This window comes from Populus euphratica, unplaced genomic scaffold (assembly GCF_000495115.2).
Source record: "Populus euphratica unplaced genomic scaffold, PopEup_1.0 scaffold123.1, whole genome shotgun sequence".
In the NCBI taxonomy this organism is placed as follows: Eukaryota; Viridiplantae; Streptophyta; class Magnoliopsida; order Malpighiales; family Salicaceae; genus Populus; species Populus euphratica.
In genome coordinates this window covers 897274-967260 of record NW_011499924.1, presented here as the reverse complement: position 1 = coordinate 967260, position 69987 = coordinate 897274, and the positions used below count along the sequence as shown (strand labels likewise).

The window sequence follows — 69987 nt, the reverse complement described above, 5'->3', positions numbered from 1 at the left end:
CGTTTAATAAAAATAAATTAAAATAATTGTTTTAAGAAATGAATGTGTTATAAATTATAATCCATGACTTAAAAGTTAACATTTTTAATTTTTTTTATTGCATTGAAATTTTCACTTGTTTTTATTCAAAATTTTTATTTAAATTAAATATTATTTCTAGCTAAATATACTTATAACTTTTTTAACATAAAAAATTATTATATTAGTTTATAAAAATTATACAAAACACATCTTAGCGACGGCTAGCTTTATTAACAAACAGAAAAGTAAGATAATGTTTTATATTATTTGGTGGTTGTTTTTTAAAACTTATTTTTAATATTAATATATTAAAATATAAAAAACATAAAAAATAAAAAAATTCTTAAAAATAAGTTGCAAACACAAAGCTACGTTTATTTGCAAAAAAAATAATTATTTTTGAAAAATAGTTTTCTTAATAAGTAAATTTTTAAAAAATAAATTATTTTTTGATATGTAACAATGTCATGAAAAACACTTTCTAACAATGCTATCATGTTATTGAAAATAATCTGAAAAATAAATATTTTTTTTAAATTTATTAAAATAATAAAAAATAATTCTTACAAATTAAAAAGTTGAACGACAATGAAATTAAAAATGAATTTAATTTTATAAATTATCTTAAATAAAATAAATAATAATAAAATCTAACAGTTAAAAAATTTAAAAGATAATGAAATTAAAATAATTATAATTATAATTTTGTAAATTATTTTAAATAAAATAAGTAACAAATAAAAAAATAAGGACTAAATTTGATAAATAAAAAAATTGAATTAAAAAAATAAATAATAATTATAAAAATAAAAACTAAAATTGATATAAAAATTAAATTCTAAAGGATGTATTTGAAAAAAATATATATAACAATAAAAAATTTAAGAAATAAATTTGATATAATCAACGAATAATATAATATTACTAAATTTTTTATAATTTTTTAAAAATATTTTAGCCTAAGATAAAATATTTTTTAAAAAATCAAGTTAATTTTTTTAACTAAAAAATATTTTTTATTAATTGACTTTTTTTACAATAAATAAATATAAAAACATTTTAAAAATAATTTTTAAAAACTACTCCTTAATAAACAAATAATCAAACATATCCCAGGGACACCGGTTAAGATAACAGGAAACCAGGCGTCCCGACAGGCCAGCCGCGTTCTAGCTGCTGAGCAGACACGTTAGTCAAGAAAGTCAGTAAGAGGTCCCACGCCCCTCCACAGATTCTTCCATGCTCTCTCACACCGAGATACCGGGATTACAATCAAAACCAGCAAATCCCTAAATTGCCCCATCATTAGTCGATCTCCATCTTCATTCCGTGCTCATGACAGCACCAGATCAGAATCTCCTTTAATGACAACCATACTTTACCCGCTAATTAAACTAAAAAAATACCGGCTCAAACCCAAAAGGCAGAGCATCCAGAGAAAGCACAGCAGCTCCCCTTTAAAGAGGAAAGTGGGAAAGAGAAATGCGAGAACTCAAGCTCGAAAAGACGACTGATATACTGCCATTAAAAGCAGAGAATAACTAACACAAAACAAAAAAAAAAAATGCCCTTAAAGATCCAATAATATTACACCGTTCTCCAACAGTTTAAAATTATCGAATATTACTCCTATAGCTTGCTAAAAGACTCTCAATCTTACCATCTACTATTTAAGTTGCTAATGTAAAGCGAGCTTTTTCCAAATTTCATTTCACCTCTCTCTCTCTCAAGTCCATATACATGCTATAGTATCTCAAAAGAGACTTCAAAAACTAAAAAAAGAAAAAAAAGAATAGGCTTTTTGTTGTTTAATGTTAACGTTGGAATTTTCCGCAAATTAAAAGGGTAAAATCAGGGATTCCAAACTATAGAAACAGAAGTGAAACATTGAGAAATGAATAGAAAGGGGCAAAAGGGGAATCTTATCATAGCAAGCAAAACACATATTGTTAGCATACATATACTGACACAGAGAGTAAGAGAGAAGCAGCAAAAGCGATAAAAAAAATGGCAGTCTCGGTTTCCATTTTAGCTGTCATCACTTCTCTTCACCTCATCGCCTTCGTCCTCGCCATCGGCGCTGAACGACGTCGCAGCACCGTAACTCTCTTTCTCTCTCTCCCTCCCTCTCTCGATTTTTGAGTCTTTATCCGTTCTATTAATTTTTTTGCTTTGTGTTGTGTGAGAAGGCTAAGGTGGTGCCTGACCAGTACGATGAGAGGACTTACTGTGTCTACGATACGGACGCGTCTACGGTTTACGGGCTAGCGGCGTTTGGGCTGATACTTATTAGCCAAATGATTTTAAACGGCGTTACCAGGTGTCTCTGCTTTGGTAAAGGCCTTGTTACTGGAAGCTGCTCCACTACTTGTGCCATCATCTTCTTCATCTTTTCCTGGTAAAAGAAAGTTTTCATTTTCTCCCTTCCCATCTCTTCAAATTCCCTCTCTATCATTATTTTTTTTCAATTATTTAGAATCATTAATTTTAACATTCTAGATCAGTCCTTTATTTACATATACTTAATTGATTAATTGAGTCCCATTTCAAAATTTACTCTTACACCGACAAATGAGTTAAAAGTTTCTCGAATATTTGCACTCTGTCGTTTGAACTAGTAGGTGGCGACATGTGAACTAAGCAACTAAATTAGGAAATATGTTAAATCTGAATAAAGAGTGTGTTGAATTACATTAGCACTTTGCAATTCATAATAATTGATGTGGTTATATTTGGTAGTGATCAATCTGCAGTTAATTAAATCCTTGGGCTATAGTACCTCCATCTTCAACTTTCGGCTTTCAGGTTTCAATCTAGGCACGGTAGGCTTTGGCATTTGTCCTTTCGGGAGTTGGTAACTGACCCACTGTCTTGACTTTGTGGCGACGATTTATTAGAAAGAAGCTTGAAGTAACACCTTTTTGTGACAACTCTATGAATAAGGGCTTCCCTTTGCCGTGATTATCAATCGAATAATACTATTTTTCGAAGAAAATCATGATTTTTTAAAATTAACATGCTTTTTTTAAAAGTTTTTTTTTTGACAAAATTTAAAAAATATTTGGCGATATGGCATAGTTTATACCTATTGGAACTGCAACATTCAAATTTGTTCGTTATTCAAAAACATAACATTTCAAAGAAATTGTGAAATGAGTTACATAAATTACGCCAAGGAGAGAGAAAATAAAAAAATAGATCTCAAAGACATACCTAAGTTTCGATTAGAAAACCACATGTACCATCGAGATGATATCGATGAGACGAATCTAACAACACTAAAGAATGTCACCAACAATTATTGAATTGTGCTACATTTGCCGCACATAGATGGCGGGTGGCTCATTTTCCTTTGATGAAAGTATAGTCTACTCCGGTCATTGTTGTGATCTTTTTGGTGTTGCTGGATTCGTCTTGTCGTGAATTTTATGATCCTACTAATGATATTATAATCTGAGCTTCAATACGTCTCCGGGGCCTCTTTTTTTCTTTTTTTCTCTCCTCGCTCATTGTAATTTTTAAAGAGAGAGGAGAGAGGGGAAAAAAGAAAAAGAAACAAATTTGAATGTTGCTTTTCTCGGTCCATATACAAAAAGTGTTATTTCACCTATTCTTTTTTAAACCATGTTATTTTGTTAATTTTCTTTAAAAACCATGCTAATAAGCAAAAATACCTGAAAATTATAAAGCAATAGATTGTTGGAACCCACTGATAATCTCCACATGGATCACGTGATTGGATGTCTATCAAATTTTCTTGTAGTCTATGCTTGTTACTTTTTCTTGTGAAATAGCATTACTCTTAATTTCTCTACCGGAATGCTAATGAGCTTGGTAGTTGGTAGGATATTTTGGATGTTTTAGGTTTTAGGATATTTTATGTATATGCCTGCTGTCCTCCAAAATGGCTTGCCTTATTCGGATTTATAATAGGTGAGAAATCTTAACTACTGAATCTTCAGGTTAAGCTTTTTAGGAGCTGAGGCATGCTTATTAGCTGGATCAGCAAGGAATGCATATCATACCAAGTACAGAGGATTGTTTCAACAGGGTGAATTATCTTGCGCCACCCTTCGCAAAGGTGTCTTTGCTGCTGGTGCAGCTCTTACATTGCTGTCATTGATAGGGTCAATCCTTTACTATTTTGCTCACTCGAGAGCTGATACTGGCGGATGGGAGAAACACCAGAATGTAGGTGTTGGGATGACCAGTGCAAGTTACCCACAGCAGCAACAAACAGGTGAATTTGAGAAGGTTTAACTATGATTTGATGAGGTCAATATCTACAGTTTTGGGGGCTTATCATTGGGGAAAGATTGATAGAGGAAAATGAAATGGTGTTAGAGATCTTCAAGCATGCATGCGTTAACTTATATCATGTCTGGTGTGAAATTCGTGTTTTTTCAATGTATATTTGGTGTGCGCTTCATGGCATTGCTTCCGTGTATTATGCTGGGTTGGTCTTCTTTGATCATGCTGCTAACACTGGTCACTTGTACGGATTGACATTATAGTTATACTATTAAGATCGTATCTGCCTGTGTCCCGCTATGCCCATTGAGTCCATCCACACTTAGCTGCACAATAGTCTTATGATTGTTGCTTTTGTAATAATTGGTAAACTTTGATTGTCAAGTCTTTAAGTGGCGTGGTTCCTTCTAGCTTGGTGAGATGTTGCAGAATGCTACTCCTTATTTTGCAGCTCTGATATACAATGGGCCCACAAATGAATCTGAGAAAGAATTGTGAATCTAAAAATCCAACTGGCTCTGAGGTTCCAGGTTAAAATTCTGGATGAGTGGTCTAATGGACTTGTTAGGAAACCGATCAGGTGGTTGAAATCTGACATTTCTTCCCCGCGAGGAAGCCAACAAAAAACTCATTAATTAAACATAATTACACAGGTCTCGCCTTGAATTTCAACTTGTTTTTTTGTTTTTTAATAAAATTTGAATTTTTTTGACATTTTCCCATAAAGTAATAGGCTAGGGATCCTACACTGCTTTTCATAGAATTCTATATTGCCTTCCCTTTTGACATTTTCCCCAGAATTTAATGTGTTTGGTGATAATTTTCTATAATTATGAGATTAATTAAAGTAGGATGTTATACAGTGGCCCCCTCCCATTATAGGCGTTAGGATTTTTATTGCAATTCGATCAAAGTTTCTTTATCATAAGGATATTCGCAGACTAATTTATCAAGATTTAAGATCTATAAATGACTTTAAAAACGCAATCTACATCTGCTATATTGAAAGAAATTTAATATATCTTTCTGAATATTAACTCCAATTTATATATAATTATGATTATACGTTTAAATTTAACCACCAACCTAAACTCTCGCAGTTGCCATCAATCAAGGTGGATCTGTTTTTCTTTTCTTAATTACCCCACTTTATTCTCTTAATTAGTGGGGCAGAGCTTGAGCAGATTTTAAGGAGGCGGCAAAACAAAAAATTGAGATGAAATTGAAGGAAAGTGCCAAACAACTTTGTTTCGAAAAGATGCGGTTTCAGTGTTTTTTTTTTTCGGGTTTAAAGCAAAGCTATTTTGGATAAATGTTTTTTGGGTTTAAAGCAAAGCTATTTTGGATAAAAAAATCATTAATCCAAATCAACCCACTAACCTATGGATTGATCTACTCAACTGTAACCCGAATCTTTACCGTGTTTTTTTGGCTTAAGTTAAGCAATTAAGCTAGCACCGCTCCTTGTCTTGTAACCCCTGAGGATTTTGCTGTAAGAATAATGTGCTGCCCTCTCCTTGCGCTTGAGATTGTACAATAATGTATTTATTCTTCAACTAGTAATGAATAATTAAATTGTTTAAACATCTTATGATCTCACTGTTAAGAAACATAACGAAAGTTGCTAAAGCCTAGAGCGTAGGATTTTCTTGAGAAATGATATTTGATTTCACGACATAACAGGTAATTAGCTAATCATGGATACAATGATATATAAGTGGAAGAAATTGATGCTAGGTCAACATTTCTGTCCAAGGAAACTGTCTGATACAAGCCTTCAGTTATCCTACTGCAATAATCAAATGAAGTCAACCAGCACTTCAAAAATTCAATTAAGAAACATTTTTCTCTCTGTCAGTGACTAAACTGTAGCCGCCAGCCAGCTTCCTCGAAGAAAGTAGACTGGAACCACATTCTGTGTGAACGAAGGCGTTATAATATGACATGCAGTTATTGAAGAGTATGGCTAGCATTTCTACAACTCTGTCATGATTCTGAGAACTGATAATTAATATGGCAAAGAGTTTTATAGCAATCAACTTCGGCAAAAGATAATTGGAGAAAATAATTGGTCATGGAACAAAAGGTATGATCATAGTGGATTCCAAAAGCAGTAAGAAAAAGGAGTACAGGTTGGAATTAACCTGACATGTTTACTGGTAGATGATAATCAGATGGTGTTCCTTCGGTGCATTCGAGGACTAGACTCTCCTTTGTCAGGACTATCGTATGTGGCAGAGAACCCAGTTGCAAATGTTGGCAGTGTACTTGATGTGGCTGCATCTGCAGGTAATGGTTGTGAGGAAATGAATGGCATTTGCAACTTGAGGGGTGGGGAGATTTTCATGTGAAGTCATTAGATTCAATCCAGCTGCTGCTGCTGATAGCGAAGAATGGAGATGCACAGCTGAAGGAAGTGATATCATTGGAAGACCCAACGAATGAGACATGCTTAAGCATTCCCATTCCGGGACTTGGCCTCATGGGTGCCTATATATGGAAAATTGGGGGATTGGAACACTTGGAATTTCAGCCTGTGGCGTATATGAGGCCTGGCACGTTGCTCCACCACTCATGGACAGCATCTGATGGACAGAAAAAGAAACAAGTTAATAGCAGGCAAGGCTTGAAGAACTGCAATTAACAAGTTAACAGCAGGCAAGGCTTGAAGAACTGCAATTACAGATAAAGTGATCACTTCAACTTGAAGCTTCAAGGCTTTAAGATATTCAACAGCATCTTCTAGCATTGACGATCGGTCCTGCTGAAATACAGTTGGGAAATTTTGAATGATTGGATGTAATTAGACGGTATTGCCAAGCAACAGAAACAAAAAATCTGGAGAGAAGCATCAAAACAGTCAGAAATCCTCACAGAGACCAGCAATAACTAAAAATTAAATAAATTGCTTTAGCAAAAAGAAACATAATACCATGTCATCCAGCACTAAAGCTACGACCATTTAAAGATGAATTAGTGGCATCCACTCAAATGAAAAAAAAACTCTAATATGTTTTTCAGAACAACCCATTTATAACAGCTACCAGCTCAAACATGTAAGCTCTTGCTTCAGCAGCTTCTGAGTAGCCACATGAATGGTGGACTAGCCATAAAGCAAACAAACAGATAGCTCCATGTCAAAATCAGAGCTCAGTTTGTGACAGATTTTAAGCTTCAAATATCTGGACTCACAAAGTTCCCTTAACCATCGCATTAGAATTCGAGAAATTCGGTGGCTGGGACAGAGAATTTGGCTCAGTGACACCAACATCAGCAACCATAGAAACACTATCTCCCTCAACCTTCAAGACGGCTTGGTATCATCATTACTAGAACCCTCTATGAACTCCCAAAACTGCATTTGTCATAACCCCAAAATGCCTATTTTTGTAAGATTCAAGATATCATGATCAATAAAGAGAGGGAGGAGTTATATTGAAATTGCATTATTCATATTTTTTTTAACCTGAATTATTTTTTCAAAATTTTTAACAAATTATGTTAGAATCATGACAATTTTGGCAACGTGATATGCCTACCATATATGGGGAAATGTTGCTGCATTCTCTCGCCCCATTTTGTGGATTTCTTGGTTATTTGCGTTGGGGTCACAGAGAGTCGGAAAACATTCTTTAGTAGCCGTCATCACGTCACACATAAAAGAGCGCAAGTACACGCCGATTTGAATGATCGTGCATTTGTGTTATTATTTTGGTTTATTACTGTTCTCTGCTATATTTTATTGCTTTTATATGTTTATGGGATCAAGCTAACTATAACTGATGGTTAATTTAAGATAATGTGATGTGGTTAAAAAATGTTTTTATACACTAAACAGACATAGTAAACCAAAATAATAGTGTAAGAATATAATAACTCAAATTGATATATATTACATTTACAATTTGAGGTTTTAACTCCCCAAAATCTCTGGAATGGAAGCCTGTCAAGATACTCAGGCAAATAGCTCAACTAAATATTTGAAGCCCAGCTCAAGGAATTTTGTGTTTGGGCCACTGGGTATATGCATAAAAGGAAACAATAAATTACGCCTAGTTTTCTAGGAATTTTTTTAATATATGTTTAGTTTTTTATAGCAAAACTTAAAAGAAAGCATGGCTTGGCTTAGTTTGATTAGAATTACAGAAGAACTCGTCTGTTTGGTTCTTTTCAGGCGACATGCTTAGTGCTTTTAAAAGACGATATACATGAAATCATTAGTCATACATCGTAGATTGCATAAAAATATTTTTAGTTGAATAAAAAAAATTATTATGAAAGGCTCCTTGAGAAAACTAAATGAAAGAAAAAATAAAAATAAAAATAAAAACTTAAAAATAATACTTTTTAAAATATATAAAAGGATAACGGTCGGACAACTAAATAGAAACTCCCTTTTTTTCTTAGAATTAAATTATAATTGAATTTATTGATATTACAATATTATCATAAAATTTATTGATGATTTATTTTTTGCAAGATTAAACTTATACGTGCATTTCTCTCCTTTTTTCTTTTTTTTTTGTCTTCTCGAACATTAATGGAAAAAAAAAAGAAAGAACCTAAAGCCTGAGAACAAAATATCTCGGAGAGAGCCTGTTTCCTTTTGCAACTTTGCTGAAAGCATAAAATTAAATTTTGGAACCATAGAATTATGTGCTGGAATCCTAAAAGACCGCTCAATGTCGAACTCCAAAACTATAGTTTTTAACTCCATCCCTATTCAAAGTCTAAGTTTCACGTAATGATCGGATTATACGGGTCAAATTTTTAATTAAAATAATATTATTTTAGTAAAAAAATAAAAACAATAATTAATATATTATAATTAGATTTTTAGACCTATATTAACCTGTTAAGTTATTCTAAATTTTTTATTTTATTTTTTAAAATCCAATTTAATTCTAATCCTGAATTACTTGAATTTCATACTGAATTTTAAAACCATGTCCAAAACCGTTTATGTTAATACTGGGAACGCATAAAGTAAGAAGTCAGAGAGACACACTGACCTCAATGGTGATAGAGTTCGTTGGTGGCATGAACGCAGCTATAGAATACTGTTTTAGCTGATTTAAAACACGAAGATATTGACTTTCTATCAATAGAATATTTAACAATATAATAATAATGAAGAAAACTGGGACCCCCCCCCACGTTATACACATTTTACCTTAGTTTTTGGGATTTCTGACACCGAAAACTCTACCCGCATGATTTCCTCATTTTTCACTCTGTTTACCGACCTGCTCTGGATATTTCTAGTAGATGAATATTGAATATGTTGACAAAGTCAGAGGTTAAAATATTCATGCGTTTATTTAAATTATATATTAAGTTTTTAAGAAAAAAAAGAAGAAGAAAAACACGCATTTTGCAGACAAATAATTTTATGCATGTACTCCTGGCGGAAGATAAATGAACTGGGAGAGTAGAGTTTTCTCATCTTTTGCTATCTTGTTAGATGGAAGATTTGTTTACGTTGTAATTATTTTTTAAAATTATTTTTAAAATTAATGATTTAAAATGATTTAAAATATAAAAAAATTAATTATTAATAAAATCTAAAAAATATTTAAAATTTTTAAAGATATGAATAAAACCGCGTTTGCCAAATACTCTTAAAATTTCATAATTACTGGCCTCGAGTCAATGGCTATAATTAATACCAAAAATTATGGGAAGAGGCCTTTCCTTCTTCTACCTTTACTTTCTTTATTCGGCGCTTTATGTCCTCAAAACTGACTTTGAATTTGATAAGATTTGGACTAGTCCTCTCTTTCCGACACTTGGTTTTCATGTGTCTTGTCCATGGTTTTCAATTGCCCTCTACTGAAAATTAAGGTCACTTATTCTTTGGGAAACCTCATAGGCTTTTCTTGTCATGACATGGCATTATGTAATTGGTCGTTAAATTTGATATATACTTGTGACCCTGCGTCAAGTCAATGCAAAAAAAAAAAAAATTATTATTGATGAAATGATACCATATATATGATTTTGCTAACTAAAGGAGGACTTTAACCTTTCAGATCAGTGTCCCTAGCCATCACGAGCCAAGAAGAGAGGGGGAGAGAGAGAAAGAGAGAGAGAGAGAGAGAGAGAGAGAGAGAGATGGTGAGAGCTTGGAAAGAGACGATAAGAGGAGATGGAAAAATCTATGGTGAAGACTTGAGCAGTGCAGCTTTACTCTTCTGGGCTGCAATTGTCGCTCTTTCTATAATTGCATCTGTCATTTTATCTTGTGCCGGTGGTGCGTCGAAAGACAAAGCCTCTACTACTGATACGTATGGTTCAACATGTGCTGGGTGCGGTGCGGCCTGTGGTGGATAAGCTCGAGTTCGCTGCTGTCTCCATGTCTTGTTGGCACAGCATAAGAGGCACAAGAACAAATTCACTTCTGCAATTATCAACGGTGCAGTATACCTACCATTTACCAAGTTCTGTTTCTAACAACTTTCAATCAAAATTTGCATTTTAGTTAAGAAGATAAGGTAGTTATGCAACAATGGCAGATTTTCGTTTTTTTTTTTTTATGAGTTGTCTTCATTTTTATTTATATTATAAGCACCTTAGATCATGGCCGATTCATGATTAAAAAAAAAAACAAAGATATGTAATTGCATTAGCCATTATCATGAAGAAATGAATAATAGCCAGAGATTTCTTATCCAATTTCAGATTACATTTTTCGTTTCAAAACTCAAGGCATTCCAATTTCTTCTAATTTGGTCAAAGCGCATCACCTCCCTCCATTTAGCAATATCCACTGGATTATACTTAAAAAAAAAAAAAAAAAAGGCCGAAGCTATAATGAAGGCTAACATGGTGGCGGCGTGGACCTTCCTCTCCCGCCGTCCAGGATACCACTAGTTCAAATTCTATTTCCATATGAGGTTCATACAATGGCTTCCTCTTTCCCCGTCCAGGTAGGATACCACTAGTTTTAGGTTCATACAATGCCAAATATCTTCTGTGATATCAGCTGCTTTTCAGAATTTCATATACACTCTCGAGGACAAACAGTAATGATTTAGAAGTATTTCTGGAAACTGAACTGGAATGCAGTAAAAGGCTAGCAGGGGAAATTTAGGAGATATAACACCCAAAACGTGAAAATTTCGTATCATACTTCAAACTGTATCCTATCAAAAGATAGCTCATGGCTCGCTGCTTTGAGAGTCTCTTAGCCTCAAGCATATCCGTTCAATCTTGGAAATGAAAAGTGAAAACACCCAGAAAAGAAGCAAAACAGGTAAGAGCCTGAAAGTTGACAATAGCTAGATCTTTCACCTAATCCTACTTTAAAGATGCCAAACCATAGTGTTTCAATGATTCTACACCAACGGCACTGCTGCAAGATCAATTAATAAAGGAAAGATCAATAATGTTTCAATGATTCACTTAAAAATTTCACGGGTACCGCAGATTCAAATGCAAGTGTAAAACATGCAGTGAAGATAAAATGATAGCAGCATTTGGTACCCGTATTGACTTTTATTTGCATTTCTTTAACAATTTTCTTTTATTTCAACTCTAGTAATCAGTAGATGCATGAATAATAGGAAAGTACTTTCTATAGGCATAGCGCAAAATTATCATACAAAGGATGTCATCAGTAGATGTTGCTGCCTATGAGATCACAATCCACTACTTTCTTATTTCGGTGGAGGAAATATCCATGCGAAACCTATCAGCTGGTATTGAGACAAACATATCTTTCAATGTCTCTGGAATGTCGAAGTCTTCGAGAACCTGCAGAAAGACCACGCAAACAACATTGACAGAATTTCCACGAGAAGAAATAGAGATGAAAAAGGATACTTTTATGGGCTTATGGTATGTGGAAACACCTTAAAGACACCATCCACTTTACGGCCACCTACAAGGAAGGTGCACCCAATTCTTTTGCATCCATCAAGTATCTCTAGCATCTTCCCATGGTCTCCATCATAATACTTAGGCTGGAAAGCAGTAAAATAATAATAAATGAATATAAATGGACAGGGAAAGAAAAACTTGTCCATTCTAACACAAATATTTTTCCTAGCAAAGGGAGACGAAATGTAAAAGTTCAGATCAGATCATTGTTTCCATAGTAACATCAATTTACGTTGCAAGTCATGTCATATTTCCCTGTCCTCATTGTAGTTTTGAAGGCATTCCTGCTATGAGTAGAGTAGGGAGCGGAGCCCAATAAAACAAAGATACCAGTCTCTTGCATTATTAAGGCCTTCTCTGTCGCTATCTACAGGCATAATAATTCCAACCCCCAGGCACACACTGAAATACAAAGTTCAATTCACATAGGCAAAGAAAATTAAGGGGGAAAATAGGTGCACTAGTCAACATATCCTAGAACGTCAGAGCTACATGGGTATGTTGGCAAGCAAAGTTAATCCACGCATAGATCAATTTGAATGCATTAGTAAAGGGCCACATTAGGAACTCAGAAAAGTGTTACAGCATGTTCGTTTCCTTCCATACCACTAACTCCCATAAATGAGCATGAATGCATGGCTTCTGCAGAAAGGGCTTAAGAAATGGGATTTGAAGATGTGCTTCTTGAATAAATTCCAAGAAAATTGCAAGGATTAGAAATTACATTCAGTGGTCAAAGCATGAGATTTTTTCTTGGAAAACCAAGTTTTCTAGTTTTCATTTTTAGATTTCAAGATTTTGAGCATAGTTTAAGAACCTGTACTTATCCCGTATTTCACTATTTAAATACATTTTCTAGTTTTTCAAATTGAGAAAAGTTCCTAGTTTTAGGCTAGCAATGCCTCTTATTTTGGTTATATGAAATACATTCCAACAGAAATGAGAAAGTAGAAATGCAAAACTCTTGTCTCTAGATAGCCTTCTCTTTATTGTTTGTTAAAAACACTTTGCATCAAGTCCATAAGAAACTGAGATCTGTAAACTGTACAGTTTAATCAGTAATCCATGCCCTTAATAACTTTGATTTGTGAATATGTACAATATGACAATATGGCAGCAAAAAAAAATGCATTTACACAGTAGAATCTTGCCAGAAAAATAGAGATTTTTTCCAAAGAAGATCTTACAGACAAAATCTATGTTCATTAGAGGTGCAATGAATGCTATCTAGAGATAAGGCACCTTGACATTTGCATCGAAAGGAGAAAGCAGCATAAAATAAGCAGCATGCACCATTAAAATGCACCAGAATCATAAATTGAGGTCATAATATAACTTGAGCAAATTCAACTAAAGAAATGTCAAGATCCATACATTAATAAGCCTTCCCACCGTGTCTGCGCCAATCACAAAAGCACTGCCTGGAAAAAGCTCAGCCTTCTTATAGAAATAAGGTTGATTGGAAATAATTACTGTCTTTCCTGCCATTCTAAAAATGAACTTGTTAATAGGTCATACATACAAGTAGGTGGTGACATATTCCATACACAATTTAGCTAGATATGAGCCATATTTCTGTTGTTAAGTGAGTTTCAACATTCAAGCGGAGGGAAGAAGAAATAAAAACTACCACAAACTAAATAAGGTATTGAGGGAAACTTAGCATAATGTTAAAAAACAAGGAACCCCACAGAACTAACACGGAAATAAATTCCATTCCATTAACCATGCTGTTTTCACAGGGGCAGAGTCCATTAAGAGCTTTATGGCAGAGATAAACAATCATTTGGAATGCCTTTAATGCTAGTTAAAGTAATACTCTACATCAAAGAGAAAGAAGGCTATTCCCCAACAAAAACAGCATAGTGCCACTCATATGATAATCCTGATATGCTTAAAGTAACATTCCATTACCTTTAGCTCAGAAGTGACCTATGTCTACACCAGTTACCCCAAAATTCTAACCTCCCCTAAAAAATCCATCCATTTATAGCCACATCATCACAAAAATATGACCCTTCCACAAACACACATAATACATGATGTCCAGGTGTGAAAAAAATCAAACAATGAGCCTCACCAGCCTTTTCAAATTGCTTGATGCGGTCCTTAATTTGTGATACTGATAGTGGAGGTTTGTCAGCATTGACTGCTGATATTTCAAAACAGGGATATCCATTGCCACAAAAGCTACATAAAAAAAGAAAACAATGAGGAGAATTGTGTTTTTATCCGCATTTACACAAATGACAGAAAAGCTAAAATAAATGTCTACAGCATGAGTGGCATGGAAATTGAATTAAAGTGACTCAAGCATGCCTTAAATTTACATTTACAACTACAGATTCATGTACCTAGTAGCAACTTCCAAAAGCTTGACGTGACCGTCATGTAATGGATTAAACGAACCAGAAAGTATTATCTTTCTCTCAGCAGTAGATGTATAAGTCTCTGCAAACAGGTGGTAGAAACTGAATGAGCGACAAAATTTACTGCGATTTGAATTTATTCAATCCAAGGAACTAATCATACCACTTGAAAATGGATAAACCTTAAAGCATATTTTCCCATCTATAAGTTGTTCCAATTCTTGATCTTCGCTGAAGTGTGTTTCATGTTCATCAGACATGTCAGATTCAGTCAAATGAGAAACAGATGCTGCCTGGACTTTGCATGCATTTGCAATAGCCTGTAACAAGAAGTAGGGGGAAAACACTAGCAAAAATTAACCAAGAAATGTGTAAAATCGGAGCCATCACAAGCATATCACAGTTGGCAGAGTAAAAGGATTGCCCATTGCATCGGTACTCTTTTTATCTTACTGATTTCAGGATCTTGAAAGTTAATGCAACCTTTCACAAAACAATACACACGAAGGGATATAAAAGATTTCATGATTTTCAGTGGCAACGTCGTTTCTTATTTCTTTTCTTTTAACTGACTGGAAACATATAATTGAACAAAGCAAACTTAGTGTCTATCACAAACCTTGAGTAAGAGATGACTTGAAACTGTATCTTCTTGCTCCCGGGTTCTCAAACCCTGGATTATCAGCAACAAGAGTACTTACAAAAGCACAACACTAAATATTTAATTCAAAAAAGAAATTAAACTTTCATGACTACCTTAGACAATGTAACAGTAGATATTGAGAGTCGATCGGATGTTCTTGTTGACAAGTAAAACCTATAGGCAAGAAAAACAAGAAGTTAAGCAGGAACCCAAAATACTGCGAATCCAGAGAATGTCTTGTAGACAGAAAACCTGTGATCCCCAAATTTCGGACGTGAGCTGGCTAAAGAACCAGTAAAACCCACACCAACAACAGGGTAACCTGATTTAACAGACGAAAAGAAGCCAATTTAATTATTAAATTCAGATAAATTTAAGCAGCAAATACTACCAAATGCTAATTAGCGACCTGGGCTGGAAAGCTTGAGAGCACGGTTGTAAGCTAATAGAGCCATTTCCTCTGCAGTTTGTTGACTACAATGTTGACTGGGAATCTGAAAAACTAAAAATAAAAATCATATGCTTACAAAAAAAATTCTTAAAAGGATAAAAAGGAGTTTGATTACCTTCCCAAGTAATTGAATAAAGGACATTCTAGAGTAAGGAACAACAGCTTCAAGCACTGTATTTGAAGCTCCAGGTACTGACATCAACCATCCTAGCGCCTATAATTATCACGCACAAATTTTCTTGGCTTTTCTTAATTATGAAGTGTTGATGTGATAAGGAGCATAGACAGGGAACAGGACAGACCTGAGAGGCACCACCGGCGAGATAAAGCACAGCCTGATTAGGGGCAGAATGTATGGCTTCCACTATACCTCGAATCCACGCGTCCGGCATGGTCGTCTTCTCCACGCTCATCGATCCTTCTCTCTTTCTCTAGAAAAATGACGACCCTTATTTTATTAATCGTGCTCAGCCCAGTCCTTGGGCCCAATACTCTGCGTTAAATAAACGTGAACGAATGACGTTTATTCCAGGTGAAATATTTTTTATCAACATAAAAATATTATTATTATAATCAATTTATAAACTTGAGTTTATTTAGTTATTAATTTATATATATGTGTGTGTATAAATCATGAAAAATAATAAAATATTTTAAAAATTATAATAGCATGTTACTTTTACAATCTCCCCCGTTTTTTTTTTTTTTTTTCATTATCATCATCATTGTTTTTCCAACTATCCACCTAATTATTGTTATCGTCGTATTTTCTCCATCGTTAATTATTAAATATTGTAAATTTTATTTTATTATACACACACACACACTTCTCATTTTTAAGAGCAAGTGTCAGTTTTAAAGACAAATAAAAAGCTCTTTTTTTCCTTTTTTTTTTATCAAAATATTATACTATATTCTTGTAAAAAACTCTGCAAACCACAATTGTCGACACCATTATAACCCCTGTCACAATGGTTTTTACTCGCCATAAAAAAAATGACTTATAATAATAACAATAAGATCTTACCACTACCACTCAGGAGCCATAGCACCTTCAAAGTTTGAAAAACAAAATATCTACGTTGGTATCCAAAAAAATAATTGCTATTCTATAGCCATCACCAGTTCATGTTATTTTTTAAATGTATTCTGATGACTTTAGTTAGTGGAAGCCATTTCTAGAACCCTAATTCCACTGTGTAGGTGTGCTGAAGCTGAAAACATGGAAAACAAGAAAGAATTGAATTTAACAAATTGGATTTCACAGAGAAGGGACGTGTGAAAATGTCAAACCCATCCCACCGCATTTGCAGTTTGGAAGCAAAATCACATTCTCACAAGATAACTTTTCCAGATCTCGTTATCCCCCTGGCAAAAAAGAAAATCTTGTTGGTCCTAAAATACTTGTTCATGGACAGGGCTCAATGACGGAAAACAAAGAATACCAAGGAATGGCAACCTGGCAACAATCTTGTGAAAAAACAGAGAGAGAGAAAAAAAGATGTTCCGCATGATGTCTGTCTGTGCCCCCAACATACACTGCCTAGTACTTCGTAGACTACTTGTCGCTACATCAGTGTCTTCTGATCAGTTCTAACATGCATATGGCGACACAAATTGCGTGGTAACTGGAGTATTAGGGCATTGTTACTGCTACATAAAAAATAAAAAAAAGATCACTCCTTTCAACTGTAAATTACAAGGGACTCACAACTCTGCTTTTCCCCCCTCGGAGAAAAGAACGTCCAGTGCAGGGCACGTGGAGGATATGGTTTTTCTAATGCGTCCTTATGGCATGAGTAAGTTGATATAAATCTAAAAAAATAATTTTTATACTCATCAGTATTAAATTAGAGGGTAACGTTTCAGGTAATTGTGAAAATAATTCAATTAATCACATAAGCGAAACTTTTCAATTGTCTTGATTAATTTATGACCTTGATACACATGTTAGAATGACACATGTACAGATATGATATACCTTTATATTTATATTTTTTAATTAATATGAATATTCTGATTAGCTTGTATATATTTTAACTAAATTTACAAGTTTTAAAATTAATAATTATAAAAAAAATTAATAATTTTAAAATTTATAAAACCCGAATAAGTAATTTAAAAAAAAAATTAAAATCAATTGACTCATCAGTTCCTATATTTACATTTTATGCGTATTGGTAGTTTCCAGAAGGATGGAATTGGAATTACTAGGGGCACGCTTGACTGTTCTGGCTTGAACAGGCACTTCTTGTCCTCATATATATATATATATATCACAATAACTTAACTTGATCAGTATCACGTTTAACAAGCTTGAAACAACGGGTGAGTGACGCTACCATAATAACATGGCATCGATCTCTCGTCCCAGAAAAAGGGATGCGTGGAATCTTAAACTTAAATGTCATCAAATTTTGTGTTAAGCGATGCATAAGCAAGAAAGTACATGCATGATCAAAGGAGACGAGTTGGATTCCCTTCTCCTGTTCAGATCCCTGGTCGAAGGGAGAAAGGCAATATGGTATTCAACAGCAATTTTTTTCTTATAATAAGTAACGACAACGTTTCATCTATACTCAGAAGAAAAAAGAAAAAAGAAAAAAAAACCTTGGGGGTATCACTGTACTGCAATGGCCCTGGGCACGGTAAAAACCAGGTTTACTGTTCATCCATGGGATCCAAGGAGGCCATGGAGCATCCAGGCTGGAATAACGGTACTCTTGATTTTTTTATGTTTTTTTCTCAGCCTCGACCCTCAACTCCTCCAGTTTTATTCTAAAAAATCTCCCCACGTGGTCATTTTGTCCATTTTTCATTTTCTTTTTTTTTTTTTTGAAAAAAGGACATTTTGTCCATTTTTCGTTCAGTTCATCATTTTTTTTTTGAAAAAAGGATATTTTGTCCATTTTTCGTTCAGTTCATCATTAGTTCTTGACAGCTTACCAAAAAAGGCGTGCACGTGTTTATCATGTGTCAGAAATTCACTGTAAATTAGATGGAAATTCGAAGAAAAAACCATGTTATAAAAAAAATGAATGGAAAGACTGAGGTTCCAAAAAGAAAAAGAGTAGCCGTATTGAGAAAAAATGGAAGATCAAATTCCCATCAAAGCTTGCAATTCAAATTCCTAAAAATGGAGGGGAAATCACAAGTACCTCACATTTGCCCTTTAACTGCACCTGTTAAGAGTTCTCATTCTACTATATTACATCACATCACATTATAATTGCAATTAAATAGCTGTTCTTGTGCTATGTTGCTGATCAATTCAATTTTTTATTAAATGTAAAAAAAATATTCAAGTATTATTAACATGTTTTTTTAAAAAAAATTGTGCATATGTTAATTCGACATGACTTAGTCAATTTTGCATATCCGAATAAAACTCAATTAGCTAATAAAAATATAATTTAATTAAAATAAATTAGTTCTTGACAGCTTACCAAAAAAGGCGTGCACGTGTTTATCATGTGTCAGAAATTCACTGTAAATTAGATGGAAATTCGAAGAAAAAACCATGTTATAAAAAAAATGAATGGAAAGACTGAGGTTCCAAAAAGAAAACGAGTAGCCGTATTGAGAAAAAATGGAAGATCAAATTCCCATCAAAGCTTGCAATTCAAATTCCTAAAAATGGAGGGGAAATCACAAGTACCTCACATTTGCCCTTTAACTGCACCTGTTAAGAGTTCTCATTCTACTATATTACATCACATCATATTATAATTGCAATTAAATAGTTGTTCTTATGCTATGTTGCTGATCAATTTAATTTTTTATTAAATGTAAAAAAAATATTCAAGTATTATTAACATATTTTTTTTTAAAAAATTATACATATGTTAATTCGACATGACTTAGTCAGTTTTGCATATCCGAATAAAACTCAATCAACTAATAAAAATATAATTTAATTAAAATAATTAAAATAATTTATTTTTTAGAATATTAAAACAAAAATATATTGAATTTATTTGGATTTATTCGGATAAACTTGAATTTACTTGAATTAATCTAAATTAACTTGTTAAATCTCCAATCTAGGTTTTGAGACCTTGGTAACCTTATAAAGACAAGTAAAAAAAACACTAAGCTTAAATTCTAATAAATTTAATATTGAATGATAAAATAAAAAATAAATTTTAATTAAAAAAATGAGTTGAAGACATGAAAAAAAACACTGACTAAACTCATGACCTGATTCATAATACTAGAATAACTTTATAAAAAACAAACTATAATAAATTATGAAGTCTGGTAATAGATGAAAAAATTAAAAATAAATGATTAAAAAAACTTTAAGGCAACTGAGCTAGCCCATGACTATGATCATGAGAACGTGACAAATCTATACAAAAAAAAAAAATCATGAAGTATAATTTTTAATTAACTTAATATTAAAAGATAAAATTAAAAAATTAATAAAAAATAAATATAAATAAATTCGAGTTAATTTACCAAACTCAAATAATAAAATTAAAATAACTCTATAAAATTTAAATTAAATTAAATTATAAAATTCAATTATCAGTAAACTTACTAACCAAATTGTTAAAAAAACTAAATTATAAAAGTTAAAACATTTTACTGTTCATTCTGCGTTTAAATGCCAGTAGCAATTGGCATGAACTAATTACAGTTAAAATTACTTGACATGCTTAAAACATTCAGGAAAAAGAATGATGTGTTCTGCACTATTCCTCCTGGCCTGACCTAAAAAAGTATGCACGAAAAAACTTATAGTATACACTATTCATGCGTGAACAAGAAAACTGTATATATTCTTTTTATTTCAATCATCAGATTTTTTTTTTACTTGCAATTTCAGGTCTCAAGTTACATTAACAATGTCTTGTATGTCGAGATTCCCTTTATTTACAATCCCTCGCGTGTACAAAGTATTGATGAATATTTTGATGATGAATTAAAGATTAATCTTTGTGAGATAAAACTTTGTTTGCAGTTTAAAAATAAAAATTAAAAGAAGAAGGGCCATTTTTTAAAAAAAAAATGAAACATGCACCATTTGGATACTGCAAGAAAAAAAATCATTTTGCTCCTTGAATTTTTAGTTCGTCTATAGTTCGATCCTTGTTGTTTTATCATTTCTCATTTTGATCCTATAATTTATTAATTGCATTTTAATCCTTAAATGTCGAGGGAATAAGAGAAAAGGTTATTAAAAAAAGAGAAAGTGTTTAGATGGCAACATTATTGTTATCGAAAAAGTTGATTTGTGGGTAATGAGTTTATATCTCATAGGAGAGTTGAGTAGAGGTGGCTTTGTCATCTACCCATGCTGAGAAAAGTAATTAGAAAACATCTTGAATTCTTGACTATTTATACAATTATTATTAAGATTTATATAGTTATTAATTTTAAAATTTATAAAATTAATTATAATACACAAACTAATCTGGATACATTAATCTAAGAAAACAAATTAAAAATCTTAGTTTTTATTTTTATTTTTTCAAATAAATCAAAAGTTATCTTATAATTGAAAATGAGTTTGTTAGTATTTTAAGATAAATAAAAATCAAAAATATTTTTTTATCCAAAAACCTATATCTTGATTTTTTTCCCCACTGGATGCGACTTGAAAAGGATGTAAAGCATGACAGATCACTTGCCACCAAACAATACTTGTCAACTATTTATAAAAAACTAGAACAGATAATGCTTCATCCGCTCATAAAAAAACCAATAAGGTATTTGGGTTCGCCAAGCCTAATAATAACTTATTTCTATTTTATAACCGTTAATTATTATTTTTATTTAAATTAATACCTTTTCTCTCGTTTATTAATTTTGTATTTCACCTTGCATTATTTTCTTTGTTTCAATTTTAGTTAATGGTCTATGTTGTTCTTTAAATTGTCTTGTTCACTTTTTTAAAGAGTATAATCAATCTTTTTAATTCCATAATGCTCCAAAACAATTATTGGAATTTATTTTTAAATTTTATTTTTTATTTTATATAAATAAAATTTATCTACATAACATATCTATGAAAATAAAAATTATTTGCTAAAGGCGACCAAAATTAACTTATAAGATAACTGTGATTAAATATTTACACGGGCAGGAAGTTGACTTTTTTCTATTTTAATATTTAATCATCATTAATAATAATAATTATTTATTTATTGACATGTATATATATATATATAGTATTAAATATAAATTTCTCAATTAAAAATTATCATAACATATCTATAAAAATATTTTAAAAAATAATATCTATTGCACTCTCAAACATCTATTTAGATTGTGTTTAATAATGTATTTAAAAAAAACATGTTGCTTAAAAATATTTAGATTGTGTTTAATAATGTGTTTAAAAAAAACATGTTGCTTAAAAATATATATTTTTTATTTAAAATTATTTTCTTTATATTTTTAACTAGTTTAATGAATTAATATAAAAATATTATTTTAATATATTTTTAAATAAAAAATATTTTAAATCATAATCAAGTCTGCATCCACACAAGTACTATCAATCTCTTACTGTTTCTTTTAAAAAAACCCTTCATGTCTTAGGTTTAATATTAAATTAAAATACTATACGCCACGTGTTGCGGATTACATGACCAATGTGCAGCGATAATAAAAAGGAAACCTTTTCTATTACCACCTCCTCTTCTGTGGCCGTAACAATAAAGTATTCTAAAGTCTACAGTGGGGTTCACCACTCTGTTCTTATAGCCCACTCGTCAAACGGCTATTTTATTATCATATATGAATTCATCTCCTAGGTCCACATTTTCCTATCACGAGATATGGAATCGACTCCTTTACAGGTAGTGTGCATGCATTCACGAGGTGTCCTCAAGGGTCCCGCCAATTAAAAATGAAAGAAAGATCAGGACCATCTGTTTTCGTTTGATTGTACTGGATTTATGATTGAAACCTGGCCGATGTTACCCTAGCAGTCGAGATCCCAGCTATGGAAATGGAATTGGTTCTGAATCCTAGTGAATTTCTGCTGTATATAATATGATCGTTGCTGGGTTCAAAGTGACCATAATCATGGCTTCTGTCTCCTTAACGGTTTATAACCAACGTGGGATCATCATGACTATCCAATTCATTGCTTCTGTCAGTTTATTGGGTAATTTGATATTAATTCCACTTCTTTCTACGGAAAGAAATTAGCTTAGGCTCCATGCATGACCCAGGTAATGTAGGACTTCCATGAAGAGAGAACCCCCCCCCCCCCCCCAAGGCCACCCCCCCCCCCCCCCCCCCCCCCAACAAGAGAACTATAGATTTACTCTTCTTTGCAATAATCAATGATGGTTAAATCAAGTGTAAATCTACAACGTCATTTCATCTGTATGTTGTGATAGCTGAAATATTCATATGATTTCAATTATTTCAGTAATTTTTTTTCATGCATCCATTGCAAAATTGTGTACTCTCTTGTGAAAGAAAGCTTCTATCCTAAAAAACTAAAATATCATGGAAAACATAAAGGGGTCAATAACTATAAACGTTTCATTATGTCCGAAAATATGTTCTGGCCTGAACGCAAAGAGACGGCTAGACAGGCCCTTGCCAAAAGTAAACATTACAGGGAGCTCCCCAGAAAGCAAAAAAGAGCACGCTCATGTTAGTAATTTACATGGAGATGGAGTAGCTTTCTGAAAATATCACGATAAATTGACCGGAAGAGAAATCCGAGAAGCCTTCTTAGATCTGTAATAGTGTGAACCGTGAACAACAACTTTTGCTTTTCCCATTCTGTTTTCGTCTCTCACTAAAATTGTCTATCTTCCCAAGGTCAGGTCTGTGCTTTACCAAAATAACCCTTACCCTTCTTCAACACTCTCTCCTGCCTGTGACACTCAGACCCCCTTTCTCTCTCCCCGCCCTCTCTCTTTCCCACACTCAGGTAGAGGGGGTCTCCACTGCCTCTCTCAGGCTTTCTTCTTTCTCACTTGGTTTTCTGCTTCTGAAAGGTAAGCCCCTTGCCTTTCAAGCCCCAGCTAGCTTTGCATTTTGCTCCCTCCAACTGTCACTTTGTTTGGAGACATGTTTTCTTTGATTTTGCTGCTTCTTGCTATCTTTAACTGTCATAGTCTAGTGAGTTGTTTGAATAATGAAGGGTACGCACTTTTGTCATTTAAGCAGTCCATTTATGAAGACCCAGAAGGGTCTTTGAGTAACTGGAACTCCTCCGATGATAACCCCTGTTCATGGAATGGGGTTACATGCAAGGACTTTAAAGTTATGTCTGTTAGCATTCCAAAGAAGAGACTTTATGGGTTTCTTCCTTCTGCTCTTGGGTCACTCTCTGACCTTAGACATGTAAATTTGAGGAATAACAGGTTCTTTGGTAGTTTGCCTGCTGAGCTCTTTCAAGCTCAAGGACTACAAAGTTTGGTCCTTTATGGGAATTCCTTATCTGGGTCTTTGCCAAATCAATTTGGCAAGCTTAAGTACCTTCAAACCTTGGATTTATCCCAGAATCTTTTCAATGGGTCCATACCCACATCATTTGTTCTATGCAAGAGACTTAGGGCCCTTGATCTTAGCCAAAACAATTTCACTGGTTCTTTGCCAGTTGGGTTTGGTGCCAGTTTGATTTCTCTTGAAAAACTTGATCTTTCATTTAATAAATTCAATGGTTCAATTCCTAGTGATATGGGAAATTTGTCTAGCTTACAAGGAACTGTTGACTTGTCACACAATCTCTTTACTGGTTCAATCCCAGCTAGCCTTGGAAACCTTCCTGAGAAGGTTTATATTGATCTAACTTATAACAATTTGAGTGGTCCAATACCTCAAACCGGTGCTCTAATGAACAGAGGACCAACAGCATTTATTGGAAACCCTGGTCTCTGTGGCCCTCCATTGAAAAATCCATGTTCTTCAGACATCGATGGTGCAGCTGCACCTTCATCAATCCCTTTTCTGCCTAACAACTCCCCCCCTCAAGATTCAGATAGCAATGGCAGAAAGAGTGAGAAAGGACGAGGACTGAGTAAGACTGCTGTCGTTGCAATAATTGTTAGTGATGTCATTGGAATTTGCCTTGTTGGGTTGTTGTTTTCGTATTGTTATTCAAAGGTTTGTCAGCGTAGTAAGGACAGGGATGGGAATAGTTATGGTTTTGATAAGGGAGGGAAGAAAAGGAAAGAGTGTTTTTGCTTTAGAAAGGACGAATCCGAGACTCTATCTGAGAACGTGGAGCAGTATGATCTCGTGCCACTAGATGCGCAGGTGGCTTTTGATTTGGATGAGCTGCTTAAGGCATCGGCTTTTGTTCTAGGGAAGAGTGGAATTGGAATTGTTTACAAAGTTGTGCTTGAAGATGGGCATACTTTAGCCGTGAGAAGATTGGGCGAGGGGGGCTCTCAAAGATTTAAGGAATTCCAAACAGAAGTGGAAGCAATTGGCAAGCTAAGGCATCCTAATATTGTAATTCTCAGAGCGTATTACTGGTCTGTTGATGAGAAGTTGCTCATCTACGATTACATACCGAATGGGAGTCTTGCCACAGCTCTTCATGGTAAGTTTCAGAAACTGTCATGCCACCGGAGCAAATTTTCTTTTGCCTCATTTACCCTAATTAATAGGTTTTATTTTTGTTTCCTAAAGCATTATTTTATTTGTTGGTTTAATGTTTTTGTTATTTTGAATGTTTCGATTCTTTAATGTCAATAGGGAAGCCTGGAATGGTGTCGTATACCCCATTATCATGGTCTGATCGGTTGAAAATCATAAAGGGAATTGCAAAGGGCTTGGTTTATCTTCACGAATTCAGCCCTAAAAAATATGTTCATGGAGATCTGAAGCCAAGTAATGTACTTCTTGGACAGAACATGGAACCACACATTTCTGATTTTGGGCTTGGACGACTCGCCACCATTGCTGGAGGGTCCCCAACCCTGGAATCTAATCGAATTGCCTCAGAGAAACTGCAAGAGAGACAACAAAAGGGTGCGCCAAGCTCAGAAGTTGCTACAGTTTCATCTACAAACTTGGGATCTTATTACCAGGCTCCTGAAGCACTAAAAGTTTTAAAACCATCACAGAAATGGGATGTTTACTCTTATGGAGTTATCCTACTAGAAATGATCACAGGAAGATCGCCGATGGTCCATGTTGGTACCACTGAGATGCATCTTGTTCACTGGATTCAGCTTTGCATTGAAGAGCAGAAACCACTTGCAGATGTCCTGGACCCCTATTTGGCTCCAGATGTGGATAAGGAAGAAGAGATTATTGCAGTTTTGAAGATTGCAATGGCTTGTGTTCATAGCAGCCCAGAGAGGAGGCCTACGATGAGGCATGTCTCTGATGTTTTTAACAGATTGGCTATGTCTTCTGATTAAGAAATCTAACAGAACTGTGAATCCAATGCTCTAGTGCTTCTCGAAAACCATCGGTTACTCTGAGAAGGGATTTCGAAGATAATTGTTTTTGGCTCATTCAGTGGAAACGTGTACCCTATTAAGTTCTCTGTAGCAGTGTGAAGAGTAATGATGGCATCTGTGTAATTTCTCGTCATTGTCCATGTTAGGATTCTCTCCTTTGGTTTTGCGTGATGACTAGGTGAAGTTAGGTCTGCTAAAAGAGCATGCTAGCAACTAGGTTTTGTATGAGTTGGTTCGTAACTTGTTAGTATATGTAAAAGGATGTCTTCTTCTTGCTCTCGTTGCAGGCCCTTTTATCCCTTCCTTTGTTCTCCGTCAATGAATTTACCCATTTCTTTGCTATAGCTATCCTGTAATAACAAAAAATAGTGTAGCAGTGCAATGCAGATAGATGAAGTGTTCTCGTCCCGTGAAAGAAGAAATACCCTAATGGCTGGTGACTGAGTGGCCATATCCCTTTCAGATTGAGTTCCATATATGTGGAAAGACCCATACTTAAGAAGATCCCTTTCAGATTGAGTTACATATATATATATATATATATATATATATATATATATATAATACCCTGCATGGTAATCTTTAAGAGTTCTACCTATTTTCAATCTTTCTGGCAGCCATATTTTTCCCAACAATTTGCTTAAACTTATTTCGTCCATTTTGTCCCTTTCACTCAAATCTCCATGCTTGATCGCATTATGACATAAAAGGTTTCAGGGAATTGTTACCCAACTGTCTTGTGCTTAGAACAGAAGCCATTAGAAATAGTAGGGTTTCTAGTTACCGAACCGCGTGGCGCGAATATAGGGAGTGGAGTCCACTAGTAATCAAAGTATCCAATTAACGAGAAAGTTCTTAGCTGTACACTGGATTTGATTGGTCATTGATTTGTTAAATCATTTTTTGACTAACAGAGAATCTTGCTGGAATGTCTTTGGTCAATTCACTCCAGCTAAGCTGGTTTATTAGGGTTCTAGCTTAATTCAGGTTTTACTAATCTCGGGGCTTTAATTTCTTGGTCATGGTGGGGAAGCAAGAATGCGAGATTTTTTTTTTTGAATAAATTTCGAATAGACATACCTGTAGTCTTGTACATGATATCTGTCGTATTAGTCAACATTTTTATGATATCTGTCTTATTAGTCAACATTTTTATATGGGTTTTTTATTCCATGATAAAGTGCTTTCTTAAAAAAGAAAAACAAAAGGAGGAAACAGAGAAAAACAAAAAGGTTATAAGGTGCATCAGACTGTAAGTAATCTGTGTACTGTACACAGATCTTTTACTATAAATCTGGGAACCTTCATTTTTTTTTACCAATTAACAGTTGGGGTGAGCTACGGTTGCGGTGGAAGGCAACATTTATGCAAAGGTTACGATTAGGCTGGCTAAGATATATTTGAGTATCAAAATCTTGGATTTAATGGGATGATCGGTCACTTTATTTTTTTCTAAGGTGAACCTCTTCTACTTTATTATTTTCAAATTGATCTTTTTTTTAAAAAATTAGCATCATGTGTGTGTATATATAAAATAGTGAAATAACACAATTTGTATATGTTATGATTAAATAACACAACATTTAAACTTGTCATGGTAAATGTGAAATGTAAAAAAATATATAAAATAAACCTACATAAATTACAATAAAAAAGAGAAAAAAAAGATGTCAAATATATAACAACGCTCCTATTAAGACATTATTAATATTTTGAAAAAGATCTTGATGAGATTAATTTGTTAATACCAATAAATATCACCACCAATTACTAAAGTGAGCTACTCACCACTCTTAAGTGACAAATACTAGTAGCTATAAGTAACTTTTTTTAGTATTATTAAATTTATTTATTATTTTTTTAAAAAATATTAATGATATTATAATCAAAATTTTAATGTGTTTCTAAAATCAATTTTTTTTTTTAATCGCTCATCGTCATACCCATTAAAGTTTTTAAATGGTGTTATTAAGTAAAGATACCCCTTCGAATTGTAAGAACTATCTTAGCTTCAACCCTAAAACGTTTATTCTTGATGCTGCGGTGGTAGCTGGAAAAGGGGAAAACTGCAAGGACATCGTTTCCCACCCATTCTCCATCTTTAATTGCATAGAACCATGGATTTGTGTGGCCAGAACGATACTGACAACCTGCCTACACTTCGAATTCAAGGCAGGAGACGTCGTTTTTACTAGATGCTTTAACCTTAACTCCAGAATCCTTTAATTGACAACTCAAAACCAAATCAACCATAAAACTGTGTGGTAGACATGAATTGATTATAGAAAAAATTCTAAAAAGAGGAGAGATTCGGGTTTCCTTGTTCACAGAATGTGCATTCCCTCTTTGTTGTGGAACCATCCCAGCTTTCACATCCCCGGTGACGTTACATGCTTAAGAAAGATGCACAGTCCAATCTGCTGCCTGGGAGAACCGTCCAAAAAACAAATAGATTATGGAAGAGCTAGCTAATAATTTGCTCCATTGAAATCTCATCCGCACAACGCATAAATAGATTATGGTTCAACTTGTGCTTAGAACATCTGTGCTTATGTTTCTGAGATGAGATTATGATAATGATGATGATTTAAAATATTTTTTTATTTATAATCTGCTTATGTTTCTGAGATTATGATAATGACGATGATTTAAAATATTTTTTTATTTATAAATATATTAAAATAATTTTTTATTTTATTTTTTAAAAAATTATTTTTAGCATTAGTATATCAAACAATATAAAAATATATATTTTTTTTAAATAAAAAATTTAAATTTAAAAAAAAAACTGATTTCAACCGAGTTTCCAAATATAGCTTTACTCCCACACACCTTTTCTCCTAAACTCGAAGGATCTCTCTTGTATTCATGGCAGGCATGAGCTCATCGCATCTCCTTGACCTTCAAATATCCTTGTACATTCTGCAACACCTTCATCACATAGCATATGAATTCAGAACAGCTAATCAATTTCATGAACAAAGCATGGGCACATGTTTGGGCTGATTTTTTTTTTTTTTTATCAACATCAGTGTAAAAGGAATATATAAAATACTATACCGATATTATACATGTAATATAATACCTATAGCTATATAGCATAAAAAGAAACAATAATATTATTTTAAATTTATTATTTAATAATAAATAATATTAACATTAGTATAATAGGATCTTGCATTAACAAATTATGCTTATATTATATAGAATTCAGTTTTATATTAACTGAGAACCATGCTTATATATTAATCTATAAGTTTATATAGATATATTAAAATTAATTCAATTTAGTAATTTAATTGAATGTTAGGGAAAAAAGAGAATCCTTTGTTTGTTTTAGTTATATTCTTCGAAAGCAAACAAGAAAATTAATTCAATTTAGTAATTTAATTGAATGTTAGGGCAAAAAGAGAATCCTTTGTTTGTTTTAGTTATATTCTTCGAAAGCAAACAAGAATTTGTAAGAACCCTTGTTGTCTATTGCCTTGTCAATAACCCCACTCGTCAGTTTTGGATTCGTGACAGCACGGAATTGCTACAGTTAGTGAATATAGCCTCACCACTTCTTTTTGTGAAGAACAGCAGCAAATCTTGAGGTGTCGTATCACACTTTGATGAAGAGATATGCCTACTGATAAGCATTCTCAAGATAATTTACATGACAATCACAAAATGACAAGGGGAAAAGGCCCCTTCTTGATCTTGACTCTCAATTAGTTGAGATATGAAAGTGAGAATATGTATTCTGTGATTCAACTGGATCGCAATCATCAAACTTAGAAATGAATTGCAGAGGCTAAAATAAATAGAAAAGAATTCCCCAATCAACAGAATCAAATGACATTATTTTATTGATATCGTCAATCTTGGTGCCTAAAACAGGTTACTGGGCAGAGAGTTCATCATCTCAAATGCCATTATTAATTTGATATCGTCAATCTTAGAACCTAAAACAGGCAATAGGCAAGGATTTCGTCGTCTCAATTTATAGAGGTCGTTTTCTTTTAAAATTGACAAAATCAGTCCCAAAAAGCAACCCCTTGGAAGCGCACCGGAACAATTTCAAAGTTTCTTCGGGATACGCCAGTATTTATCTGAAAAAATCAACAGCAACAATAAACTATTTACCACTTTCATTATAGAGGAGAGATGTAATTAAGAGAATCTGATTACAGAGCACTACCATATGCACAGAAGAACCTAGAGTATGACCTAGTGCCAAAACATGTCACCATATAAAGTCGAGAGAAAACAATAGATTCTACTGTCCTTAAGGTGGGACAATTGGGTATTGCAACAACTTACATGAGGTATAGCAGCCTAATTGTTTTGAAGATGGACAACCACATCACTGCTGAACGGAAAATGAGAATTTCGCTTGAAGTTCCCATTTTGAGAATCTCCTCATGGAAACACAGTATAATCTTCACATTTGATACCTGAACCATATCCATGCTTACCGTGAATGGATGCATTGGAATCTTCCATTGACCATTTTTCCTGAGAACTTGAGCTGCACTTGATGTGGAGTTTTTGGGGAAAAAAACCCCTTGATAACAATGTTATAACATCTTAATCAATGGACATTGTAAGGGTGAAATAGGAGTCCATGCTTTGTCATGCATTTCTGCAAAGAGAGTTATTGACTCATGGACCTCTTACTCTTACAATGGCCATTGTTCAAGATGTTATGACTATGAAGATCAAACGCATAACATTTTCCAACCACTGTATCTTAACTCCTTTCTATGCTCATTCGCTTCTCTTTGCAAACAATATCCATCCATCATAACATTGTAAATTTAAATATTGACATTAGCATTCAGAGTTTCATACAAAATGGTTAAATGCCAAAACAGAAAAAACAAAATCAAATGCCAGGGAGCAGGGGCAGGGGCAGTTAATGAAGATGTTTATAAGTATACGCATCATGCACGATTCCTAGCAATTCCATTTGTTTTCACAAAGAATATGCAGATAAATACTGTTCCTTCCTCACAATCAACCCTAATAATCCACCAAATTTCACCATTAATGATCCAGGATTCATACAAATCATCGGATAAAATGACATTATGGTCTCATCAAAACTGTTGTAATTGGTTTTACCACCAAATCATTTTTTTCCTAGCAAAGAATATTTAAGCCTCATGCTAAAAGCAGAAGCAGTGTAAATTTAGGTACTGGAAGATTCAATTAGAGAAACAAAAAAGTTAGCAATACCCAGTTGTTGTCGAAGGTTAAAAGCCGCTGCAGAAGCCCTAATGGCGGCTCTCTTGTTCCCTCGCTGTTCCTACACAGATCAGTAAAAAAGGCTGCATCTTGTGTGTCTGGTTTTTATACTGGAAAAAGATGCCCTCCTCCCAACCCATAAGTTCATGACGAAACAATAGCCTAAGAAGCCCATAAAGGCTATCAAGGCCACCAGGGCGCCAGACCAAACTTTTTTTTAAAAAAATAATAATCAGAACTACAAGTATATATGTTATTTCATTTGGGTTCTAGCAAAGAAATACACTCAGATTTTAACCTAATATATATTACACTCATATTTTATTTTTTGTACATGTATATTTTTTTCACATGATCCGCTTGTCAGTTACATTTTTTCGAATTGTTTGATGTATTTTTATTATTTTTAGATTCTGTAATTTTTTAAAAAAATTATTGGCTTTTTTTTTTTTGAGAAATAAGAGTGTTTATGGTGCTCCAGAATGGTGTTTAAGGAATCTAGTTTTATGCATTTAGGGTGTTTTGCATAGTTATGGACTGCTTTTAAAATAAACTGTAATTTTTTAGAATTTTAAGTTTCTATTATTTTTGCATTTTAAAAATATATTTAAAAAAATTAAAATTTTTATTTGCTTTAAATTAATATTTTTTTAAATTATTCAGATAGGCTGATATCAAAAATAATTTTTAAAAATAAAAAATATTTTAATATATTTTTAAATAAAAAACACTAAAAAAACAAATTATTGCCACACTTACAAACACATCACAAATTTTAGAAGGCCGTGGGATAAAAAAACACTACTTATATTGAGATAACACAACCTTCAAACATTTGGACAGATGATCCAAAGGTTCTACATCCAAGCCATAGAGAATGCTTTGCAACATCTTTAAAACAGCATCATATGCTTACGCTCAGGGACATTAAGCATACGATGCAAATGTGCTGCCTACTATCCTGATGCAAATGTCATCTTTCATTCTTCTTGGGAGCTTAAAAGTTAACTACTCATTTTTGCCGCATACACAATAGACATGGCAATTCAAAGAGATGCCTAAAAAGGAGTGATGGCAGAAGAACAATTCAGGAGAAGGCCGGTGAATATGGAAGAAGAGATTCGCTTTTCCGTGCAATCCTCAGCCGCTTGACGCTTTCTACAAGCTCCCTGTCAATATTTTTAAGAAAGAGGGACTCGCTAAAAAAATGTGTCTTGTATAAGGTAGAGAAAAAACATGCATAGATAACAACAGTGGATTAAGAACTTGCTTCCAAGGAACATCACCAACGGTCCTCCAATTCTCCTCTCTGTCCTTGTAGAACAGGCAGAATTCAGACCCTGCTTGGAACAGCCTTAACCCAGATGCAGATTGTCTTCCTGGAACAACGAAGCTTAATCATGTTATCTTTGATTCTGAAAGAGAGGGGGGAGAATGGGTTCGAACGTGTTTTTTGGTACCTACCAAACATCTGTTCGAGCTGAAGTGCGAGGCTTGAGTAACCACCATGATCTAGCATGCATAATTTCCTGCCAACAATCACCCCATCCATGTTTACCTTCACATAAGCCCAGCTGTCTTTGCTCTGAAATCCCTCTGCCTCCTTGTCAAAATCTTGTGGAGTAAATCTATTGTAGCTTGCAGTGGAGTGTTTTAGTGGTGGGTTTGCCTGAGGCCAGTCCATCAGGTCACCATATCCCTCCAGGCCTACCACTGATATATGTACAAGAAACTCCAGTAAGAAAATTCAGATTGTAGTTATCAAAAACAGCAGAGAAAATGTTCAGCTTTTTGAGGCTCAAGCTTCAATTAAAATGAAATTCATTTAGATAAGTAGAGACGTTCTACATCATCCCAATTTAGAATTGACATACTACAACAATTGCTAATCAGATCTTGTCACTATTAAGTTGAGGCATAACTATCCAGAATCATTTAGTATTACTGATTATATCAAAAAGGTTCTCCATAGTAATGAATAGCTCTTTCCACTATAAAACAATTTTTGTGTTCACAGCAAGATCTGTGCTAGCGCAGAATTTTCATTAATTCCATGGTGTTTCGTCGATGATTTTGTCAACATCCTTTCTCCACAAATGCTACTTGTATAGCAAATCATGTCACTGCCACGCTAACTTCATGAAAGAGTTCTTTTACCTGATGACTGCTGCAAAAGCTAAACAAAAATTAAAGAAAGGAACAAGGGGCATACGATGTCCAGATGGATGATAAGCTTCAGGCTGCAAAGTTCTGAGACTGAGACCCAGATCAATAATACCATCATCTTCCCTGGGCTGATAGTAAGTAGAGTGAAGAGCTGGAGGATTTAGAAGGAAGCCTGATGCATTAGAATCCATCGGATTAATATTGCAGGATTAATGAGTGGAATGAATGCTGGTAGTCAAAACTTAAAATTGTGTTGATTTGCACCCGGTAGGAGAACCCATTTATACAATGAATTCTGCAATGACAATTGAAAGTAGAACCGGGCTCCCGCCAAGTAGACAAGCAAGTTTTCTCCCATTATTAATCATTGAGTGGTGCTTATCTTCTTGTGTTACTCTGATACTACCAACATGCAAGTACACAAGGAAGTTGCTGAAAAACGGAAAAACAAGGGATGGCCTAAGTGATTGTAACAAAAGTTGGTTTGGATTCTGCAACCCGACATTACAACAAGGGTTCTGCTTTTCAGGTTGGAAATCCAACGGTGAGCAACTAGTCAGTGACTGCTCAGGATTGAACTGCTGGGTCCAACACACAAGTATGAAATTATGTCGCTTGTTTCTTTCTTTTAAATTTACTACAACTTTCTTAAAAAATGGAAAATGTACTGCTAATAAGCAATATTTTGAGTTTTCGACAGCTATCAGCATACAATGCCTTTGTGCACATTGTTCCAGGAGCAGTGGTTGCAAGTTGCAATAATGGAAATCGGCACTTCATTATTTTTCCCGTGCCTGTGTGGAAAGAAAAGTAGTGTCTCGTGTTCAGGGAATAAACAATCCCGTAGAGATGTAGTTTTGGCTTGAGTTCCCGTTCTTGCTTTTATTTTTTTTTAGTTGGGCGGTCTCTCTCAGATGACAGTACAGCTACTCTTTAGGGGGGACAACGATCCCATCGTCACCCCTGATCCCACTCTGCTTCGCCCTTGCAGAACATCGCTGTGTGGATGAAACCTGCTTGCCAGCATAGGATTCTTCTTAACTAGACTGTAAAAAAGGGGTTGCCGTTGAATTAGAAGGATCCCATAACCACTTTGTTCTTTGGAATACAAAGAATCTTGATTATTAATTCCTCTTCCTATTAGCAAAATTTGAGGTCTGATTCCTGCTCAGGACTGTAAATGAGCCATGTTTAAGTTGACGAGAAGGATGCTCACGGTTCATAAATCTGGAATCTGAATGCACTAGTCTTGGTCTTCCAACTTTTTGGTCAAACCACAATTCGTCTTGGAACCAAAAAAAAAAAATCACCTGAACATAGAAATTAGTTCCAATGCTAATTGGTCCGATAACAATCATATCATGGTTGTTAAAATATTTTTTTTATGTGATATAAAATATAAATGTTTTTTTTTTTTTTTTATGTGATATAAAATATAAATGTAAACTTGGATTATAAAAATTGAATTGTAAAAATTAATTATATATTGACAACTCTTAAATAAAAAATAACAATATAATGTAATTAAAATAAAAATAAAATAAATAATATAAAATTTCAAATACTTTAAAATATATAATTTAAATAAAAATTTATATATAATTTAAAATTTTCACTGAATAAAAATTAACATTCTTAAAAGAAATCCATATACTTTTGCCACTAAAATCGTGCAAAATATTAACTTTCAAGTTCCATCATTATTTTAATTTATTAGTATTTGGACCCACAAAAATAATGGTCCCATGAGAGAGAGTTGAAATTGATTTACTTTCACCGTATGTTTTAAAAATCTATATATTGCAGTTATTATTAAAAATACGTTTTTTTTTAGTATTTTTTATTTAAAAATATATTAAAATAATATTTTTTATTTTTTAAAAATTATTTTTGATATTAATATATTAAAATAATCTAAAAACACTAAAAAAATATTAATTTATAATAAAAAATAAAAAATAATTTTTTTTAAAATATTTTTAAAATACAAAAATAAACAAGCCACTCCTACACTAATATATTTTCACTTTCTTCTAGAGATCAGTCCATGAATGCTGAATGGGTAGCTTTGCTTTCGATTCAGAAATTCCAAACTCTTCTTCTAGACGGAGAAGCAACTCTTACTAATCCAACTTGAGAAATCAAGTTCAGGAAGCAACTAACAAGCTCAATTTACTTCACCAATCTTTAAAGGTTTCAAGAAACAAAGAACAGGCAAAGAGGCTTCTACATGCATTTTACTCTGCAGAAGATGCCGCCGATACCTTCCTTGTAAGAACACTACCCTTGCGAAGGCAGAAACTGAGGGGTTACAATGAGACCACATGCAACCCCTTAGAGGCTTTAAAGACTTCTGGATCCCATTTCTGTTTACTGTTGAAATCAAGATATCCATGTCTCTCATAGAACATGATGGTTGCAATAACATCATTTTTGGGTCAAGCTTACAAGATGGGAACTGTCTAGAATCCAAGGAATGAGGGAACAAGAAGAGCAAGTTCTTCTTATTTAGAAGCAGGTAAAGATGATGTTGATCTTGGTCATCAAGCGAAGGATTTGGCAGAGCACCTAATCTGCACGAACGAAAACATTCAAGCTGCTACTCATGAATTTTTTTTAAACTCGTAAATGGATGCAGAATCATGCATTTGATTGAGTTTATCAATATTGTACAAATCAAATCTGATTGTACTTAGATTTTGATTTTTTAATTCAAATTTACAAATTAGATATACGTTAATTTGTAAAATTATACGAATCATGATTTTAATGATGATGATCTTTACCATCAAACCACAAAGGAACATTTAGAATTGATATTCTTTTTTTTTCTTTTCTGCTTTAAATCAAATCCTTGGATAATTTTTGCTTTCAATTCCATTCATAGGTTAATATAATTATCCTAGAAGTAAAGTGATTGTCAGTATATGCATGAGTAAATTAACACAAAAACGAAGAAATGAAATAAAATGCTTTGTTAATTTTAATCTAAGATTTAATTTCTTAAAACAAAACGATCATGTTACTTCAAATTCAAATATTTTATAAGGACAGGGGCCAGGCACAATTTTCACACGCTTGTATATGCAAGACAAGGAAAAATTTCAGCTCACACAAATGAAAAGAAACCAGCCACGAAGAAATGAAATAAAATGCGTTGTTCTTTGTAATTAATCTGGCATTTAATTTCTTTGAACAAAATATTTTTCTGATGATGTGTTCAAAAATCTATTAATCATATGTGGAACCAAAGAAAATTAACACGAGAACTTGATTTGAAAAACGCAAAAACAGATATTGAAAATTATTATTGAACCAAGATTTGAGCAGGTCACTCGAGCTTCGTTCTCAAGTTCCATAAAAGTTGACTGGTAATAGAACACTATAAAGAAATCAAAGAAATCAATCTGCTTGCAATTCATTTCTGGAACATGACATGCATATTTTGTGTTGCAGTATAATTGTTTTTTAAAATATTTTTTAATCCTGCAATTCATTTCTGGAACATGACATACATATTTTGTGTTGCAGTATAATTTTTTTTTTAAATATTTTTTAATTTAGAAATATATTAAAATAGTATATTTTTTATTTTTAAAAAATTTATTTTTAAATCAATACATATTTAAAATTATAAAAAAATGAAAAAAAAATATTAAAGCCAATTTTAAAAAAGACTCGAAATTGAAACGCAAAAGCAATTAGATATGTAAGCCATTATTTGAGACACTCTTTATTTGCCTGAAACACGCTTCATTTTTCCAATATTCGAAAAAAATTGAAAAAAAAACGAAAAGAAAACAAAATAATATCGGTTTTGCTACAGGACAAGGAGGAAACGAAAGAAATGCATGCCTGATGTCTCGGTAAATAATAAGATACCTCGTCATCCCAGCTGAACTTGATCTACAAGAATTCTTTTTCATTATATCATTTGACCATGAACTACACGAAATTGAATGGACGGCGAAAAATGAGCATACTTTTAACCGAATCTTTCCTGGCCTTAATTTCCTATTATAAAACAGGATCAAAAGTCGTATAAACTTCATTCCTTCCCTGTGTTTAACTTCCAACCAACACCGGCAATATTCAGTGCTGGAAAGCTTCACCAAAGATATGAACGTGTGCTTGGCATTGAATTAAAGCTGGACAGTGTTTAAATCAAAGAGGGGAATTTCAAGCCTGTAGGAAAATAGTGTCTGCAGCTACTGCAAAGAATGCCATGGGTAATGAAGTTTCATTTGCTGGATACTCATGTCAGGTCATATCTGCTAAGAAATTCAATTATGCAAGGATAAACTTGCTCCACTGCCTGTGAGGATTGAAAGGCATATTACAACACAAAGCACTGTGAAAAGAAACTATCAAACAAGATGTTACGCATTGCTGCAGTTATGAACCACTTACCAGTCTCCCCCCCACCAAATCATAATGTGCATAGTGAGGACCTCCAGGTTCTCCAAACACTTTGTAGGTGGCCAAATGCTCAGGGATGAGCTTAACAGTTTCTAATGCATTCAAATCATTATGAGAAAGAAGCAAACGATAGGCATGTATGGAAGACATCTAAGCAAGTACTGTAGTTCACACACCTTCAACAGCTTCTGGTGGGCATATGAGATCTCGGTCTCCTGCTATGGCTAATACAGGTACTTTGTTCTTATGCAGATGATCCTGGTAGAAAAATTTACCACTCCTGTCACACAAGCCACCATTTTGAAAAGCTGTTGTAAGCTGTAAAATAAGTTTTGCGGGTATGGTACCTGCCAGTAAAAATCGAAACACATATTTACAAAATAGTAAAATAGAGATGATAAAAAGAGGGAAACTGACTTAAGATGATCAAATAACAGTTTCAGATTAACAATGGAAAGTCATCCATCCCATTCTCAAGTGTGTATGGGGGTGGGGTGAGGGTGGCAAACAAAGTCTGTACAAATCAAGTTATTAAACCACCAGCAGTAACCGCATGCCAGTGCTTGTGAGACAAGCTTAAAATTATAGCCTGTATGGAGACAGATATTGTTTTGACGATCAAATGCATTTGAATAATGGAAAATAGAAAAGGAAAGAGAAAAGATGGGTGTGTTAAGTCAACAATCGTTCATTGTCAAAATTGCTTCTTCAATAACAATCCCTTAGATTCATCAATACCAGATTTCCCTTTTACCCCCCTACTTGGAAAAGCGTATCTCCCAGGTCAACTGCATTAAATTGATACTTCTTTAACCCTCGAAATCATTTTGAGGCAGGTCAATGGTGTCTTGAACAACATCCCACTCTTCGTAGGGCCATGTGTGCTGTTTTGTATGTTTTAAACATGGTTCATGAGATTTTCCTTATAAAAACAATATTGCAAAGCTTTCCTCTTTCCTTAGAATCCCTGCCCGGTCTCATTACTTAATAGACGGATGTTTTCACTGTTGAGCAGATCCCTTCAACTAACCCACTCATTTTCCCATAGATCTATACTCATCAGTCAACATCAATACCGGAACCTTCTCCATTTATATCTGGGCCTGAGAACAGTTGTGTAATTATGGGACATTTCAACATGGCATGAATGAGTCAGGATTGCAACTATGTCCTGTATGCATAAAATATAAATTTGATTTTCCTCTGAGTCCATATCCCTAATACACTTTTACACTCTCATTTTCATCAATGTATAGCGCCAGTGGAAATATTTATTGATTTCCAACAATTCCATACTAAATCAGTGGTTACTGTTCTCTCTGTCCTCAGCCCATCACAATAAAGAGAATTTGTCATCACCTTACATGACAGAAAAAAGCAGGCTCGAATCCCCATTGATTTAACAGTCTAAACAGAGCAAATATGTTCACACACAGAAAGAGACTAAACTGAAATAGAAAAGAACAGTAACATTTTTGCTCGATAGGAAAACTGCACTCACAAAAGTTGTTCAAGACAAGCTTTTCCAACAACTCTGGATGCATCATGTCCTGTGCTGATATCAAATCATTAAGCCAAGACAAGACATAAGGAGGGCGGGTTGAAAGAGGATATGCTGCTGACAGCATTGCTCCCAAAGGAACAACAGGTACATTAAGAGCTTGAGCAGGGTCTGCCTATTTGTCAATAGTCTCATTAGTAGTATCTTAAACAAGGGTATTCCTCACAAGAATTCAAAAGTAGACAGCTACATCTGACCTAGATAAACAAAAAGATGATGTGCAGAATTTGTTTTCAACTTACAAGTGGCAAAAGCAATTTGAGTCTCGATTTTGAAGGTGTGTAGTTGAGTGATGAAGCTAGAGTACCAATAGCAGCCAATCCAGAGTCTCTTCCTTCATAACCTTGAATATGATAAACACGAAATGAATATTATTAGTAAAATTATCACACATTTATTTCTTTTTGTATTCAAATCAGAAAATAAAAGAAAAAGGAAACCAGGAGATGGAAAGAAGACATTGCTTCAATTTTATTCCAAGGTTAGTAAATCTTGCAATAAAGGTTAACCATGTTTTCAATAGATAAACTAATTTAGTACATGTTTAATAGACGCAATCATTATTCAATGAAAGCATGGGAAACATCAAATACATATTTTTGAACAAGTGTGGTTTCAGACATTCTCTAACTCTACCATTGAGCAGAACATTCTGAAGTATACATATTAAACATGCAGTGTCAGTAGTTTCACCTTCACATCAACTCCAGAGTTCAAAATACGGGAAAGAGCTGCATTGAATTCTTTAATTAATCTTATTCTTAAACGGACCCAACATGAGTCTTAAAGTACAGAAAAAAAAATAATTTGCAAATATCACTACCATGCAGCAAGTATCCATAAAGTCATCATGTTCAAATGTAACATGTAATGGTGTAAATTATTTAAACTCCGAAAGCAATTGAGGGCGTGTAAGTGCTGTGTGAAGAATCCAGAGGCTGTCATGAGACATTCAACAAGGTTTTTTTCTCTCTTTTCTATTTTTCTTGCATTGTAATATTTCTTTGGTGACTTTATGCAGCTAAAGCTGGCGACAAACAGACTTAGGCTTCATAAAAGTCAATGATCATCTCCACACAAGCTAGCATTCAATTGTTAAAGATTTAGAAACAAGATTAAATGTCTACTAGAAAAGGAAAAGATACTCAAAATATAGATCATGAGAAATAAAAGATAATGCTACAGACAGAGGAATGCACCATCTCTACAATGTTCTGATCCATTTGATCTGCCACCTCCAGGGTGAAGATTTTAGGAGACACTTGAGAAAGCTTCATGTTTTTTCATCTGAAAATTCCTACTACTACATCCAGTTGGCAAGTTACAAAGAACTTGGATACTCAAAGATGATCACCTGTCCCACTGAACTTAGTCTTGCTTTCATTTAAAACTTGGACTGGCCTAGTATTTGGGTTATAGGTACTCCTTGTACTTCTCTAATTCCTTGGATACGAGAGAGAATCTCAGGCCCTTCACCAGAAATACTCAATCATGGTTTAAACTTCAAACAAAGATTCTAGCCAGAAGTCTGGTCCAAATTTTTTAACATTTGTAAATGCTAGATACACATTTGAGGCTTTAGATGAGCAGAATTTTTTTTTTTATTGATTGGAAGATATATTATGAGACTTGCATGAGCGACTATAAAGAATATTTTAATGTGTTGGAAAAGCAAGTCTACTGAACCCAGTAACACGGAAACATGCGTGCTATGTCCCTTATAAGCAGAAGAGTTTACAGTTACATGACACGCAGTGAGTGATGGTAACTTACTGCATCGTGACAGCATTGCATAGAGCAAGATACCTCCCATGGAGTGTCCAATAGCAAGCAATTTACCATCCTTTGGCTTGGTTTGGGCCCTTATATACTCCATCTACATGGATGAAGGTAAAGCTCATTAACGCAAGAGGAATCACCAAGAATTGTTTATAACCAAATTTCAATGATCATGGTAAAAACAATTATTATCAAAAGGCTAACTGCAAAGACAGAATGGTGCATAGAGTCTCAGCAAGATAAAATGTCACCTCACCGCCGCAGGAACATCCTCTTCCAGGTAATTATCGAAGTCCCAGTCATACTTCACAATCAAGTCAAGTTGTTTCTGGAAATCTTCTATGGTTGATGAAAGACGCTCTTGCAAGTCAAACAACTGCGGAGAAACAGATTTTTGACCTTCCTCGATAACATTAACCAGCCCTTGACTCAGATCCCTGAATTGACCAGCAATAGCTGAGTTTTGTCTTGCTTCTAACAAGCTCAAAAGCTTTCCCCTTATCTCGTTCATGCGTTCAGATAATTGAGAATCTTCTAAGATTTTTGCTATCTGATCGACTAGCTTTGCAAACATAATCTTCGATTGACTTTCACTGAGAAAGCCAGAGAGTCTCTCAGACAAACGCATGAAGATTTCTGTCAACTTTGTCACTTTTTTTGATTCATCCCACACAGTTACAATCCCTGCCAGATGTGGGTCCTCTTCAACAAAAGAAACCCTAGAATCTGACACGGGACTGGCAACCTTACTTGGCTGCTGGTCTGTAGACAAAGATCCATTTGCCATACTCTTAGTTACAACCTCCATCTGCTCAGAGACTTCATGGGCAGCCTGCTGAACAACTTTGGGAGTTGATCCCTGTACGCTCAAACCAGCACCCCGAACCTCAAGAATCCACGTCTCAAATCCCTGGCCAGACATGTACCGTGCAAAGGAAGACTGCAACCATGAAACGAACGCAAGAGGATAAAGTGTTGCACGGTCGGAAAATACAAAACATGCAAACAAGTAGAATTAATTTGAAGACCCCCCCTATAAAGAAGAACAGAACAAAATAATAATTCAGCGTTTGCTGGAACAGCAAACCCCTGAAATTTAAACCAAGCTCAGAAGGTAAAACCTTATTCACTGTGTCAAGCGATTTGAAGCAGTTAGCATTTGAATAGGAGAAATTCGGAAAGGTCAATCGTAACTAGAAACGTTCCAACATTTTTTGGATAAATTTCGCATTGAAAGCAGCATAGACTACAATCAAAAGTATGCTGCTACGTGCTTTACTAGATAATGTTTTGCATAAATAAATTAACTATTGCAATTAAATCACATGCATCTTGCTTGAAATGGAATTAAAAATGACTTGCAAAGAAGAGAGTTACCCCAGGTGAGAGATCGTAACCAATGGCATTAGTCCCGAGTCCAGACAATAGCAATAGCGGATGATTCCTAGGAGGCGCCTGTAATCAAACAAAAAAATGATTCAAAAAGGTAGAGGACTATAAACGAACTAGAGCATGAAATGTAGACTAAGTAGGACCGACCTGAGGAGAAGGATAGTAGCGCCAGAGAGCGGGACGCCAGTCGGAGTTGGAGACGGAGACATAGTGGAGCTCATCAGCAGTGCAAATCGGAGGCTTCTCTGGAACCCTGACGACAGGTTCAGTTGACTCGGAGGAGAACGCTCTCGCTCGGAACGACGTGGGAGTTGAAATCCTACGGTACGATGATAGTAGTGGTCGTGGAGAAAAAAACCACCGCGCAGAGGAAGCGGTGGCGCGAGAGAGGATGAGATTGGGATTGATGAAGATGAGATTGGCTACGTGTAGGGCGGAACGAATATCTGATTGGATTGTCGTTGCCATTTTCTTTTTCTACTGTATCTTGTTTCGTGTTTCTTCTATGTCATTTGATTTTTAATTAGAAAAGCTGTTGGAGTTGGTTGTGTGTTTTTATGGCCGGTCTCGGATGTTGACTTGCTTTCGCTTTCGCTTTTGCTTTTGGTAGATTTTAATTGCAGTGTTAATTGTTTTTAAAAATATTTTTTATTTAAAAATATATTAAAATAAAATTTTATTATTATTTTTAATATGTAATCTAAAATATATAAAAAGAATTTAAAACTTTTTAAAAAACACAACCAACCGCGGAACAAACAGGCTCGCCGGTGCGGCAACGAGGATCAGAAAATGCGGTGAGGTGGGGATGGCTGGTGGTGATAGGGACGGGGTTCTTTTCTTTTCTTTGCCTTCCCTTCTCTTGCGATTCCTATCATCTTTGCTTGATCGCTTGTCCGTTATCTCCGCTTTTGTCGATGTGGGCCAGAAGAGTCTCCCAAAGCCCATGACGTTCACCGTTCTGCAAACTTTTACACAAGATAAGAAAAAGATTCCTCCTATCCCTTCTTTTGCTCCTCTGCAAATTTTAATTTAATTATTTACCATACAGGTTGTAAAAAGGATATATGGTTCAGTAGATTAATTAAACCGATATAAAATTGTTTTATAGAAAGAAAGATAAATAAAAAATAGTAAGATGAGAGTAAAATGGATGAGGTTACGGGTAAGAGGAGAAAATTGGGGAGGGGCAGTTTGATTTGCTATTCATTTTTTTTTTATTTCTGAAATTGAAAATGAAATACACTTTGACCACGTGATGAACGAGGAATATTACTAATTTCAAACCGGCACGCATGTAAAATTACCCCTTCAAAACAAAAGCTAAAAGTTAAAGAGCTTAGTATTTTACTGTATAGATTGAACAGTAAATTACAATTTTGTTTTTAATAGAAAAAATTAGTTCGCTTTGTTTTTGTACGGTAAAATCTTTTTCATAAAACTCATTAGTTATTATAAAAATAACAAGGCTAAATTGATTTTTTGTATTTTTATTATACAGGCAATAAGAAACATTAAACACTGGTTAAGGGGTTTTTTAATCTTTGATTTAATTTCCAAGCAATTGAATTATAGCATCGCCCTCGGAATGTAAAACCCCTTGCCTTTGATTGAGGGTTTTTTAAAAAAAAAATATAGATAATTATTTAGTAGCTATTAGGCGTTATTTGAGACAATAAGGTGATTTCATAAATAAAAAGAAAAAGAAAAAGAAAAAACAGGTCTCTAAGAATACAAGTTCAAACGGTGTATGTGATAACATCCAATGATCAAAACCTTGCTCACAATACAATGATTAAGGTGCCTGAGCATCCCATCCATATACAGGTGATGTATATGGCCTTCTTGTCCCCCCCTCCTATCTTGCTCATTTTTTGTGTTGGCATTGAAAAAAACTCAAATCAATCCGCGAGGTTTGTTATCTTTAAAATTTTATTTATTTAGATTAATTTAAATCAAATCAATCCACGAGGTTTGTTATCTTTAAAATTTTATTTTTAATATTTTTATTAAAATTTTATTTATTTAGATTAATTTATTAAATTAAGATTTTTTTTTAATTTTATCCATATTTTTCTTATTATAATTTTGTTTATTTATAATAATTTAAGAAGTTATGGATTTTTCATATATTAGATTTGGTTTATATTCTTTTAATTATAATTTATTTTTATTTTACATGGTTTTTGGAATTGTTTTTTTCTTTTCATTTTCATCCTTTTTAAAAAAATTTCCCTATTAATTTTTTTCCTTGAAGTATTTTTTATTATTATTTCACCCTTCAATACTTAACTAGTTAGGTATTTGACTTTTTAGTTGAGTTTAAAAGTTGAATTTAATAGGTTATAAATTTAAAAAATTATTTTCAATTTATGAAGTCGACATAATTTTTTTTTCTTTTTATTTTTCAAGCTTTTTTCCCATCCTTTGACATCTTGTCTATTATTGTCTTGATTTTTTATTGGATGTTGTTATTTTTTTTAAAAATATGTATTGTCTTTAATTTTGTTTTTCTAATTTTTGTTGAATTTAGTTTTTACAAAAAAAAATTATTTTTGAATTAAATTAAATTAATTATTATGAAGTGAAATAGACAAGCACAAAATCAAAATCCGGGCTAAAATCCAAAATTCGTGCTTCTAATTAATTATATGGACAACTACCACTCATTTTCTTTATTTTTGTAATTTTCATCAAGTTACTACTGTACTAGGCAATTTAAATAACAATTATCACGCAACGGTTAACTTACATATATTCAAACTAATGCTTTATATAATTACATGATTGCATAAAACATATCATCTCAGATTACTTGTTTTTTTATACCAAGTAAAGATATTGTAGAATAATGTTTTAAGTTTTTTTTTCATAAAGGTTTGATTTTAAACGCGCGCAGGTGTCCAAATCGCCAGCCTAAGAAAAAAATCTATTAATTTCATTGGACCGAAGCCCAGGGAATATGACTTTACGACCCAATCCACGGTCCAGTTTCGGAGTTGAACAACCAGGCCCACTTTCACCCCCCACCCTTTTTTTTTTCCGTCCTCAGACCCCCGTTCTTCTTTTCACCTGAAAAAAACTCGCAGAAGGTTTTGGCCGCTCTCCCAGCTCGATCGGTGCAGCCGTCAGCAAGTCTCTTTCTTTCGAAGAAATTTCTGATATTATTAAAAATAAGTTGACGATGAGCGGAAATAAAGAAGAGAGTGAGGTTGAAGTGAAGAGCGTGTTCATAGGAGCAGGATGCAACAGAGTAGTGAATAACGTTTCTTGGGGCGCCTCTGATTTGGTTTCCTTCGGTGCCCAGAATGCTGTCGCTATTTTCTGTTCCAAGGTATCTTTCTTCCTCATATTCTCTAACTATCAGACTGTAACCTTGTTGTAGTGGCATTCTTAACAAACCTGGCTTTTTTTTTCTCTGGGATAGACTGCTCAGATTCTGACCACACTTCCTGGTCACAAGGCCTCTGTCAACTGCACTCACTGGATTCCAAGCACAAAGTTTGCTTTCAAAGGTTCGTTCTTTTTATGTGTTCACGGGCTGTTCTTAGTTGCTTACTGCACAAAGCTTTATGTATGACTAGTGTTCTATTTGGATTCCGAGAGATGTTTAAAAAGTCAAGAAGTCTGAAAATTCTGCTTTCTGTTAACTATTTTGTTTTGCTAATTCAATACAAAGATTTTTGGAATTCTTACTTCACAGGCCAGTTAAGATTACTCTTTTGTAAAATCCTAATGAAATTTGTTGTTTTCGTTGGCAGCAAAACAATTAGACCGTCATTACCTGCTTTCTGGAGACACTGATGGTGTTATTATGCTATGGGAGTTAACTCTTGCAGACAAAAAGGTAATCTGTTTCTTCTCTTCTTCTTATGTTTTGGTGCTGATGATTTAATCCAAAATCGGTTTCATTTCATGGGAATTGGATTAAGTTTTTTCCGTTATTTTATTGCTTACCTATATAACTTGTTGAATCATGAACGTCTGGAATCATAATCAATAGCTATGATGTCTTGTTTTAGGTAATTGTTACTTTGTGTAGTGTTTAAATAACTCTGGGCATCTCTTACTTTTAGAAAGCAATTCAGTAACTTATATTCTATAATTTTCTTTCTTCATCATTGCTTTTCTTTTGTTTTCAGTGGAGGCAAGTGTTGCAGTTGCCACAATCACACAAGAAGGGGGTTACATGCATAACTGGAATTATGGTTTCTGAAACAGATGCAATTTTTGCATCGACTTCTTCTGATGGTACAGTTTATGTGTGGGAACTGGTCCTACCTTCTACTGCTGGAGGTAAGCAAGTAAAATTTTTTTGACTGTTTCATTTTCATTGCTATTGAAATTTAAGGCCAAACAATGTTTAGTTTGCTTGTTGTTGACATCGTTATAAATAAGACACAAGCTTGCTATGGAGACGACATATGATGGAGATTGTTTTGTCAATTAGAACTTTCTTAGTTGACCGATGCGTGTTTTCCATGTATATTATACCGTGTTGAACTATCTATACAAACTTCCAGTTGCCTTATTACTCTTAAAAATTTTGTGTGAACATTGCATAGAAATGGCTATTGCAATCAAGCTACAGAGTTTGGTTGCAGTTTGACATCTTAAATGTTGATTGAATTCAATAACCCCAATCTATATTATGTGCAGATCATGGCTTCTCTACAATAGTTATCCTAACTTAGCCTGTTTGTTGTCATCATTGACGAGACATTGAACTAATTGCTCTTGATGATGATTAAAGCTTCATTTGCTTGTTTTAGGTGAATGTAAATTGTCATGTCTGGAGACCCTATTTGTTGGTTCAAAGCCTATGGTGGCTCTTTCATTGGCAGAATTGCCTGGAAATTCTGGGCATATGGTCCTTGCTATGGGGGGATTGGATAACAAAATTCATCTTTACTGTGGGGAGAGGACAGGAAAGGTATCCAACTCTGAATCTAAGCCTGCCTATTTTCCAGCACAAAATATTTTCTGTGCATCTCAAACATGCTGGTTTTCTTTTCTTATGTATCCAGTTTGTCCATGCTTGCGATTTGAAAGCACATACAGATTGGATCAGGAGTTTGGACTTCTCATTGCCCATATGTAATAACGAAGCAAACAGCATTCTGCTTGTAAGTTCGTCTCAGGACAAAGGCATCCGCATATGGAAGATGACCCTTAGGGGTTCACTGACCAACAACCAGGGTACATATAGGAAAGAGGAAATAAGCCTGGCATCTTATATTGAGGGTCCTGTACTTGTTGCTGGCTCTTCCTCCTATCAGATATCTTTAGAGTCTCTCTTAATTGGACATGAAGATTGGGTGTATTCAGTGGAGTGGCAGCCCCCTTCAATTACATCTGTAGAAGAAACTACCTACCATCAGCCACAAAGCATTCTGTCTGCTTCAATGGACAAGACAATGATGATCTGGCAACCTGAAAGGAAAACTGGTATCTGGATGAATGTGGTCACTGTTGGGGAGTTAAGTCATTCTGCTCTAGGATTTTATGGGGGGCACTGGAGCCCAGATGGAAATGCAATTCTAGCACATGGATATGGTGGGGCTTTCCATCTATGGAAAAATGTTGGTGTTGATGTGGATCATTGGCAACCACAGAAAGTTCCATCTGGGCACTTTGCTGCAGTGACAGATATTGCATGGGCGAGGTCTGGAGAATACATGGTATCAGTTAGTCTTGACCAGGTATTGTTTTGTTCATGATTTAGGAACTGTTTCATGACATATTTTTCCTTATTGCGAGTCTGCAAAGTTCTTTCCAGTTAATTTTAACAGGCTAAAACGATATTAAATATACAAAATGGAAAGTTAATCCAGTAACATGCAGCGAGCCATTTGATGGACCAATAGAATCTTGAAACTTGACATGAATAAGAAAAGTCTCTCAAACAAAGAGATATAACAATAATCCAATATCAGAGTGCTTCATAAATATGTTTTATCTCATGTCTTCTTACTGTTGTTTAAGTAGACACTAGATAGTTTGGGTAACCATATGAATAGTGCTTCTACATATGAATGGGGCTGTGTGGATTACAAAAGTTGGGGCATACAGGGCAACAAGAACATCTCTTTGACTTGTCCAAAAAAAAAAAACACTGTAAGCAAAAGCATCAGAAAAGAAAATTCATACCCTCTTCGGTTTTATCTTGTCAGCAAGTTCCCTGTGAATTTAAGGAAGAGAAATTACTTAGCCTTTTAAAGTTTTCTTTTTAGGAAAAAAAAGAAAAGAAAAGTAAAGCAAAAGAATAGTTATGGGAAGAGCTTGAAGTAGCAACCTTGAAGACATTCATGATAAAAGTTGAATTATTGAATTTTTGTAAGTGTTATTCTCGTATTATTGCATAGTAAAACTGGTTGTTTACCCCTAATAAAAATTATTTCATGATTTTGCATGCATACATCTGAGTTTTACATGTTACTTCAGTCACTTCTGACAAATAGTCTTCATTTCAGACAACTCGTATTTTTGCTCCATGGCAAAACAGTGCTTCTCTCACAGATGAGGAATCCTGGCATGAAATTGCTCGCCCTCAGATTCATGGCCATGACATCAATTGTGTGGCCATCATCCAAGGAAAGGGGAACCATCGTTTTGTTGGTGGAGCTGATGAGAAAGTTGCTAGAGTGTTTGAAGCTCCTTTATCATTTTTGAAGACACTGAATCTTGCCACCTGTCAAAAGTCTAGTTTTCCTGAAAACCTTCAAGTTGATGTTCAGATTTTGGGTGCAAATATGTCTGCTCTTGGCCTGTCTCAGAAGCCTATTTATGTTAACAGTGAGTGCTCCCCCCCTCTCTATATATGTATGTCAGTGTGTAGTACATAAAATCTCTGAATGTACTTATCTTGCAGTTTAATAATATCTGTAACAATTCGAAAGTCTTGGACATGGTTTGCTTCTTGTAGATGAATTAAATATGTCAAATACTTGATGGTTGATGCATTCTTAGATTATGGAACTGACAGTTTTAAGCATTCTGAGAGGGAAAAGTTTTTACTTTTCTTCATATGACATCGTAAATTGCTACAGCATATCTAGTGCAATGAAAGTTTGCATGGTACATAGTTACTATAAGTGAAAAAGGCACTGTATTAGCCTCTTTAGCCATTCTTGCAATTGTATTCTTATGCCAGTTAGCCTTTTGTTTTATGTGGACTGGGTTGATGCATCCCTACCCTGCTCCCACTCTTGAGCTCCACCCTCCAGATCTATAGATACACATATTCCAGCACATTGTGTCTGCAAGTGTGCATGCATGCCTGTGCTTGTATTTGCCTAACAAATAAGACTAGAAGCTGTTACCGGGTATGAAAGTAAAAAAGTCTTGGTTTTGAAATAGAAGGGGTGAAACTGTTGGGTAACAATTTAATACAAAAAAACTGAAAGGGAGGACTGGTATCAAATTCTTCATCTGGACCATGCTTTGTTGGGGCCATGATTAGATAATGGCTCTTTATTGTCAGTAATAAAAACAAAAAAAATTAATGACAAGCCATTTTTTGTTATAGATATCTATCTCTTAAACTGAGGATGGTTTCGCACTACTTTTTCATAAGAGAAGACCAAGATTTCATGCAACTAGCAGCAAGTGCAAGTTTCTAACTAAAAGTATTTTAACTGATGTTTTTGTTTTGCAGCTGCGCAGGAAATCCCAGAAAGGAATGGGAATGATGGTCTCGATACCCTTGAAAGCATTCCTGATGCAGTTCCAGTTGTGTTCACTGAACCTCCCATTGAAGATCAGCTGGCATACCACACATTATGGCCAGAGTCGCACAAACTTTATGGTCATGGAAATGAGCTTTTTTCCCTAAGTTGTGATCACGAGGGGAAGCTTGTCGCTTCCTCGTGTAAGGTATATGCTTATAATACCAAATGTTACTTTTGTCTTAAACTCTAGTGTGAACTTCAACAAAAATACCCTTAGGCATGGGAAAGGAGAAATTTTTTTGCTTATAGATTTCCTTCTTGCAACCAGTATCCTACTTAATTTCCAAATAAAGATGGAGAAAAAATTACAAGACTCCTATTCCAGTCATGTTCCTTCCGATTTTTCTGTGTTTAGTTTGATTCAGCATTATTAGCTGCAAAAGTACTTACCCTTGGGTGGATGGCAATTGCTCGAGTGCTTTACTTCAGTCATGAACGTTCATGCTGGGAGAGACATTTCTGGGAAACATGGTCGATAATTGCTCTGGTGCAAAGTATGTATTGTAACTGGAGAAGATATTATATCATTCAAGGGAATACTTGTTCTTTAGAAGTGATTGCATCCAATAAACATGCTGGAATATTATGTCCATTGGCTTCCCTAGTAACATTTATATGAAACTAATTTGGTCTCATTTTCACTGCTATTGGGAACAGTAGTGTTTCATCAACATAACTTATTTGGGAACTCAAAGAAGTGTGAAGGAAGAAAATCTTTTTAGTTAAAGTTGAAGTTGAAGTTGAAGTTGAAGTTGAAGTGGACCAGTAATGAACCAGGAGGGCAGCTCATTCGAATACATCAAAAAGTTAATTTGAACTGGAGAATATAATATAAACTCAAACTAGTATGAGTGGCTCTCTTGCAACAACTTGTATAAATGAGGAGTGGCATTCTTTCCGCTACATGTATGGATTTTTAGGCAAGTGCAAATGATTGTTCTAAAATTGCCCCTGCAAACACACAGGATGGTTTGGGAGTTGTAAATTTTTAATTATATATTTTATGTTTTGCAGGCCCAGTCTGCCATGGTAGCAGAAATATGGCTGTGGCAAGTGGGCTCCTGGAAGGCAGTTGGTCGTTTGCAGGCACATAGCTTAACAGTGACACAAATGGAATTCTCTCGTGATGACAGTATGCTTTTGGCTGTGTCAAGAGATAGGCAGTTCTCCGTTTTCACAATCCAAAGAACAGGTACCCCTTATCATGAATTTATATGCTACTCTTCAGTGTCATCATCCTTGTACTTGTGGATTAATTTAAGGCTAAAGCATGTGCTATATGGAAATGGTCAGAAGAGAGATTTGCTCGAAAGTGCATAGCAAGAGTAAAATAATTTTTATGTTTTTCTTTTCTTTTCTTTTGAAGATCTGGATGAAGGCTGACAACATCAGAATTTTAGACTTGTCTAGAATGTCATACTTCATTGCAGTTGGTTCCGTGGATCATTGCTTTTCTGTTGTCGGCATATGACCCAGTACTTATACCACTGCATCTTCTGGGGCATTTGATTGCATTTTCCATGTTTGTTTCTTTCATCCAAAATGAGATGTTAACAAGTCAGTGCACTTTATTTCATTTTCCTCTCTCAGCAATAAATTGGACTCAAAACTATTTTCTGGGGATGAAAGTACACGGTTCTTCAGAAACATGATGGGATTAATTTTATGTGTAAACTTGCCCAATAGTGTCTGCCTTTATAATTCAAGACTCCATGAAACTTCATAGCATGCTCTGATCGAATCTTTTATTCGTGATATTTGTATAGACACGGATGAAGTTAGTTATCAGCTTGTAGCAAGACAGGAGGCACACAAGAGAATTATATGGTCTTGTTCCTGGAACCCGTTTGGTCACCAATTTGCAACTGGTTCCAGGGACAAGACAGTGAAGATCTGGGCCGTGGAGCAGGAATCATCAGTTAAACAGATGATAACTTTCCCACAGTTCAGCAGCAGTGTCACTGCCCTGTCATGGGTCGGTATTGATCGTCAAAGTAATCATGGGCTTCTCGCAGTTGGAATGGAAAATGGACTCATTGAATTGTGGAATCTTACCATCAATAAGAGTGCAGCTGCCAATCTTGCAGTCCGGTTCGATACTTCATTGTGCCATGTGTCTTCAGTGAATCGACTGTCATGGAGAAACCCTGAAAAGAGTGAAGAATGCAGGCGCATGCAACTGGCTTCTTGTGGAGCTGACCAATGTGTGAGAGTGTTTGATGTGATTGCTAAGTAAACAAGTTTTTTCTTTTTTTCTGAATCTTTTAACAATTTTTTATGTATCAATTAATGACACGTTCTAATTTCCGAGGTTCTCTGATTTATGTTTTTCCTTTTCGTGTCCCGTGTCAGCTTGACAAAGATCACATGAAACCGATCCATTTCTTTTTCCTGAATTTTCTATATTACATACCATGCAGAGGCTAATTCTAGGTTTTGTAATTCCAGGGTGTTTTATCCACCTTTTATTAATCAGTGATTACAAGTGCTAAATCTCTGTGGTCCCTTTGATAGGCAGCATGCTATTACTGCCATGCATTTTCGAAACTCCATATTTCATAAACCAGCCATTGATTGTGGCAAAGAGGTGGAAGCCGTCTCCTTATATACATACATACATATATATATATAAAAAAAAAACCAAGGATATCTCTCAAGTCACTTCGCATTCAAGGATGGCATGAGAATTGTAGGCGCAGTCATTATTTTCTTTGCTTTCTCAGCAAGCACGCCTGGGCACCAGGTCAATTTTTGAGCATTGAATGTTAGATTGTCAAAGATCCCAATCTATTGCTCTAAGCCACCCAAACCCTTTAAAGAGATGCTTAGCCACTATAAATAATTTCTCTGAAATGCTACTGCCAGCGCTTCTTCTTCTTCTTCTTTTCTGGCGAAACAGAGGCTCAAATCTAAGAACATTGCGACACAGGACATAGATAACTTGTTAAACTAGAAGCTCATTGCCATTAGCGTTATTTGCGCAATTACAAATTACAAAAAAATAAAAATATAAGCCATTGTAATATATACAGCGATCCATCTCGGGTCATCATACAGAATATTTTTTTACATTAAAAAAATAAAAATAACCCCTATTAATCTATTGTAGAGTATAATGGATTCACAGTCTAAACATACATACACATCCTAATATCATTAAAGCAGATGATATACTTTCTCTTTTGAGCTGCCCCCCTAATTGTAAATGATTAAATATTTCGCTTTGTTAGGAATGATGGCTCGAGAAGACGGGCAAAAAGGGTCCTCGGTTGGCACCTGAGAAGAAAGGGATTATCCTTCCTAACATTCCACACTTTAATTTACTATATATAATTGATCAATGCTAATCAAACAAAAACTTAAATTAACGGATCAACATTCATCCTTCCTCATTTCCACACTCCCACTTCATCTTATTCATCCTCTCCTCTCTCTTTTTTTTTAACAAATAGAGCCTTATTAAGAGAGATGGACTGTAAAGAGAATGGGTGATGAGATAATTTCCTTGTTTGCTACAATGGATAGAGAACTAAATATGGATTCTTCTTATCCTTCCTTGCAAATAAATTTACGATCCAACTGAATTTGGAGAGATCGAGTGCCATCATTTTTCCCCCCTTGTTTGTTAGTCAAGTTTGATGGATGGATTAACGTCCATCTTCCTCCTCAGCATCATCCCCTTTTGTCCTTTCTTACCAACTACTATAAGAAACTCTAGAATGCGCGCTTTTTCACTGTTCAGCTACAATATTCACAACCACACGAAACACTATGCATATATTTTGTATTTTTTAATAATTTATTTTGGTCCTTGAATTTTTATTTTGAGCTATTTAATCCTAATTAAACATCAATTGCTTCTAATTTCTTAAGATATTAAAAGAAAATGAACTCAAATGAAACGAGCATCAAACATGAATGATATATCAGAGATTTTTTAAGAAATACACTTAGGTCTTTAAACTTTAAAAATAATACAAATTAGATAATTTAAATCCTTTTAAATATCAAAAAAATTTGTTTTTATATAAAAGTTTATTTATAACAATTCTCAGCTCTTAATTAGAAAGAAAAGAGAGAATAGTCACTAGATTCTAGTAATGAAAGAGAATATTATCATTCAAATCATTTACAACTATAAAAATAGATTTTTATAGTCTCCATGGGTTCTACAAAATAAGAGGAGCTTGATGGAGATTGTTTAGAACCTTAATGTTGTCTAAAGATAAATCTAACCTAGCTATATTTCATAATTTTAGATTTTTTTGGTATTTTGAATTAATAGATTATTTTTTTTATTTTCGAGCTCAGATTTTAGCTATCAAATGGTGGCTAGAAATCGAGGCAACGCCTCTTTTATAAAAGATAATCCAACTCTTAAATCATTTCAATCTAGAAACACCTCACTAATATCCTTTGAACACCCATAAACAAAAAAGCAAACCTAGGTGCACGGGCTTGAAGCCTCGTCCACATGCCTAGGATTTTCCTTAAAATGGCTCAAAAGCGTGAGGCCATGGGCTCAAGAACCTAAATTATTTTTTAGCTCTCTTTTTCTTATGGTTAAATATAAATTTAAAAAAGTACTAAACCCGGTTATGTTCATGACTAGAGTACAAGTTTGACGAATTAAACCACAATATGGGCTATTTTATTTCTAATATTGATTTTCTTAATTGATATATTTTTTTGTTTTTTTTCATAAATAATTTTTAAATTCATGTTTCAATTAATATCTCTCCTTTGTGATTTTTTTAAACATTTTTTTGATGAAAACTTTATTTTAACGGTGTTATCTGTATTTAGTTTTTAAAAAGATTATTCTCGTTGTCTTTATTTTTTTTATCTTTTATATAGATTAACTTTATTTAAAAAATAAAAAATATTTATTTTCATATAATATTTCTAATATATGTAGCCTTGCCATTTTTTTCTTTTTTTATTTAATCAATTTAATATGTGTCTATTTCTATTATTGATTAATTGAATAAAAAATAAAATTTAATAAGCAAATTCAACAAGCACAATCAAGTAAATATCTTGTCTATTTTGATCTATATATGTCTCTTGATTTTTTTAGTTTTGTTTTTAGTTATCAATAATGACTTTTTTCCTCATTTATTGGCACATATAATTCTTTATTTATTTAATTTTTATATATAAAAACACATTGAAAAAACAGTATACGTAACTTTTTTATAAGAAAAAAATAATTGGTCTATGGCAGAGCGCAAGTCAAATAACTAGGTAAAAGAAACTAAAAGAAGTGTTTTTGTTCTTATTGTTCATCTACTCAGGCAATACCATGGATTGGAGCGGGTTTTTTTAGTTTTTAAATTAGTTATTAAGTTTTTATTTTGTAAATTTATCCCTTTTAACCAAAATTAGCATCCAATTGTATATTTGTTTTTATAAGGAAGGGTTAAGTTAAAAGATAAAGAACTAAAGTAAAAAAAACAGGTAAAATAGGTAGTGTATTTGAAATTTGTTTCAAGAGTTCATTTTAGTCCCTTATCTTCTTGAGCTATTGGATAATCCGTTCATTTAATTTTAAAAAATTCAAATTTGATACTAAACTTTATGTTCTTTATTTTTCAGTCTTTTTATTTAGTCATTTTAGTTGTTGTTTTTATTCTTTTAAATTAACTATCAAATTGAAAATTTATTGTTGCCTTTTGATTTATTTTTATTTTTATTTTGTAAAATTTAACCCTTATTATTTTTATATTTTTGGATTTTTTGTGTAGTTTTTTATTTGTGTAATTTCAACCCACGTAATTTTTTTATTTATAATGCTTTCAATCAAATAACTTGAGTTATGATTTGAAAAGTAAACTAAAATTTTAAAAAAAATGTTTTATTTTTTTTAATATCTATGTTTGACTTTGTTTTTTAATTTTTTTTGTTGCCTCATATTTTTATTTTATTATTAAATTAATTAAAATTTAACTAGGTTATTTAAATTCTTTTATTTATTTCTCTGAAAACATAATTGTTTCCTGACTTTTTTTTTTATGATTAAAAAAGTTAATCTGTCCGTGACTTAGCACGGGCGCAATATAGGACAACCTAAATTATGATCAAGGAATGCAATGGCGTGGAGTGGAGGCAGCATCAAGTCCTTGCTTAATGAGTCCAAAGACGAGGCTGATTCTGTAGGAAGCAGGCAGCAAAAACACGTGTTTGGTTTGATAATCAGACACAAACAGCTTAGTTTCCCCCATCTCAAAAAACAGGACGCAAAACCTCGTACGCTAGTTAATGCAGAAGTAAAACAAAAGAGAATCTAACGTTGCTGTGACAGTGCAGTCACATGACAAATCAGTGACTCGCAGTGAGCATACACACAATATCCTCTCTCTCTCTCTCTCTCTCTCTCGCGTCTTTGGCTAGTTACCAACAACAGGAACAAAGTTGATCTGATCTGATCTGATCTGATGAGATTGTAAAGAAGGAAGGAAGGAACGAGTGAACGTAGGAAGAAAGCGTAGCCTTTGTTTTGTTTTTATGGAAACAGCTTTCTCAAGACAGCGAATGCAATGCTAGTGATAATTCAATCATGTTGAGTATTGATAGAAGGTAGTGTCTTTTTGAAAGAATCAAACAATGGCTATAATTTCATAGCATGAATTGAGTCCCCAACTCTAGGCTAGGCCATGTATATGTGTCTCTCATTTCGTCCTCAAACAATCTACTTGAATGCAACTTCACGCATAAATTTCTTTGTTTTAAAGTGCAGCACAAGAGATGATTGAAAAGATGGTGCTTACGTGACCTTAGAAAAGATGATTGAAGAAGAGGAAAATAACAGGTGAGGGCCGAAATCTAATTGTGCATTATACCTTCATAATAATAACATCAAAAGACTGGAAAAAAAAAGAGGCTCCACCAATTATTATGACATCAACGATCAAACTCTGAACCTCTTTTCCTGGCAACTCCTAAATGAAACGGTAAAATTGGGGCATGAATATCAAAAGGCAGCAAAATGCAAGTTCACTTAAAAGAGGCGAATAAGAACTTGACAACCATAAGAGATCTTTTCGCCATGGCTGAAGCTGCTGCACAACACAACTGAAACGCAGTTTCGAACAGAGCACTAAAGGGTGGTGGGTTAGCTAGAAGAACTTCATGGCAGATACGAGACAGTTTGGCCAAGGACTTCTCTAAATCCATATTGTTTTGATTTGCTAAATTTAATTGTTCGAGAGTTTCTGCTAGTTATGTTTTAAGTAACAAAGATAAAACACAAGACTGGAACAAGGTCATGTGCAAAAATGCAGGCCTCCTGAAACATAGATTTAAGAAATTCAAAGCTCTTACAACTTGTGTACATATTTATTCAACAACTGATATGTGAACTGCACAATCACACGATATATGTAGTTTGAGCTTTTACAGTATAATCCCAGGCCACTTTCATTTCCTATGACAGTAACAACCTGACGTAAAAGAAAGACTGAAGACGAGCAGAGTTCCTTATTATCTACCACGGATACATAAATACAAACCAATACCAATTCCAAGACAGACGCTAAACAGAAAAATGAAATATATAAACCGCACACCCTTCTTTCAAAATTGTGTCTTCTTTCCTCTTTCAGCTTGACTTACATTGCCTGTGAACTTCTGATCTGCTGCTTGATGTTGTCACTGGCAAACTGTACGGAAGATTCTGGCAATGCTACAGCAGTAGCTGCCGTCATAGTTTGGTACTGAGGCATTGCTGGTGCCATAGGCTGGGCATAGTATATCTGACCATGTGCATGGTCACCAAACTCATAACCATAATTAGCAGTGCCAGCAGAAGTAGGGGCAACAGACTGGGAAGGGTGATGAACTTGAGAGTAACCAACATATTGCTGTTGATGCTGGTTGGAAGGGACCTGAACTAACTGTGGCGTGCCTGGAGTTGCTGTTCTATAAGCAGCCAATTCAGTTTTTGCAATGTGAGCATTTCTCATGGGATTGAAAGTTGTGGGAGTGGGCAACATGTTTGGATTGGGAGGTGTTTGAGGGCGGCTAGAAGGGATGGTAGTTGTTGGTTCACTGATACCAGCCTGTTGGACAGGTAAATTGTAAGCTTGGGGTTGCCTTGCCTGCACATAGTACACAGGGTATTGCTGATCAATCTGAGGATGGTGATGGTGTTGCTGCTGGGGAGGGTATACAGGATAATATGCCGACATTGGCACTGCCCCTGTGGGATGATATTGAATATAATGAGCACCAGCATGCATAAATTGCTGTTGTTGTGGTTGCTGTTGCTGTTGTTGCTGTTGCTGTTGCTGTTGATCGAATTGGTGCTGCAATACATACCCAGAATCCTGAACCTGTTGTTGAATCTGAACTCGAGTATTCGGATCAGAGATAGTATTGATCTTCGAATCAACAGGATGAGCAGCAACCCTGTTGGCTCCAGATGGGATTTGCACAATTTGGTCCTGATAAATCATGGGCTTTTGTCGATTTATAGCATTGCTTAGACTACTATCGCTGAAACATTAAAACAAACACAGACGACCCAATTCAAAATCTAATCCTTTCTTCACAATTAAACTAACAATCTAACCATATCATTCAAATTTAATAAAAAAAGAAGAAGCCCAAACCAAGATAAAAGGAATAATAAATTAAGTACCTTGAAACTGAATCTGGGGAAGGCAAATCAATAGCACCACCACCACTGCCAGACCTCTGTTGGTTCTGAGGAATCGAAGTCTGCACCTGAGTCTGAGGTTGCGGTGGCTTTCTATAACCAACAGGAATCCCATGGTCGGATCTCTCATCATCAGAGAAAACCCGATTCTGATACTCTCCAACAACCACCTGACCCCCAACAGGTACACCCGGCGACGCAATCGCAACAGGCATCGGCGGCGGCGGCGATGACAGAACCACAAACCCATCATCCTGCCTCTGCCCAACACCAGCACCAGCACCACCTCCAACACCGACAGTCATTTGAGCAAATTGATCCTCAATTCCCACCGCCACTTTCTGATCTCTAACCCCACCACCATCCTCCACATGAACCCTTATCGGAGGCAAATTCGCAAGCGAAGGCGAAGAAGAAGTAGACCCAAAAGACGACGTAGTTTCCAGCATAGGAGAATCAGGAACTGAATGGACATCTTGCTTTACAACGCCCTTGTTCGACCCCTCCCCGTCTCTACTACCACCACCAGCAGCAACTAAATCAACATTACTGTTATTATTACTGTTGTTTCCATTATTTAAACCATCACTGCTATCATTATAATCAAGACCCAACAAACAATTAACCGAAGCAGAATCTGAAAAACCTCGGTTCAACAACCCCGCGGCAGCAGCTCCGTTCAAAGCATTCAAGAACCAATCTTCCGATTTCGCACTGTTTTCAAGAATTGGCCCAATAGACTGCGACAAATCCGGCTTCAAAGGGAACAGAAAGAGGCGCAAACGCGACGGTTTTGGACCGTTGTTGCTATTCGTCCGGTCATACTCATCGATCATGTTTTCTAAATCTTCATCTGTAGTGACGGAAATCAGAGAATCCAAGTCTTCGCTTGGGAGTTGGTACTTAAAAATGAAGGGTAGGCCATTAAGGAGAGTGTTGGAGAGGCGAGAGGAGAGTGAGGAGAGAGTTGAGTGACGGTCGACGACGACGATGCGGGTGTCGCCTCCTACGTAGCACAACGACTTGTCGTGTGGGCGAGGGACTATGTGGCCGCCATAGGAGCACATAAGGCGGAGTTTTGAAGAGAGAGGGGGCAGCGAGTCGTCGAAGTAGTTGGAATCGGTGTTGCGGGAGCGAGGGGAGGAGTCAATGGAGTCTGGATATGAATTGGGGGTGGGGAGGGTGGTGGTGGTGGCGGCGGCGGCGGAGAGAGGTGGCGGGTCCATGGGAGACTACGGTGGTGGGTTGGAAACGGAAGAGAGAGAAGGTAAAGGGGGATGTGATAGTGGAGGTTGATGCTCTTATAGGTACTCCACGCCGGGTCTAGGTGGGTGTCCTGCTGTTATTTTTTCTTTCAAAAATTTAAGTATTTAATTAGATTTATTTTATTTTATTTTTTAACCTTTTTGGGAGGAGATAAAAAATAACAGGAGACTGGTGAGAGGGAAAAGGGAAGAAGGGAAGTTGAAAGAAAAGCTGTGGACAGTGAGATGGGGGTGGGGTTGACAGCTAGCTAGTTTACTGATGGGTCACAGTTGGGGGTGGGGTGGCTATCTAGTAGAACAAGTACTATGTTAGTCTTTACTCTCGGAGTTTGGATTGGCCCACTTTTAAAGAAAATGTTTGGGAGTTGAAATTATATTTTTTAAAAATTTAAAAATAGAATTTCTTGGAAATTAATTTTTTTGATATTTTTAAATTGTTTTAATATGTTAATATCAAAAATAATTTAAAAAATATTTAAATATTTAAAAAAATATACTTTAAAGAATTATTACTACCACATTTTTAAACCCCGAGTTATTGCAATGTATGATCCCAAAATTTCCTCACTCCATGGACGGCCTACCTCCAGTAAAATGTCTATTGAAATTGATCACTGCTAATTAACGTCAAATGCAGGCTCTTTCAGAATTAATTAAAAATAGGATTGGTATTATCCTAATTTAGCCATCCAAATGTTTTGGATATGTTCATCACCATTGAACTATTTTTCTTTTTTTATTATTTTTTTCTAACGAGAAGATGGAAATTTTGTTTATTTCTTTGAAAAAAAAGATTTTTTTCATTAAAATATACCAGGATTATAACTTTTTTTCATAAAAATCAAAACTATAATTTATAATAGTTATTTTAATATTTTGTGTTTATGATAATCTACTCGTAGAATATTAATTTTATTTCATTCTAATTAAAAATTATCAAAAAAAGTTATTGTTGGCTAAAAAATTATTTATATTAAATTTATAATGAAAATTAAATTTATGACATCAGAATGCGTTTTTCAAACCTGATACTAGTTTGAGAAACTGAAAACTAGTATTCTAATTTTGAAGAAGAAATATTATATTTAAACAAAAAATCTTAGTTTTTATTTTTAATTTTTAATTTTTAATTTTATAAAAAAAAGAAATAAAGCTATTTCTTATTATTGCTTTTTATTCCTCCAGGTGGAAGGTGAGAATGAAAGAGATTTGCCAGCAGGCCGTTGTACTCGTTCTCTCAAGCAGCCTGGTATATTCAAGAATCCTAGTCTGGAAATACAAAGCTCGAATTTGATTTGATGTCGAGTGAGGATTTTACGGGACGTGGGACACGTAACTTCCTTAAATAACTCGAAATCGGATAGATTTTCCTAGAGGCCCAGATTAATTAAAACATAATGGAATTTAAATAAAAGCTCTTGATTTGGATTATAATAAATCATATTTTAATGATGGTAGTAATTACAGGTGATCGCGCAAGATATCGAAAACCGTATGCACGCAAAAGCAGTTGATCACGAGGCTGTGTGATTTTATGGAGCATATAAATCCCATGCGATATTATATCAAGTGCATGGCAGCAATTACAATCAAGAGCAATTTTTTTCCAGATTTGATTGGTCTGTCATGAATATTATCCATTCATGGACACATATTTTATGCTGGAATTACATACACTTTAAACAATAGCGAGATTTTAATAGGAACAAAATGGAGTCCAGTAATATATTATTTAGCTATTTTTATTCGTTAAAAATCTAATAATATACCTTTTTATAGTGAAATCTGATACCATACTTCAAAAACAAGAAGTTACGAATTCTATCATTCCTCTGTTTTTATATAAAAACATAAATCCTTTGAGGATTTACATCACCTGGGATGGTATAATCCACCTCATCAACGTCTCTTGAAGAAAATGTTATGCAAAAAATAATTATAATTCCATTTATAAGCATCTCTAAACATGGAAGTTAACATTGACAGCTAAATCAAAGCTAAAAATTAATTGTGTTTTATATTATTTACTACATTAAAAAACACCATTTAATATTATAGTATTTTTAATTTTTAAAAATAATTTACATTTTTTTCTCGTGTTCTATCATTTATACATTTGATTTATTTAGCATTGAATCTCTTAGTTAAAATCTTTATTTTTACAAATAATACTATGTTTTTATTTATAGTTCAAAATTGTTTTTAAACTAGGTTAGTATACATAAAAAAAAATACATTAATTATTTTTTTCTGCTAGAAAAATAAAACATTGTGAACATTTGAATTTTTATATTAAAAAAATGATTCACTTTACAAAACGCGTTTTCAAAAAGCCAAGGGGAGGAGGGAAATAAATACTATAATACCTACGCAGAGAATCTTGTCAAACGCAGTTATTCCGCCAAATGAGCGTAGCGAACGCACATCGCGGGTGACGCAATCATCATGCAAACTTTTGGCTAAAAAATCACGGCCCGACTGCATACCACGCGCCACAAAACATGGCGCTGTTAGCTGCCTGTCAGTTGGAAAATTCTAGTAGTATAGTGATCGGCGCGTGTAAGGATGGAGAGTGGGGATGATGCAGGCGGCATCCACGTAGAAGCTGGGCTGTAAAGTAACAGTAACGGTAGCATTTAATTGCCTTTGTCACGTCACGTTTCCCCTCCAAACAACCAAAAAAAAAAAAAAAGGTTAGAAATCAAAAGAATCAGGTGCTTCTGGTCTACCATCCTTTCGTGCTCATGTCTCTGGTCTCCAAATTTATTTTTTTTCTCCCTTTTCCATTTCTTTTTTAAGTTTACTGACGATATTTAATATTTTTTTCACGGGCATAAAATTTTTCACGAAATTCTCCCCTTTATCATCTCACGTCATTATATTGCATTTTTTTAGGAGTATTAAGTCAGAGAAACGTGTCGGGCACGGGATTAGTAGAAACCGCTGAACTTTTCTTTGATCTACCTGCTCTGTTTCTCTTTCGCGTTTTTAACCGTTTGTTTTTGTGTAAGAATGGCGTTTGTATGTAAAAATGTATTTTATTTTAAAAAATATTAAATTAATTGTTTTTACTATTTTGGTATGTTAGTATTAAAAAACATATATTTTTTTAATATATATTCAGGTAAAAATATTTTTTAATGCAATGCTGGACAAACAATAATGTTCATGCTTTGATTGCGAAGCACCACGTATACGAGTACTCTTGAGGCATTTGCCGAGGTAGCAATTAATAGATTTTTTTCTCTCGCTTAATCATCTCAAATTTGAATAGAAAAACTACGAGAGAAAATTTTGGTTAGCTAGTCCCTGTCGAGCCAGGAGTGGTCCATTGTATACATTAGAAAAGTTTTAGTTCATTGCAATGAAATCAATAGAAGAGCACGGGATCTAACCTGGATGCATTAAAAATGATTAAAAATATATTATTACAGTATGATTAACACAGACTAATTTGTTTTGGAAAAAAACCATTGTTTAATGTGACAGGGATCGTTGTTCACAGAAGTATAGTGATGGCTTTGCCCCTCCCGTGAAAAACAACATTAAAACTGGACATGGCGGCAAAGCAATATCTATACAATATCTATTAGTCGGTGTTAGATTGTCAATAGCTTCAATGGTCAGTTAGTTTGTTAATGGTGGTGCTTTTCTTTTCTTTTTTTTTCTTTTCTTTGTTTGAGATGCATGTTTATTGTTTAAAATTTTAGAATTATCATCTTATTTCTTGAGAATCTTACCTTAATCTTTAGTTTTTATTTTTATTATTGTTGGCTTTCTAGTGAAATTTAGATATATTTTAGATTTCATTCTTCCATTTCATATCATAACTTGGTATTTTTTTTTATCTTGTTTTCATTATTTTATCATTATGTTGGACTGGATTTTATTTTTGATTTTGTCATTCAATTAAAGTTTTGTATTCAACATCTAATTTATTTACAATTATTTAAATTTAAATTTTCATTTTTTTAATTATTATCTCTATTTTAAAGCATTTTGTATAATTATTTTATTTTTCAATATCATTATTCAATATTTGATTGGTCTGAAACCATGCTTTATTGTTTTTTATATATAGTGTTTATAAACTAGTGACTTAAACAATGAGTTTGTAGAGTTAACATGAGTAAAAAATTACTTTTTTATTTTTAGACTTATTTTCTTTTTTTATCCTCATCATTCGATGTTGTTTTTTAAATAAAAAAATAATTTTTTTTATTTTTTTATTTTTTTTATCGACTTGACCCATGTTTACTCAACGCTTCTTACATGTCATTTAAAAAAAATGAATATTTTTTTATTTCACTCTTAAAATTTTGGATATTTTTAAAAATTAATTTTTTTATTGGGTTATCCTATTATCATTTATTGTTGGTATGTCGGAAATTAAGTTTTAGGTTTTGTAATTTTTTTCCATGTATTTTTTATTAGGTTGCTGCATTCTCATTATTCAGGTTATATTAATTCAAGTTGACCTGGATCGGGTTTTTTTTATTTAAATCTTTTTTTTTCATATTTAATTGGTTATAAATTGATATATATCAGTTTTTTTGCTTTTGATTTTTTTCCTCTCCAAATCATTATAATTAATTTAAATTTATCTAGTTTTTTTCTTCTCGTTGTTTTTTATCTAATTAAAATAAAATCAATTTATTCAATCCAATCGGGTTTATAATTTAAGTTATTAATTTTTTTATTTAAAAATTACTTACAATGCTTAAGCATCACATCTAAAAAAAAATCCTGTTTTTTTAAATAATGTTTGAGAGCGTGAAGCGTTATTTTTTTGAAATATATTTTATTTAAAAATATATTAAAATAATATTTTTTTATTTTTTATAAATTATTTTTAATTTCAATATATTAAAATTTAAAAATTTAAAAAATTTAAAGCAATAATTTTTCACGAAATTCAGAGTCTTTGTTGCTAGAAAATACATTTGGACGGAGGTCCAGTTCTTGCAATCCACAGCTTTAGCACTACAGGAAATTGAAAGAACAATTTCGTACCAAAAAACACACGCAAAGAACGAATGTCCAGGTGTTGTCCTGCAACGCTGATTTGCAGTCTCGAATTGGAAGCCGAGTGCGGCGGCTCTGGGCACACTCTGCAAGCTAGTTCCAGTGGATACACTAGGGAGCCGTCATCCCTGTAGTCTGCACCAAAAGGGAAAAAGAAAAAGAAAAAGAAAAATGTAGCCACGATAGGAAAGCATGTCCGGATAACTAGTTATTTAGCCAGATCAGTATTTTCTTAAAAAAGGAAGAAAAACACCACTGGCATCGCGAACGTTGATTTCAATTGCAGATTAGGGGTCCCATGCCAAAGAGAAACTGGGAGAAGGAGTGGAGGAGTTGTGGCCCAGACTGCCATCTTTAATTAAGCATCACTTTCTTTTTTTTCTTATTTGTTTTTTCAAATCCCAAAATAGGTGCAAAAGATGGAGCAATACGCGGCCTCTTGCATGCACTAAAAATTAAGGTTGACCTTTTAAAAAAAATATAATTAATAATTCATTAAGCATGGCACAGTTACGGATAATGCGGCGCGATTGAAATTGCCTCACGTAAAAAAAAAAATACTAGATTAATATTTTTTTAATATATCAATGTTAGAAATAAAAAAATAAAAAAAATATTTTTAATATATTTTAAAATATTTTTTTTTTTAAAATATCCTACACCAAATATCGGACACACGGAACTAATAAAAATTTGATGCGCTAGTCCAATCTCAATGTGTCCATGGTTTTAGTAATTTTAATTTAAAAAACCCCAATGAGATTTGAATTCTAAGATTAACCCAGATTTTTTCTCAGTGGGATCAACACCACTTATGGGTACACCCAAATCAACCGCTGTATCAATATAGGTATATTTATAGGAAGTAATTTACTTCCCAGGCATTCCCAATCATAGATGACAATACAAGTTGATGTTCTCGCAGACCGGGATAAGATTTCAAAGGTAGACCGTGAATTAGGGCAGCGCTGCTGTTGCTATTTAAATTACTATTTTTTTCCAAATAAAATTGTAAGACGACTTGCTTATCAATTTTTTGGATATTCAACATACCATAAACATCACAAACCAAAGTTTAATTTTTTTACTGAAAATACATTTTAAATAAAACTAAAAAGGATAAATTGCCGTCTCATACATGATCACAATATTATCTTTTCAGCCTTTTAAACCCAGATCGAGATAAAAAATGCGGTCATGGAGAATGGAAACCGACCCTATTGCCTGTCGTAAAGCCGAAATTGATAAGTGAGCAAGCCATTAGATTTAAGTCTGAAGTATATTTTTTCCCATTTCTACCCCTCGACAGTTTAAAATTCTAATTGTTTATAATTTTTTTAAAAAATATCTTTTCCTTTGCCGATAACTACTAGTCTACTATCTAAAAGCTAACATTTTCATGTTTTTATTTTAAGTAGACGTGTTTGTTATGAGATCCCACATAAACAATTAGAATTAAACCCATAATAAAAACTTGAAAGCTGTTTTAATGATTGAGAGGTGATGTTAGAAAATATTATAGATGCAACAAAAACGACAAGAGTTGGTTTTATTATTTACACCAATTCGACAATGATATATTTTTAAAATTATTTATTTACAAGTTTTGTGTCATAATTTGGTGGTTCATATGTGGAGGTAACATGAAATTGTTGGTTTATTTTATGTTGTTATAATTTTTTTCTTGATAGAAAAATTAAATGTATTTTTATTTTATTTTTTATTATTTAGTTACAAGTTTTGTGTTGTAGCTCAAGTGGCTAGCACACATTACATATAAATTACTTCAAAAATTCCCTGATTAATCCAAGGGCGAAGTTGAAGTTTATCCTGAAATAAAATAAGTTTATCGCCTCTTGTGATGGCATGCTCGAAAAAATATACCGAGGTGCCAGCCAAATAATAGTGATCCACGAGAACGATGTATAAAACCCACGTAGTCGTCATGATTTTTCCTGCCGTTTTATCGTGATTTAAGTGTCGGACAGAGCGGCAAACAATGGTGTATCGGATCGCCTGTTCTCGAGGGGATGACAACATAATGACGGTGTCAACAATAACAAGCTCCGAGAGTAGATCGGAAATTTTTATATTACTATGAGAGTAATTATTGATAAAATGTTGAAAATATTTTTATTGTTTTTAACTAGATTGAATACGATTTTTTTTTCTTTTAATATATATGTTTTTCCTTGGATTTATGAAGTAATTATTAATGATTGATTTTGTAAAAAAATAAAATTTTTTTCATTAATTAATTAATTGAAAGTTAACCTGGTCGAGGTTGATAAACAATACAACTTAATTATAAATCTCTTAATAATACATGTTGTGATTATGTCAAGTTAAAATTTATATTTATTAAGTTTCACGACAATTAAAATAGATATCTATAACAAGAAAATAATTTAAATTATGAAAAAAAATATAAAATTTTTTAGTCAATTTTTTTATTTATGTATTTTTTTAGCAAAACATGTATTTTTTTATCAGATAAATGATTTTCAAATGAAAAAATAAAAATAAATAAAAATAAATACCTGTAAGCACTTCCAATGATTTTAATTAATGATGTATCTCTTTGATCAAAACTCTCATTTCTTATTTATATATTATTTATCTTGATAAAATATTTTTCTTCTATAGTGTTTTTTTAAGGATAAAAACATATCATGGTTTAAAAAAATCAGTTAAAAAAATTATAGCTTGATAATTTTCAAGCAAATGCATGAAAAATAAAATAATATTTAAATTGATAAATTAAATAAATTATTTTTGATAAAATAATCCTATATTCTTATCAAATATTCATGAGAATATTAAAAAAAACCCATAATAGATTAATATATAATTACTCACAGAGTAATTGTTGATGTTACCATCGACAACTCTAGTTATATTCAAAAAATAAACTATAGAAATATATTTTTAAAAATTAATAATTTTATTTCAAATAATTTTATTTTATAACAATAAAAAAAATGACGAGATATTTAAAAACAGGCATAGGTGTCTAGGCTTGGAATAGCGAACTTGCACGTCAGGCCTTGAAGAAAAAGGCCCGCTTATGCAATTTTGTTTTGTTTTTTTAATAAGTTGCTTACTTTGTTTTTTTTTTTGGTTAAATTGAATGGACAACATGTACTTTGCTTGTGTGGATGACGGATCATCAACTTAAATAAAAAATAGCAATTTTCAGTGATTGAAAAATCAAGATTCAAGTTTATCTAAAACTTATTTTTTAATATGTTTTAATTTAAAAATACATAAAAATGTAAACATCTTTTAATTAGTTTAAAAATAAAAGATCAAACTGAACAAAAAAAATTTTAAAATTTTAATTTATCTTTTCTTTATAAGATTAAAAATTAAACCTTATAAATCAAACTTTTTTATTAAAACAAACTAATTCACATTAAGATTATTTTTTTTTTAGCTTAAATATAGTTGATTATCAACTCACACGGATTAAGTAAAAAAAATATTCAAGATAAAAGCATCAAAATCTAAAATAACATAAACCATACACGAAAATCTCAGGGTATTCAACGACTAAAATGTATTTTTACTTTAAAACACATTTAATTAACAATAAAATCCCATTCTATTTTAATACACACTGTCACGTAATGCAATAATGTAATACAATATTAAACCAATGGGCTAAGTCTTACGGAACATTGTGCGGTTGTTCACTGTTTTAGCATGACCTCATATTTATTCATAGGCTCATACGCATCCTCCTTTTAAACAGCAAGAAAAGAGTCTGCATGGTTTCTGTAGATTCTACTCAATCTCCAATGGCCGATTCTCTTATTCGATCTCTATCAGCGATATTTGTCCATCAAGAGCTTGTATTAAGAAGAGGACGCTCAGTCAGTAACATTCAGCACTCAAGTTGCTTCTATACAGCCATGACGAATTTATTGAAGATTTATGGACTAAACACACCTTAAAAACGTATTTCGTATATAGATAAGACTCAACATGACAAGACCAGACCGACTAAAATTAGAGGAGTTGAATTAAAAAAATACAAGGTAAAAGCTCAATTTTAATTATTCTATTATACGAGTGAAAAAACCATCAATTTCAATAAAAAAAATTTACTTTGCCATATCAACTTCACATGCAAAACCCCACCTGAAATTGAATTTTAATTATTTTTTTACTTGATAGATTGCTACGACTGTTTGTATTCATGTTTTTTTGTTTAAAAAATTATTTATTTATAATTTTAAATTATTTTGATGAGTTGATATATATATATATGATGGGAAGACTTACAAGTCTGGGTCTGGTCTGCTTGAGTGGCTAATAAACTATATTTGGATACGGTGATTCGAAATTTAAGTTAATCCAGTCTTTCGAGATAAAAACTAATTGTTTAATTGGACACCTTCGTTGGCCATTCATAAAAGCAAAAAGTTAAAGTGGCGTAGGCCCCCAGCAGAGAAAAGATCAAATCTCTAGTGATGATCCCTGATACTGAAGAGATGGTGTTGCGAGAGCAAGAAAGGGGGTTGTATCCACACGGAGCATGCCACTTAAGAAACAGGTAATCAGAACTCACGGGAGTTTGGGACCACTACAGATGACAGCTAAATGAGCCATAGACAGGGCAGCCATTTTTTCTCTTCGGACCGCGAGATGTCGTCAAAGTTGAAAAACAATTACCTCGATTCTAACACCTTTACCACACTCTCTTGCGCCTTGCTTTCCAGTAAGCCGTGCCAGCCAATCCTCTTTTTC

At 33.8% G+C, this 69987-nt stretch overlaps 7 protein-coding genes and 1 long non-coding RNA gene across 10 annotated transcripts; 3 read left to right on the top strand and 5 right to left on the bottom strand.

The window, feature by feature from the left end:
• The first annotated feature begins 1961 nt into the window (after positions 1–1961).
• Positions 1962–4685, top strand: LOC105135538 (uncharacterized). The gene is made up of 3 exons (XM_011040449.1): positions 1962–2121; positions 2211–2419; positions 3984–4685. Exons 1-3 carry the CDS (start codon positions 2029–2031, stop codon positions 4279–4281), a joined length of 600 nt encoding a protein of 199 aa, XP_011038751.1. The 5' UTR covers positions 1962–2028; the 3' UTR covers positions 4282–4685.
• Positions 4686–11638: 6953 nt separating this feature from the next.
• Positions 11639–16079, bottom strand: LOC105135537 (Nucleotidylyl transferase superfamily protein). Of its 2 annotated transcripts, XM_011040447.1 has the most exons (12): positions 15919–16077; positions 15732–15830; positions 15575–15659; positions 15418–15487; positions 15279–15339; positions 15142–15195; positions 14686–14842; positions 14508–14604; positions 14234–14343; positions 13528–13634; positions 12126–12236; positions 11639–12027 (listed from the first exon to the last, which is right to left on the bottom strand). In XM_011040447.1, the coding sequence occupies exons 1-12, from the start codon at positions 16027–16029 to the stop codon at positions 11923–11925; spliced, it is 1167 nt and encodes a 388-aa protein (XP_011038749.1). In that variant the 5' UTR covers positions 16030–16077; the 3' UTR covers positions 11639–11922. The 2 variants fall into 2 exon arrangements, with proteins under 2 accessions (XP_011038749.1, XP_011038750.1); XM_011040448.1 differs by lacking the exons at positions 11639–12027; positions 12126–12236 and adding an exon at positions 12259–12555 and having other exon boundaries at positions 15919–16079.
• A 7059-nt stretch (positions 16080–23138) lies between these two features.
• LOC105135536 (Leucine-rich repeat protein kinase family protein) lies at positions 23139–26351 on the top strand. Its single transcript, XM_011040446.1, has 2 exons — positions 23139–25139; positions 25295–26351. The coding sequence occupies exons 1-2, from the start codon at positions 23660–23662 to the stop codon at positions 25963–25965; spliced, it is 2151 nt and encodes a 716-aa protein (XP_011038748.1). The 5' UTR covers positions 23139–23659; the 3' UTR covers positions 25966–26351.
• A 3480-nt stretch (positions 26352–29831) lies between these two features.
• LOC105135534 (uncharacterized) lies at positions 29832–31326 on the bottom strand. Its single transcript, XR_844193.1, has 2 exons — positions 30313–31326; positions 29832–30101 (listed from the first exon to the last, which is right to left on the bottom strand). It is a non-coding gene; the product is annotated as an uncharacterized LOC105135534 (long non-coding RNA).
• Positions 31327–32159: 833 nt separating this feature from the next.
• LOC105135533 (auxin-responsive protein IAA32-like) lies at positions 32160–33920 on the bottom strand. Its single transcript, XM_011040445.1, has 4 exons — positions 33452–33920; positions 32704–32952; positions 32510–32618; positions 32160–32408 (listed from the first exon to the last, which is right to left on the bottom strand). The coding sequence occupies exons 1-4, from the start codon at positions 33594–33596 to the stop codon at positions 32327–32329; spliced, it is 585 nt and encodes a 194-aa protein (XP_011038747.1). The 5' UTR covers positions 33597–33920; the 3' UTR covers positions 32160–32326.
• A 3266-nt stretch (positions 33921–37186) lies between these two features.
• LOC105135532 (uncharacterized) lies at positions 37187–43102 on the bottom strand. Of its 2 annotated transcripts, none has more exons than XM_011040444.1 (9): positions 42704–43102; positions 42542–42619; positions 41421–42104; positions 41192–41261; positions 39628–39728; positions 39326–39500; positions 38001–38171; positions 37816–37916; positions 37187–37720 (listed from the first exon to the last, which is right to left on the bottom strand). In XM_011040444.1, exons 1-9 carry the CDS (start codon positions 43022–43024, stop codon positions 37661–37663), a joined length of 1761 nt encoding a protein of 586 aa, XP_011038746.1. In that variant the 5' UTR covers positions 43025–43102; the 3' UTR covers positions 37187–37660. The 2 variants fall into 2 exon arrangements, with proteins under 2 accessions (XP_011038746.1, XP_011038745.1); XM_011040443.1 differs by having other exon boundaries at positions 41159–41261; positions 42704–43101.
• Positions 43103–45615: 2513 nt separating this feature from the next.
• ELP2 (elongator protein 2) lies at positions 45616–52682 on the top strand. Its single transcript, XM_011040442.1, has 10 exons — positions 45616–45890; positions 45984–46071; positions 46318–46403; positions 46699–46852; positions 47329–47489; positions 47584–48258; positions 49030–49351; positions 50214–50431; positions 51301–51478; positions 52053–52682. The coding sequence occupies exons 1-10, from the start codon at positions 45741–45743 to the stop codon at positions 52520–52522; spliced, it is 2502 nt and encodes an 833-aa protein (XP_011038744.1). The 5' UTR covers positions 45616–45740; the 3' UTR covers positions 52523–52682.
• Positions 52683–57556: 4874 nt separating this feature from the next.
• Positions 57557–60287, bottom strand: LOC105135530 (dual specificity protein kinase splA-like). Its single transcript, XM_011040441.1, has 2 exons — positions 58928–60287; positions 57557–58782 (listed from the first exon to the last, which is right to left on the bottom strand). Exons 1-2 carry the CDS (start codon positions 60169–60171, stop codon positions 57897–57899), a joined length of 2130 nt encoding a protein of 709 aa, XP_011038743.1. The 5' UTR covers positions 60172–60287; the 3' UTR covers positions 57557–57896.
• Between the last annotated feature and the right edge of the window lie 9700 nt (positions 60288–69987).

What these genes read in the sequence shown, in the direction of transcription:
- LOC105135538 (XM_011040449.1), top strand. Translation starts at nt 2,029, where the DNA reads ATGGCAGTCTCGGTTTCCATTTTAGCTGTCATCACTTCTCTTCACCTC. An exon ending in CTGAACGACGTCGCAGCACC is followed by an intron (nt 2,122 to 2,210) that starts GTAACTCTCTTT and finishes TTGTGTGAGAAG; the next exon opens with GCTAAGGTGGTGCCTGACCA. An exon ending in ATCTTCTTCATCTTTTCCTG is followed by an intron (nt 2,420 to 3,983) that starts GTAAAAGAAAGT and finishes CTGAATCTTCAG; the next exon opens with GTTAAGCTTTTTAGGAGCTG.
- LOC105135533 (XM_011040445.1), bottom strand. Translation starts at nt 33,596, where the DNA reads ATGGATTCTAATGCATCAGGCTTCCTTCTAAATCCTCCAGCTCTTCAC. An exon ending in TTATCATCCATCTGGACATC is followed by an intron (nt 32,953 to 33,451) that starts GTATGCCCCTTG and finishes TACATATATCAG; the next exon opens with TGGTAGGCCTGGAGGGATAT. An exon ending in TCAGCTCGAACAGATGTTTG is followed by an intron (nt 32,619 to 32,703) that starts GTAGGTACCAAA and finishes TCGTTGTTCCAG; the next exon opens with GAAGACAATCTGCATCTGGG.
- ELP2 (XM_011040442.1), top strand. Translation starts at nt 45,741, where the DNA reads ATGAGCGGAAATAAAGAAGAGAGTGAGGTTGAAGTGAAGAGCGTGTTC. An exon ending in GAAGCCTATTTATGTTAACA is followed by an intron (nt 49,352 to 50,213) that starts GTGAGTGCTCCC and finishes TTTGTTTTGCAG; the next exon opens with CTGCGCAGGAAATCCCAGAA. An exon ending in TTTCACAATCCAAAGAACAG is followed by an intron (nt 51,479 to 52,052) that starts GTACCCCTTATC and finishes ATATTTGTATAG; the next exon opens with ACACGGATGAAGTTAGTTAT.
- LOC105135536 (XM_011040446.1), top strand. Translation starts at nt 23,660, where the DNA reads ATGTTTTCTTTGATTTTGCTGCTTCTTGCTATCTTTAACTGTCATAGT. An exon ending in TCTTGCCACAGCTCTTCATG is followed by an intron (nt 25,140 to 25,294) that starts GTAAGTTTCAGA and finishes TAATGTCAATAG; the next exon opens with GGAAGCCTGGAATGGTGTCG.
- LOC105135530 (XM_011040441.1), bottom strand. Translation starts at nt 60,171, where the DNA reads ATGGACCCGCCACCTCTCTCCGCCGCCGCCGCCACCACCACCACCCTC. An exon ending in TCCCCAGATTCAGTTTCAAG is followed by an intron (nt 58,783 to 58,927) that starts GTACTTAATTTA and finishes TTAATGTTTCAG; the next exon opens with CGATAGTAGTCTAAGCAATG.
- LOC105135532 (XM_011040443.1), bottom strand. Translation starts at nt 43,024, where the DNA reads ATGGCAACGACAATCCAATCAGATATTCGTTCCGCCCTACACGTAGCC. An exon ending in AAGAGGATGTTCCTGCGGCG is followed by an intron (nt 41,262 to 41,420) that starts GTGAGGTGACAT and finishes TCATCCATGTAG; the next exon opens with ATGGAGTATATAAGGGCCCA. An exon ending in ATTTGGTGGGGGGGAGACTG is followed by an intron (nt 37,721 to 37,815) that starts GTAAGTGGTTCA and finishes CAATCCTCACAG; the next exon opens with GCAGTGGAGCAAGTTTATCC.
- LOC105135537 (XM_011040447.1), bottom strand. Translation starts at nt 16,029, where the DNA reads ATGAGCGTGGAGAAGACGACCATGCCGGACGCGTGGATTCGAGGTATA. An exon ending in GGTTTATCCATTTTCAAGTG is followed by an intron (nt 14,605 to 14,685) that starts GTATGATTAGTT and finishes ACCTGTTTGCAG; the next exon opens with AGACTTATACATCTACTGCT. An exon ending in CGGTGGGAAGGCTTATTAAT is followed by an intron (nt 12,237 to 13,527) that starts GTATGGATCTTG and finishes ACTGCTTTCCAG; the next exon opens with CCTAAGTATTATGATGGAGA.